The sequence below is a fragment of the Nerophis ophidion genome, linkage group LG07 (genome assembly GCF_033978795.1).
Source record: "Nerophis ophidion isolate RoL-2023_Sa linkage group LG07, RoL_Noph_v1.0, whole genome shotgun sequence".
In the NCBI taxonomy this organism is placed as follows: domain Eukaryota; kingdom Metazoa; phylum Chordata; class Actinopteri; order Syngnathiformes; family Syngnathidae; genus Nerophis; species Nerophis ophidion.
In genome coordinates, this window is record NC_084617.1 from 72,101,694 (window position 1) to 72,170,492 (window position 68,799).

A 68,799-nucleotide genomic window follows, 5' to 3' on the forward strand; every position below is an offset into this window, starting at 1 on the left:
CACGATGTTTGCTCGGTTTCAGTTCCAGGAACGTAGATGTTAATATTGAACGGTCATTCTCAAACTGTGGTACGTTTACGACGAGTGGTACGCCAAATAATAACTTGATTAAAGTGATTGTTTTATTGTCCTAAATTGTGGGGCCAAAAATGTTAAATGCACTTGTTGAATAAAACATCTATTTTAATGAATACTTAGGTTTATTATGCTACTGTAATTTAATGTAGATCATTACTCATTTTTGCTTGGTGTTTTGTTGTGTTTTTAATAGAATTCAAATTCAAAAAAAGAGATGCAAGTTGGACGCCATTGTCTTCAAAAGGAACAAAATTCACGATGTTTGCTCAATTTCAGTTCCAAGAACGTAGATGTTAATATTGAACGGTCATTCTCAAACTGTGGTACGTTTACGATGAGTGGTTTGCAAATAATAACTTGATTAAAGTGATTGTTTTATTGTCCTAAATTGTGTGGCCAAAAATGTTAAACGCACTTGTTAAATAAAACATCTGTTTTAATGAATACTTAGGTTTATTATGCTACTGTAATTTAAATACTCAATTTTGCTTGGTGTTTTGTTGTGTTTTTAGAATTGAAATTCAAAAAAGGAGATGCAATTTGGACGCCATTGTCTTCAAAAGGAACAAAGTCCACGATGTTTGCTCGGTTTCAGTTCCAGGAACGTAGATGTTAATATTGAACGATCATTCTCAAACTGTGGTACGTTTACGACGAGTGGTTTGCAAATAATAACTTCATTATACTGATTGTTTTATTGTCCTAAATTGTGTGGCCAAAAATATTAAATGCACTTGTTAAATAAAACATCTGTTTTAATGAATACTTGGGTCTATTATGCTACTGTAATTTAATGCAGGTCATTACCAATTTTTGCTTGGTGTATTGTTGTGTTTTTACAATTCAAATTCAAAAAAGGAGATGCAAGTTGCACGCCATTGTCTTCAAAAGGAACAAAGTCCTTGATGTTTGCTCGGTTTCAGTTCCAAGAACGTAGATGTTAATATTGAACGGTCATTCTCAAACTGTGGTACGTTTACGACGAGTGGTACGCCAAATAATAACTTGATTAAAGTGATTGTTTTATTGTCCTCAATTGTGTGGCCAAAAATATTAAATGCACTTGTTAAATAAAACATCTGTTTTAATGAATACTTAGGTCTATTATGCAACTGTAATCTAATGTATGTCATTACCAATTTTTGCTTGGTGTTTTGTTGTGTTTTTAATAGAATTCAAATTCAAAAAAGGAGATGCAAGTTGGACGCCATTGTCTTCAAAAGGAACAAAGTCCACGATGTTTGCTCGGTTTCAGTTCCAAGAACGTAAATGTTAATATTGAACGGTCATTCTCAAACTGTGGTACGTTTACGACGAGTGGTTTGCAAATAATAACTTCATTATAGTGATTGTTTTATTGTCCTAAATTGTGTGGCCAAAAATGTTAAATGCACTGGTTAAATAAAACATCTGTTTTAATGAATACTTAGGTCTATTATGCTACTGTAATTTAATATAGGTCATTACTCATTTTTGCTTGGTGTTTTGTTGTGTTTTTAGAATTCAAATTCAAAAAAGGAGATGCAAGTTGGACGCCATTGTCTTCAAAAGGAACAAAGTCCACGATGTTTGCTCGGTTTCAGTTCCAAGAACGTAGATGTTAATATTGAACGGTCATTCTCAAACTGTGGTACGTTTACGACGAGTGGTACGCCAAATAATAACTTGATTAAAGTGATTGTTTTATTGTCCTCAATTGTGTGGCCAAAAATATTAAATGCACTTGTTGAATAAAACATCTGTTTTAATGAATACTTAGGTCTATTATGCTACTGTAATTTAATGCAGGTCATTACCAATTTTTGCTTGGTGTATTGTTGTGTTTTTACAATTCAAATTCAAAAAAGGAGATGCAAGTTGGACGCCATTGTCTTCAAAAGGAACAAAGTCCACGATGTTTGCTCGGTTTCAGTTCCAAGAACGTAGATGTTAATATTGAACGGTCATTCTCAAACTGTGGTACGTTTACGACGAGTGGTACGCCAAATAATAACTTGATTAAAGTGATTGTTTTATTGTCCTAAATTATGTGGCCAAAAATATTAAATGCACTTGTTAAATAAAACATCTGTTTTAATGAATACTTAGGTCTATTATGCTACTGTAATTTAATGCAGGTTATTACAAATTTTTGCTTGGTGTTTTGTTGTGTTTTTTTTAGAATTCAAATTCAAAAAATGAGATGCAAGTTGGACGCCATTGTCTTCAAAAGGAACAAAGTCCATGATGTTTGCTCGGTTTCAGTTCCAAGAACGTAGATGTTAATATTGAACGGTCATTCTCAAACTGTGGTACGTTTACGACGAGTGGTTTGCAAATAATAACTTGATTAAAGTGATTGTTTTATTGTCCTAAATTGTGTGGCCAAAAATTTTAAATGCACTTGTTAAATAAAACATCTGTTTTAATGAATACTTAGGTATATTATGCAACTGTAATCTAATGTATGTCATTACCAATTTTTGCTTGGTGTTTTGTTGTGTTTTTAATAGAATTCAAATTCAAAAAAGGAGATGCAATTTGGACGCCATTGTCTTCAAAAGGAACAAAGTCCACGATGTTTGCTCGGTTTCAGTTCCAGGAACGTAGATGTTAATATTGAACGGTCATTCTCAAACTGTGGTACGTTTACGACGAGTGGTTTGCAAATAATAACTTGATTAAAGTGATTGTTTTATTGTCCTAAATTGTGTGGCCAAAAATATTAAATGCACTTGTTAAATAAAACATCTGTTTTAATGAATACTTGGGTCTATTATGCCACTGTAATTTAATGCAGGTTATTACAAATTTTTGCTTGGTGTTTTGTTGTGTTTTTTTTAGAATTCAAATTCAAAAAAGGAGATGCAAGTTGGACGCCCTTGTCTTCAAAAGGAACAAAATTCACGATGTTTGCTCGGTTTCAGTTCCAAGAACGTAAATGTTAATATTGAACGGTCATTCTCAAACTGTGGTACGTTTACAACGAGTGGTACGACAAATAATAACTTGATTAAAGTGATTGTTTTATTGTCCTAAATTATGTGGCCCAAAATGTTAAATGCATTTGTTAAATAAAACATCTGATTTAATGAATACTTAGGTTTATTATGCTACTGTAATTTAATTACTCATTTTTGCTTGGTGTTTTGTTGTGTTTTTAGAATTCAAATTCAAAAAAGGAGATGCAAGTTGGACCACATTGTCTTCAAAAGGTACAAAGTCCACAATGTTTGCTCGGTTTCAGTTCCAAGAACGTAGATGTTAATATTGAACGGTCATTCTCAAACTGTGGTGTGTTTACGACGAGTGGTTTGCAAATAATAACTTGATTAAAGTGATTGTTTTATTGTCCTAAATTGTGTGGGCAAAAATGTTAAATGCATTTGTTAAATAAAACATCTGATTTAATGAATACTTAGGTCTATTATGCTACTGTAATTTAATGCAGGTTATTACAAATTTTTGCTTGGTGTTTTGTTGTGTTATTTTTAGAATTCAAATTCAAAAAAGGAGATGCAAGTTGGACGCCATTGTCTTCAAAAGGAACAAAGTCCATGATGTTTGCTCGGTTTCAGTTCCAAGAACGTAGATGTTAATATTGAACGGTCATTCTCAAACTGTGGTGTGTTTACGACGAGTGGTTTGCAAATAATAACTTGATTGAAGTGATTCTTTTATTGTCCTAAATTGTGTGGCCAAAAATGTTAAATGCACTTGTTAAATAAAACATCTGTTTTAATGAATACTTAGGTTTATTATGCTACTGTAATTTAATGTTGGGCATTATGGTCGTACTCGGACAGCCACATTTTTTTCTGAGGTGAAAAGACTTTGAGAACTACTGATATACAACATAAAAGCTTCTTTAAACATGCCTGGCATTGGACCGTTTAAGCAGGTTTAGGGTTTGCAGATAGTTTTGTATTTCTAGTTGTGTTCAAGAATTGGATTTTTCAACTGAAGCCTCCCGTTCTTGCGAGTTACATGCCGACTCAGGATACAGGTTACAGTACTTGTGAGAGTAAAACAAAGTGTTACTGTACACACAAACACACAGAGACCAAGTGTACTCTTGTCAAAACTCCTACGCTTTTCGTATCCTCACCAATTAAATAGTTTTACCTAAATATTTCACTATATACATTATTTATCTCTCTCTTTAGGAAAAACAAAACAAACAAACAAACAAACAAAAAAAAAAACCTAACCTTCAAGTTGTCAATAGTCATCTTTCTTTTTGTCATTAAAATCAAGTTTAAAAGTGCTTTTATAAATCTGCTCTTCTCTATGTACAATTTGTATTCGGTGTATCAAAAGATGAAGAAACAAGGACAATCATTATCATCACCCAGTAATAAATAAAAAAAAAAAAGGAAAACAAACAAACAAAACAAAAAAAAATAGGTTCAAGTGAAAACCGAGACACGGTTGATTCTCTGCCCGAGTTGTGATGGTGAGGGTGAGTGCCGGAGAGCCTCGGGGAAAGCAAACAAGTCCTCGACACCGCCTTGTGATCGGAGCAACGCCTCAAGTGCGTCCGGCACGAAACAATCCGCTCGTTTTCACCGTCGCACCTTTCCGAGACGAATCTGCGTGTCGCAAATTGCCAGACTCTCGCTGCACGTCTCACTCTTTGGCTCTTTTTCACAAGCGCGTCGAGAGATTGATTTCCGACGCATCGGATCTCAACTCCCAGAAGCCACACTTTCCTAAGTTCCATCAGCAGGTATCAGGGTGTTCCTGTGAAAAGCACCGATTATGGGAAAGAACCCCCCGCCCCCCCGCCCTTGAGGGTGTATTTCGGGGCAATGAAACTTTCGCAGCGTCGGGAGGAAGCTTGGCGGAAAAAGACCCGTCCTGTTCCGCTCGAAGATGGCAGCACCATGCGGAGGACAGGACATCAAGTGTAGAAGAAGAGCACCACAGTGTTTATGCGGGACCGCCAAGAGCACCCCCCGTCACTTATTTCTACGATCCAACCCGAGCCTCCTAAAATTAGAGCTTCGTTGGGCCTAAGATTAGCCCGGCCTTTGGTCAAACTCAAGCAAGGTTTTACTGGCTTCTGACTAGATCTCGCTGCAAGTGCTAGTGGGTCCGTGTTAGCGTGCGGACAAGTCCGCCCTCTAGAGGTGACTCCGGTAACCGATCGCTGGCAGAAGACCTGATTCTTCCCATTGAGTTGTTACAGATCTGCGATCGGTTGGAATTTGCAACCTCGGTTCGAGCACCTAAGTACGGCATCAAGTGGTGGGATGGAAACCCATCAGAGCTAGGGAATTGAGCACCGGTCCAAAGCTGCCGGGGTGTAGAAGAGGAGAAAAGGAGGAGCTCGTTAAGGAATGACAAGAGATTCACTTAAGGGATCGGAAAATCCGTTTAGCACAAGCGCCGGATCTGGTTTAACAGGATCCACAATCTGGCCGGCGGGACGTCCCAAGTGGAAAAAGACTTGTTTAGTCGCTCGGGGAATCCTACTGTTGATGTCTGCTAAAATAAAACCAGTGCCACTCCAATTTTTATGAGCGTAATGACAAATTGATTCCCATCCATTTTCTCCCACTTGGGGGCGCTGGAGCCTATCTCAGCTACAATCGGGCGGACGGCGGTGAACACCCTGGACAAGTCGCCACCTCATCCCAGGGCCAACGCAGATAAACAGACAACATTCACACACTAGGGACCAATTTTAGTGTTGCCAATCAACCTATCCCCAGGTCCATGTTTTTGGCGGTGGGAGGAAGACGGGGTACCCGTAGGGAACCCACGCAGTCACTGGGGAGAACATGCAAACTCCACACAGATAGATCCCGAGCCAGGGATTGAACCCAGGACAACTCAGGACCTTGGTATTGTGAGGTACATGCATTAACCCCTGTTCCACCGTCCATCCATCCATCCATCCATTTTCTACCGCTTATTCCCTTTGGGGTCGCTGGTGCCTATCTCAGCTGCATTCGGGCAGACGGTGGTGTACACCCTGGACAAGTCGCCACCTCATCCCAGGGCCAACACAGACAGACAGCATTCACACACTAGGGACCAATTTAGTGTTGCCAATCAACCTATACCCCAGGTCCATGTTTTTGGCGGTGGGAGGAAGCCGGAGTACCGGGAGGGAACCCACGCAGTCACTGGGGAGAACATGCAAACTCCACACAGATAGATCCTGAGCCAGGGATTGAACCCAGGACAACTCAGGACCTTGGTATTGTGAGGTACATGCACTAACCCCTGTTCCACCGTCCACCCATCCATCCAAATTACTACCGCTTATTCCCTTTGGGGTCGCGGGGGGCGCTGATGCCTATCTCAGCTGCATTCGGGCAGATGGCGGGGTACACCCTGGACAAGTCGCCACCTCATCCCAGGGCCTACACAGATAGACAGACAACATTCACACTAGGGACCAATTTTAGTGTTGCCAATCAACCTATACACCATGTTTTTGACTGTAGGAGGAAGCCGGGGTACCCGTGGGGAACCCACGCAGTCACTGGGGAGAACATGCAAACTCCACACAGATAGATCCTGAGCCAGGGATTGAACCCAGGACAACTCAGGACCTTGGTATTGTGAGGTACATGCATTAACCCCTGTTCCACCGTCCATCCATCCATCCATCCATTTTCTACCGCTTATTCCCTTTGGGGTCGCTGGTGCCTATCTCAGCTGCATTCGGGCAGACGGTGGTGTACACCCTGGACAAGTCGCCACCTCATCCCAGGGCCAACACAGACAGACAACATTCACACACTAGGGACCAATTTAGTGTTGCCAATCAACCTACCCCCCCAGGTCCATGTTTTTGACGGTGGGAGGAAGCCGGAGTACCGGGAGGGGACCCACGCAGTCACTAGGGAGAACATGCAAACTCCACACTGATAGATCCTGAGCCAGGGATTGAACCCAGGACAACTCAGGACCTTGGTATTGTGAGGTACATGCACTAACCCCTGTTCCACCGTCCGTCCATCCATCCATCCATCCAAATTACTACCGCTTCTTCCCTTTGGGGTCGCGGGGGGCACTGGTGCGTATCTCAGCTGCTTCCGGGCAGACGGCGGGGTACACCCTGGACAAGTCGCCACCTCATCCCAGGGCCTACACAGATAGACTGACAACATTCACACACTAGGGACCAATTTTAGTGTTGCCAATCAACCTATACACCATGTTTTTGACGGTAGGAGGAAGCCGGGGTACCCGTAGGGAACCCACGCAGTCACTGGGGAGAACATGCAAACTCCACACAGATAGATCCTGAGCCAGGGATTGAACCCAGGACAACTCAGGACCTTGGTATTGTGAGGTACATGCACTAACCCCTGTTCCACCGTCCACCCATCCATCCAAATTACTACCGCTTCTTCCCTTTGGGGTCGCGGGGGGCGCTGGTGCCTATCTCAGCTGCATTCGGGCAGAAGGCGGGGTACACTCTGGACAAGTCGCCACCTCATCCCAGGGCCAACACAGATAGACTGACAACATTCACACACTAGGGACCAATTTTAGTGTTGCCAATCAACCTATACCCCATGTTTTTGACGGTAGGAGGAAGCCGAAGTACCGGGAGGGAACCCACGCAATCACTGGGGAGAACATGCAAACTCCACACAGATAGATCCTGAGCCAGGGATTGAACCCAGGACAACTCAGGACCTTGGTATTGTGAGGTACATGCACTAATCCTTGTTCCACCGTCCATCCATCCATCCATCCAAATTACTACCGCTTCTTCCCTTTGGGGTCGCGGGGGGCGCTGGTGCCTATCTCAGCTACAATCGGGCGGACGGCGGTGAACACCCTGGACAAGTCGCCACCTCATCCCAGGGCCTACACAGATAGACAGACAACATTCACACTAGGGACCAATTTTAGTGTTGCCAATCAACCTATACACCATGTTTTTGACTGTAGGAGGAAGCCGTCCACGCAGTCACTGGGGAGAACATGCAAACTCCACACAGATAGATCCTGAGCCAGGGATTGAACCCAGGACAACTCAGGACCTTGGTATTGTGAGGTACATGCATTAACCCCTGTTCCACCGTCCATCCATCCATCCATCCATTTTCTACCGCTTATTCCCTTTGGGGTCGCTGGTGCCTATCTCAGCTGCATTCGGGCAGACGGTGGTGTACACCCTGGACAAGTCGCCACCTCATCCCAGGGCCAACACAGACAGACAGCATTCACACACTAGGGACCAATTTAGTGTTGCCAATCAACCTATACCCCAGGTCCATGTTTTTGGCGGTGGGAGGAAGCCGGGGTACCGGGAGGGAACCCACGCAGTCACTGGGGAGAACATGCAAACTCCACACAGATAGATCCTGAGCCAGGGATTGAACCCAGGACAACTCAGGACCTTGGTATTGTGAGGTACATGCACTAATCCCTGTTCCACCGTCCATCCATCCATTTCCTACCGCTTATTCCCTTTGGGGTCGCGGGGGGCGCTGGTGCCTATCTCAGCTGCATTCGGGCAGACGGCGGGGTACACCCTGGACAAGTCGCCACCTCATCCCAGGGCCAACACAGATAGACTGACAACATTCACACACTAGGGACCAATTTTAGTGTTGCCAATCAACCTACCCCCCCAGGTCCATGTTTTTGACGGTGGGAGGAAACCGAAGTACCGGGAGGGAACCCACGCAGTCACTAGGGAGAACATGCAAACTCCACACAGATAGATCCTGAGCCAGGGATTGAACCCAGGACAACTCAGGACCTTGGTATTGTGAGGTACATGCACTAACCCCTGTTCCACCGTCCATCCATCCATCCATTTTCTACCGCTTATTCCCTTTGGGGTCGCGGGGGACGCTGGTGCCTATATCAGCTACAACCGGACGGACGGTGGTGTACACCCTGGACAAGTCACCACCTCATCCCAGGGCCAACAAAGACAGACAACATTCACACACTAGGGACCAATTTAGTGTTGCCAATCAACGTATACCCCAGGTCCATGTTTTTGGCGGTGGGAGGAAGACGGAGTACCGGGAGGGAACCCACGCAGTCACTGGGGAGAACATGCAAACTCCACAGAGAAAGATCCCGAGCCAGGGATTGAACCCAGGACAACTCAGGACCTTGGTATTGTGAGGTACATGCACTAACCCCTGTTCCACCGTCCACCCATCCATCCAAATTACTACCGCTTATTCCCTTTGGGGTCGCGGGGGGCGCTGGTGCCTATCTCAGCTACAATCGGGCAGACGGCGGGGTACACCCTGGACAAGTCGCCACCTCATCCCAGGGCCAACACAGATAGAAAGACAATATTCACACACTAGGGACCAATTTTAGTGTTGCCAATCAACCTATACCCCATGTTTTTGGCGGTAGGAGGAAGCCGGGGTACCCCTGGGGAACCCACGCAGTCACTAGGGAGAACATGCAAACTCCACACAGATAGATCCTGAGCCAGGGATTGAACCCCGAACAACTCAGGACTTTCGTATTGTGAGCCAGGGATTGAACCCAGGACCTTGGTATTGTGGGGCAAATGCACTAACCCCTGTCCCGCCGTGCTGCCCTCAAATTGACTTCAAGTAACCAAACAGGATTTGCCGCAACAAAAGTCGATCTCTTGTCAGACAGATAACAGCTCCTCCTTTTAACACAGCTGGAAGATTGACCAAAAAAAAAAACCCCCAAAAAACAGTCCGACTGATTCAGACCGGCTTGAAAAAAATATAAAACAAAATCGTTAACATTGTCAGAAACGACCGTGATAAAAACGACAATTCTTCATTACAATACCGGTAATAACGACATTGACAGTAACAATTGCAATCATTATAATGTTGACAATAACAGTAGCAATATTTTTTTTTTTTTTAAAACCATTAGAATTCTATAAACAAGGAACAAAAACAAAAAAAAAAAACAAGCAATGTAGTTCCTCTCTGGGAAAAAGAGAGGAGGAGCACCACAGGCAGTGTGTCTCGAGGCCAAACACTGCCTGACATGAGGTAAAAAATAATAATAGCCATTACAATGTCCGGGCCCTCCAAGTGGACGGCGGAGGGGGGGGGGGGGCATGACGGAGAGACGGCCATGGGACATTCGTCCTGCTCATCCCTCGATCCTGGCGGGCGAGCGTCGTCACACAAAGTAGCTGTATGGCCCAGTGAGGCGGGTGAAGGCATAGGGAGCCGCGGTCACCATGGAGGTGGTGTGGAAACTGGGCGCTAAACGCGTCACGGGGCCCTCCCTCTTGTCTTTCGATTGTCCGGCACCTGGGGCGGCCCCTGCTGCGGTGACGCCCCACTTGCGTTTCTTGCTGAGCGCCTTGATTTCCTCCTGGGAGAGGCCGAGGAGAGCTGCTTCCTGCTGCCTCTGGAGAGCCCGCTCTGCCAGCAGTTTCATTTTGGTCTCCCACACAGCCAGCCCGTGCATGGGCTGATGGAGGTTTTTGTGCTGATAGAAGACCAGAGAGATGCGGGTGGGGTGCGAGCGGTCGGGTCTTTTCAGCGGAGTGGTCGCGTGGAGTTCCCGTCGGGCACATTCGATGAGGATGGACCCGTGGGCTGGTGCGACCGCAACACCGCCGATGTTAGGATCCAGGAAGTTGTGCTCGCTGTCGGACCACACCTCGTCGTCATCCTCCTCGCGACGCTTAGTGCTCGCAGCATTGCGCTCTGCTCGACTCGGGTCCCAGCCGGACTGATCTGACTGTTGCAGTGCGTCGGGGAAGAGGCGCCCCTCAGGAGCAGGGGAGGGTGTACTGCCGGCAACTGAACCTCCGCAGGACTTCCAGGCTTTCTCTTGAACCCCGAGAGGAGTGGAACAGCGGCTTTCACCGGTTTTTGACCACATCTTGTCTGGGTAGGCGCCTGCCGGATTGCTGTGCTTCAAACCAGGACTGTATGCTGCATGGCCCGTAGCCCACGCATTGGGCTGGGGACTTGGAGCAGGACTGACCCACTGCCTGGGAGAAGCGGAATGTGGTGTAAGTGAACGGTCTGCGAGTGAGAATGGGGGTGTGACACCAGGCTGAGGTGTACTTGGATGAGGGGTGCTTGGACGTGGGGATCCTTGAGGTATGTTGCCCAGGATACCTGTGCCTAAATGCGGAGAGTGGGAAGGAGGCACCTGGGGAACTGGTGATGATGCAGGGGATGCCAGTAGGCTAGTTGAGCCAGGAAAGGATGTCCATGGCTGAGGGTAGGGAGAGGGCTGCTGCTGGGAATGCTGGTGGAACCTCTGCTTGTCTGCGTTAGCTAACAAGGCTTCGGGACTTTGTCTACAATTCTGATTCTCCCAGTTTGCAGGAACAATACTTCCATTTAACCGATTTCCAGGCCAGGTAGCAGAGTTAGGAGTGTTGCTTGGTGTGTTTGCACCCGCCTGGCTCAGTCCCGTGTCTTCGCAGACTGGCATATCCATCGGTTCCTGCTTGATAACTGGAGTGTCTCTGTTGGAGGACTCAGAGGAGACAGAAAAAGCCTGTGGCTGCTGGGCATTCGTGTGTTTGGTTGGTTCTGTATGGCCAGGATAAGAATGAGCCAGTCTGGCCTGAAGGTTGTGAATATCGGGCTTTTGGTCCACTTGGAAAGCCTTAGTGCCCGCATTTCGAGCCTCGTAAGTCCTCATCTTGGGTGGGAAAAGTGCATTAGGGGGGTAGTTGTAGTGACTATAGCGCGATGCGGGCAGGTTGTGGCTATAGCCGTTTACTGGGTCTGCTGCAGAGGGCTGGCCCCTTGCATAGTAGGCAGCTTGTGGGTACATGTTCTTGATTGCACTGGCTGCTTGAAAAGAGTATCCATCCATTGATCCGTTGAAAGGCTCCTTTTTGACGATGGGCTTCACCTCTGGTTTTACAATTGCTAGATGCGTGAAAGGAGGACAAAGACGACACATGATCAACAGACATTTTAAAGCCGGCATACAAACTCTAACCTGACTCTGAATGGAAGACTAACCTTTATTAACTTGGTGTTGAGGAGACTCGGTGACGCACAACTCAGCTTTGAACAACGTCTTCTCGGGTGTCTGTCCCGCCGTCTGCTGGAGTTTGTTCTTCTTCTTCTCTGATGCGGCCTTCTTGGCGTCCAGGCGGCGCTGTCGACAGGACTTGGCTGGTTCGGGCAACTTACGTACTTCTCGCCGGAAAGCCTGAAGCATCTGAATGGCTCCAGTCTGCATCTTGTGGAGCTGGCCATCCTCGCTGCCGAATTCGTCAGTGGTGGAGACCTTGTAGAGAGGTAACACGTGGAGCTGCTCATCTTCAGGGATCTCCCCGACCACGCGGTTGTCCTCCTTGGTCAGAGTGCACACCTAAGAGAAGGAGTGTGATTGCCAGGCTACAGGTATAAAAACAAACGTGCGACAATGCAGAATGTTGGAGAGCGTACTACTGTGCAGCCGTTGTAAAGGTTGTGTTGGTCCTTATGGGCGTGGGCGCAGAAATCCATGCAAGCGGTGACTCCTGCAAACGGTCTGCCCTCCTTCAAACCCAGCCGGCAGTCTGGAGCCTTGGACTCTGATTCACACTGAGGGAGAAGAGACTACGTTTGGACACGTACTAAATATACATACAAGTACAAACCCTGTTTTCATATGAGTTGGGAAATTGTTAGATGGAAAGAGAAACGGAATACATCCATCCATCCAACCATCTTCTTCCGCTTATCCGAGGTCGGGTCGCGGGGGCAGCAGCCTAAGCAAGGGAAGCCCGGACTTCCCTCTCCCCAGCCACTTCGTCTAGCTCTTCCCGGGGTGATCCCGAGGCGTTCCCAGGCCAGCCGGGAGACATAGTCTCGGTTGGTAGAGCGGCCGTGCCAGCAACTTGAGGGTTGCAGGTTCGATTCCCGCTTCCGCCATCCTAGTCACTGCCGTTGTGTCCTTGGGCAAGACACTTTACCCACCTGCTCCCAGTGCCACCCACACTGGTTTAAATGTAACTTAGATATTGGGTTTCACTATGTAAAGCGCTTTGAGTCACTAGAGAAAAGCGCTATATAAATATAATTCACATTGAAAGTGCAAATCGCTATGAGGCAGCACAGGGTTAATACCTGGACATGACAAATGAGGTATTTAACACCAGAAAGTTTGTTATTTATTGCATTCAATCCCGGATAGCCTGTGAGTTTTGGCTTTGTTGAGACACCAAGATAAAATCTGAGTTTGTTGTGTTCTTCAAACCGCACACATTGTTTTTCTTCCTCGGAATTTGAAGTGTTTTGTCAAAAGGATTATTTGTGATTTGCACACTTTACCCACCTGCTCCCAGTGCCACCCACACTGGTTTAAATGTAACTTAGATATCGGGTTTCACTATGTAAAGCGCTTTGAGTCACTAGAGAAAAGCGCTATATAAATATAATTCACTTCACTTTACTATTATGTTGGATCCACTATGGACTGGACTCTCACTATTATGTTAGATCCACTATGGACTGGACTCTCACTATGATGTTAGATCCACTATGGACTGGACTCTCACTGTTATGTTAGATCCACTATGGACTGGACTCTCACTATGATGTTGGATCCACTATGGACTGGACTCTCACTATTATGTTAGATCCACTATGGACTGGACTCTCACTATGATGTTAGATCCACTATGGACTGGACTCTCACTGTTATGTTAGATCCACTATGGACTGGACTCTCACTATGATGTTGGATCCACTATGGACTGGACTCTCACTATTATGTTAGATCCACTATGGACTGGACTCTCACTATGATGTTGGATCCACTATGGACTGGACTCTCACTATGATGTTGGATCCACTATGGACTGGACTCTCACTATGATGTTAGATCCACTATGGACTGGACTCTCACTATGATGTTGGATCCACTATGGACTGGACTCTCACTGTTATGTTAGATCCACTATGGACTGGACTCTCACTATGATGTTGGATCCACTATGGACTGGACTCTCACTATGATGTTGGATCCACTATGGACTGGACTCTCACTATGATGTTAGATCCACTATGGACTGGACTCTCACTATTATGTTGGATCCACTATGGACCGGACTCTCACACTATTATGTTGGATCCACTATGGACTGGACTCTCACTATTATGTTAGATCCACTATGGACTGGACTCTCACTATTATGTTAGATCCACTATGGACTGGACTCTCACTATGATGTTGGATCCACTATGGACTGGACTCTCACTATGATGTTGGATCCACTATGGACTGGACTCTCACTGTTATGTTAGATCCACTATGGACTGGACTCTCACTATGATGTTGGATCCACTATGGACTGGACTCTCACTATTATGTTAGATCCACTATGGACTGGACTCTCACTATGATGTTGGATCCACTATGGACTGGACTCTCACTGTTATGTTAGATCCACTATGGACTGGACTCTCACTATGATGTTGGATCCACTATGGACTGGACTCTCACTATTATGTTAGATCCACTATGGACTGGACTCTCACTATGATGTTAGATCCACTATGGACTGGACTCTCACTATTATGTTAGATCCACTATGGACCGGACTCTCACACTATTATGTTGGATCCACTATGGACTGGACTCTCACTATTATGTTAGATCCACTATGGACTGGACTCTCACTATGATGTTGGATCCACTATGGACTGGACTCTCACTATTATGTTGGATCCACTATGGACTGGACTCTCACTATTATGTTAGATCCACTATGGACTGGACTCTCACTAATATGTTAGACCCACTATGGACTGGACTCTCACTATTATGTTAGATCCACTATGGACTGGACTCTCACTATTATGTTAGATCCACTATGGACTGGACTCTCACTATGATGTTGGATCCACTATGGACTGGACTCTCACTATTATGTTGGATCCACTATGGACTGGACTCTCACTATTATGTTAGATCCACTATGGACTGGACTCTCACTATTATGTTAGATCCACTATGGACTGGACTCTCACTATTATGTTAGATCCACTATGGACTGGACTCTCACTATTATGTTAGATCCACTATGGACCGGACTCTCACTATTATGTTAGATCCACTATGGACTGGACTCTCAAGTTATTATGTTATATTATAAATATAATTCACTTCACTTCACTGCTTTATCCGATTACCTGATTAATCAGTAAATTATTTGATTGCTAAAATATTCCATAGCTGATATTATTCAATATTCGATACTTCAGGTTGATATGCATTGCAGCGACATCGGCCATGGGGCGGTTTAGCTCGGTTGGTAGAGCTGCCGTGCCAGCAACTTGAGGGTTGCAGGTTCGATTCCCGCCTCCGCCATCCTAGTCACTGCCGTTGTGTCCTTGGGCAAGACACTTTACCCACCTGCTCCCAGTGCCACCCACGCTGGTTTAAATGTAACTTAGATATTGGGTTTCACTATGTAAAGCGCTTTGAGTCACTAGAGAAAAGCGCTATATAAATATAATTCACTTCACACGTGTCCTGGGTCTTCCCCGTGGCCTCCTACCGGTTGGACGCGCCCTAAACACCTCCCTCGGGAGGCGTTCGGGTGGCATCCTGACCAGATGTCCGAACCACCTCATCTGGCTCCTCTCCTTGTATTCCCTTTATATTTACATCCAACACAATTTCCCAACTCGTAAGGAAACGGGGTTCGTACTTGCGACAACCTCACTTCATTTGACACTCACGCAGATTTAGAAATGAAAATATTGAAAGTCCACCGTGATTAACCAGATGCACATTTTGTGTGTGAGCACAAACCTGGTTGCTGTAGGCCTGAGGGGCCAGCTGCTTGTACAACGGAGCCACCTCGGTTGCCAGATGCTGGAAGTTGTTCCTGAGTTTGTCCTCCTGGGTAGAACGACAATCGGGTCACAATGCGTAGAAACAAGGTCGACGTTGAGTCTTCCCGCAGTGAGTACCTGTTCAGGATGCTCTCCTTGCAGCCGGAACTTGCGCGGTATTTTGCTTCGGGCGTATTTACAGCCGTTAAAATACATACTCCAGGAGCAGCCGAAAGAGAAGGAAGCACCACAGGTGTCAGGGTCCTTGCCTTGGCATGCACAGGTGCGACTGCAAGGAGAAAGTCGAGCACATCGTCAGGATATTGAACCTCGGTTGTGCCAGCAACTTAAGGGTTGCAGGTTCGATTCCCGCCTCCGCCATCCTAGTCACTGCCGTTGTGTCCTTGGGCAAGACACTTTACCCACCTGCTCCCAGTGCCACCCACACTGGTTTAAATGTAACTTAGATATTGGGTTCCACTATGTAAAGCGCTTTGAGTCACTAGAGAAAAAGCGCTATATAAAAAATATAATTCACATGAACAATAACACAGAGTTAAAGGTAAATTGAGCAAATTGGCTATTTCTGGCAATTTATTTAAGTGTGTATCAAACTGGTAGCCCTTGGCATTAATCAGTATCCAAGAAGTAGCTCTTGGTTTCAAAAAGGTTGGTATAGCTCGGTTGGTAGAACGGTTATGCCAGCAACTTGAGGGTTGCAGGTTCGATTCCCGCCTCCGCCATCCTAGTCAATGCCGTTGTGTCCTTGGGCAAGACACTTTGCCCACCTGCTCCCAGTGCCACCCACACTGGTTTAAATGTAACTTAGATATTGGGTTTCACTATGTAAAGCGCTTTGAGTCACTAGAGAAAAAGCGCTATATAAAAAATATAATTCACATGAACAATAACACAGAGTTAAAGGTAAATTGAGCAAATTGGCTATTTCTGGCAATTTATTTAAGTGTGTATCAAACTGGTAGCCCTTGGCATTAATCAGTATCCAAGAAGTAGCTCTTGGTTTCAAAAAGGTTGGTATAGCTCGGTTGGTAGAACGGCTATGCCAGCAACTTGAGGGTTGCAGGTTCGATTCCCGCCTCCGCCATCCTAGTCACTGCCGTTGTGTCCTTGGGCAAGACACTTTACCCACCTGCTCCCAGTGCCACCCACACTGGTTTTAAAATGTAACTTAGATATTGGGTTTCACTATGTAAAGCGCTTTGAGTCACTAGAGAAAAAGCGCTATATAAAAAATATAATTCACATGAACAATAACACAGAGTTAAAGGTAAATTGAGCAAATTGGCTATTTCTGGCAATTTATTTAAGTGTGTATCAAACTGGTAGCCCCTTGGCATTAATCAGTATCCAAGAAGTAGCTCTTGGTTTCAAAAAGGTTGGTATAGCTCGGTTGGTAGAACGGCTATGCCAGCAACTTGAGGGTTGCAGGTTCGATACCCGCCTCCGCCATCCTAGTCACTGCCGTTGTGTCCTTGGGCAAGACACTTTACCCACCTGCTCCCAGTGCCACCCACACTGGTTTAAATGTAACTTAGATATTGGGTTTCACTATGTAAAGCGCTTTGAGTCAATGGAGAAAAGCGCTATATAAATATAATTCACTTCACAACTGTAGCAAAATGTTGTTTACATCGTGGAATTGTTGTCACACTGTGGAACTTCCGTTTCTGGAGTCCACACAAGAGTTGTCTTAAACTGTCGTGGTTATTGTACGGTTATTCTGGTGGTTAGACCAGGGGTCACCAACGCCAGGTCGCCCGCTGGCCTGTTCTAAAAATAGCTCAAATAGCAGCACTTACCAGTGAGCTGCCTCTATTTTTTTTTAAATTGTATTTATTTACTAGCAAGCCGGTCTCGCTTTGCTGGACATTTTTAATTCTAAGAGAGACAAAACTCAAATAGAATTTGAAAATCCAAGAAAATATTTTCAAGACTTGGTCTTCACTTGTTTAAATAAATTCGTTAATTTTTTTACTTTGCTTCTTATAACTTTCAGAAAGACAATTTTAGAGAAAAAATACAACCTTAAAAATGATTTTAGGATTTTTAAACACATATACCTTTTTACCTTTTAAATTCCTTCCTCTTCTATCCTGACAGTTTAAATCAATGTTCAAGTAAATGTATTTTTTTAATTGTAAATCAGGGCAAGGAAAAACTCAACCCAATGGGACAATGAGAAACCTTGGAGAGGACTGCAGATGTGGGACCCACCCCCCATAGTCCAGTCCATAGTGGATCTAGCATAATAGTGAGAATCCAGTCCTTTGTGGATCTTACATAATAGTGAGAGTCCAGTCCATAGTGGATCTAACATAATAGTGAGAGTCCAGTCCATAGTGGATCTAACATAATAGTGTGAGAGTCCAGTCCATAGTGGATCTAACATAATAGTTTGAGAGTCCAGTCCTTAGTGGATCTAACATAATAGTGAGAGTCCGGTCCATAGTGGATCTAACATAATAATGTGAGAGTCCAGTCCATAGTGGATCTAACATATTATGTTAGATCCACTATGGACTGAACTCCAGTGAGAGTCCAGTCCATAGTGGAACTAACATAATAGTGAGAATCCAGTCCATAGTGGATCTAACATAACAGTGTGGGAGTCCAGTCCATAGTGGATCTAACATAATAGTTTGAGAGTCCAGTCCTTAGTGGATCTAACATAATAGTGAGAGTCCAGTCCATAGTGGGTCTAAGATAATAGTGAGAGTCCAGTCCATAGTGGATCTAACATAATAGTGAGAGTCCAGTCCATAGTGGGTCTAACATAATAGTGAGAGTCCAGTCCATAGTGGATCTAACATAATAATGTGAGAGTCCAGTCCATGGTGGATCTAATGTAATAGTGAGAGTCCAGTCCATAGTGGATCTAACATAATAGTGAGAGTCCAGTCCATAGTGGGTCTAACATAATAGTGAGAGTCCAGTCCATAGTGGATCTAACATAATAATGTGAGAGTCCAGTCCATGGTGGATCTAACATAATAATGTGAGAGTCCAGTCCATGGTGGATCTAATGTAATAGTGAGAGTCCAGTCCATAGTGGATCTAACATAATAATGTGAGAGTCCAGTCCATGGTGGATCTAACATAATAGTGAGAGTACAGTCCATCGTGGATCCAACATAATAGTGAGAGTCCAGTCCATAGTGGATCTAACATAATAATGGGAGTCCAGTCCTTAGTGGATCTAACATAATAGTGAGAGTCCAGTCCTTAGTGGATCCAACATAATAGTGAGAGTCCAGTCCATAGTGGATCTAACATAATAGTGAGAGTCCAGTCCATAGTTGATCCAACATAATAGTGAGAGTCCAGTCCTTAGTGGATCTAACATAATAGTGAGAGTCCAGTCCTCAGTGGATCTAACATACTAGTGAGAGTCCAGTCCTTAGTGGACCCAACATACTAGTGAGAGTCCAGTCCATAGTGGATCTAACATAATAGTGAGAGTACAGTCCATAGTGGATCCAACATAATAGTGAGAGTACAGTCCATAGTGGATCCAACATAATAGTGAGAGTCCAGTCCTTAGTGGATCTAACATAATAGTGAAAGTCCAGTCCTTAGTGGATCCAACATACTAGTGAGAGTCCAGTCCTTAGTTGGGCCTGCAGGAGACGATCCCGAGCGGAGATGTTATTAATAATAAAAATAACAAATAGTTATTTGACTGCAATAAGAAACATATGTTTAATGTATATTAAGCTTTCTGTTAAATAAAGCCGATAATTAATTATATTTGTGACCCCCGTTTATTTTGAAAAAAAACAACACTTTGGTACCAGTACCAGAATATTGGTATCAACAACCCTACTTGATAATGTTGCAAGTATACCGTAGTGACCGAAGTATTCTATATGAGTCGTGCATAGTACTCAATTCTGCTTGGACAAGGCCAGGGTTTAGACTCGTGAAAACAGATGCACCACAGTTGTAGTCTAAAGACAAACATACCATATTTCCCTGAATTGCCGCAGGGTTTATAGCATGCACCTGCCTAGAATTACTGCCGGGTCAAACTTGTTTCGCGAAATATTATTTTTATTAGCGCATGTCTAGAAATTCCGTCGGGTCAACTCGTTTCGCAAAATAATTAGCATATGTCTAGAATTTCCACTGGGTCAAACTCGTCACGTCACGAGTGACACTTCAACTGTCATCATTTTCAAAATGTATGAGGCTGATTTCAATCATCTGAAATCGCATAAAGGGAAGAAGATTAAGAGCTATTCAGTAGGATTTAAGGTCCAAGCTATTGAATATGCTAGAAAAAAACAGTAAGCAGCTATGTGTTATTAATATACCGTAGCTGCGTGTGTCAAATATGAGTCATTAAATGACTCCCGCCTCCTGGTGGTAGAGGGCGCTAGTGATCCTTCTTGCGACTACTCGGCTGCAGAAGAAGTGACAACAAGCAGCGATCGTTTATCTTTTCCTCTCGCTTGCACTTTTAACATGGAGGATTACATATCTAAAATAAAACCGTTTTCTAAACTGGACTTTCAATGGAAGCAGGAGGTAATAAAGGAAGATCTCCATCGAGACAAAGAGACTTTTAAAACTGGAAAAAGATAAGGAAGACTTCTATAAACAAGTTTGATCAGAAGGAGCTGCGCATGGACTTCATTTATAAGTAAAGCTAAGACCATAGTAACGTTTTTTTATTAAATGTGCTTTTAATGATGGTATCCTTACATCACACTCAAATTTATAAGCGCAGGCCTAAATTTACCACATGCCTTTGGTAAACGCCGGATTTAGAAGAGGTTTTAAATTAATAAGTCGGTGGCGATTCAAGGAAATACAGTAAGCAACACAACGTCATGCAACTTTAGAAAGAAAAAATAAATGTCACTTACTCATCGTTGAGGCCACAGCGTCGACTGGTGGGGTTTCCGTACTGGGTGAGGGTGTCACTCAGCTCGCGGTACAGTTTGTCGGCCAGAGGCTTGGGGACGCCCTCCCAAGCCATGATGAGGATGATGATGACCGCGTTGGCACAGTGGTGGCCGGCACGATGCCGCACCAGACACAGCAGCTTCTCCTTCTCACATGATCGACGAATCACCTGATGGCAAACAAGGTTTAGTGTTAGTAAAACATATAAATGCTCATGTTGACCTGCAGAATGAAAGCAATCATCCTGTAAATGTTTAAACTTGCAGTCAGTTTTTTGGATGGAACCTCATTGAAGTTTGAGGTGGTGAACCCAACACTTATAACCAGTCAGTTTCAAAATCAAATACCGTATTTTCTGGACCATAGGACTGGACTCTCACACCACTATGTTAGATCCACTATGGACTGGACTCTCACTATTATGTTAGATCCACTATGGACTGGACTCTCACTATTATGTTAGATCCACTATGGACTGGACTCTCACTATTATGTTGGATCCACTATGGACTAGACTCTCTCACTATCATGCTAGATCCACTATGGACTGGAATCTCTCACTATTATGCTAGATCAACTACGGACTGGACTCTCACTATTATGTTACATCCACTATGGACTGGACTCTCACACTATTATGTTAGATCCACTATGGACTGAACTCTCTCACTATTATGTTAGATCCACTATGGACTGGACTCTCTCACTATTATGCTAGATCAACTACGGACTGGACTCTCACTATTATGTTACATCCACTATGGACTGGACTCTCACACTATTATGTTAGATCCACTATGGACTGAACTCTCTCACTATTATGTTAGATCCACTATGGACAGGACTCTCACTATGATGTTAGATCCACTATGGACTGGACTCTCACACTATCATGTTAGATCCACTATGGACTGGACTCTCACTATAATGTTAGATCCACTATGGACTCTCACACTATTATGTTAGATCCACTATGGACTGGAATCTCTCACTATTATGCTAGATCAACTACGGACTGGACTCTCACTATTATGTTAGATCCACTATGGACTGGACTCTCACACTATTATGTTACATCCACTATGGACTGGACTCTCTCACTATTATGCTACATCCACTATGGACTGGACTCTCACACTATTATGTTAGATCCACTATGGACTGAACTCTCTCACTATTATGTTAGATCCACTATGGACTGGACTCTCACTATGATGTTAGATCCACTATGGACTGGACTCTCACACTATCATGTTAGATCCACTATGGACTGGACTCTCACTATAATGTTAGATCCACTATGGACTCTCACACTATTATGTTAGATCCACTATGGACTGGACTCTTACTATTATGTTAGATCCACTATGGACTGGACTCTCTCACTATTATGTTAGATCCACTATGGACTGGACTCTCACTATGATGTTAGATCCACTATGGACTGGACTCTCACACTATCATGTTAGATCCACTATGGACTGGACTCTCACATTATCATGTTAGATCCACTATGGACTGGACTCTCACTATAATGTTAGATCCACTATGGACTCTCACACTATTATGTTAGATCCACTATGGACTGGACTCCCACTATTATGTTGGATCCACTATGGACTGGACTCTCACTATTATGTTACATCCACTATGGACTGGACTCTCACTATTATGTTAGATCCACTATAGACTGGACTCTCACTATTATGTTGGATCCACTATGGACTGGACTCTCACTATTATGTTAGATCCACTATGGACTGGACTCTCACTATTATGTTAGATCCACTATGGACTGGACTCTCACTATTATGTTGGATCCACTATGGACTGGACTCTCACTATTATGTTGGATCCACTATGGACTGGACTCTCACTATTATGTTGGATCCACTATGGACTGGACTCTCACTATTATGTTAGATCCACCATGGACTGGACTCTCATTATTATGTTAGATCCACTATGGACTGGACTTTCACTATTACGTTAGATCCACTATGGACTGGACTTTCACTATTATGTTAGATCCACTTGATGTGAGTTGCATAGGTCACCAGATTGTGGATCCTCTTATAATGACCATAAGACTAATAATACTAACACAGGCGTTATGTCCTTACCCATTTAGCAATCGGGCATCCTCTTGAGCTCTTCCCCTCTCTGCCTGTGTACACCACTTTTTCTATCCGGACAGCATCTCCTTTCTCGCCATACCTGCACATGAGAAAAGTAACACCCGTCAGATCTGGATTATAGTCCCCATCCAACGCCGTCTTGATCCTAGTAGAACTGTAGAAGTCAAGTCATATTTGCCTGAGTAAATGCAAAATGTACTAGCTTTGACTCGGTCCAAACACTAGAGGGCAGTGTTTTCCTGGGAGTGGGCAGCCACAACTTTCATTGACTGCTTAGCTTCTTGTGAAGTAATAGTAGTAGAGATTGGGACAAAGAAGTTGGGAAAGGTGGCAATAAATACTGATAAAGTTGAGGAATGCTCATCAAACACTTATTTGGAACATCCCACAGGTGTGCAGGCTAATTGGGAACAGGTGGGGGTGACATGATTGGGGTATAAAAACAGCTTCCCCCAAAAAATGCTCAGTTCTTTCACAAGAAAGGATGGGGCGAGGTACACCCCTTTGTCCACACTGCGTGAACAAATAGTCAAACAGTTAAAAACAACGTTTCTCAAAGTGCAATTGCAAGACTTTAGGGATTTCAACATCTACGCTCCATAATATCATCAAAAGGTTCAGAGAATCTGGAGAAATCACTCCACGTAAGCCGGAAACCAACATTGAATGACCATGACCTTCCATCCCTCAGACGGCACTGTATCAAAAAACCGACATCAGTCTCTAAAGGATAATCACCACATGGGCTCAGGAACACTTCAGAAAACCACTCTCACGAAATACAGTTGGTCGCTATATTATGTAAGTGCAAGTTAAGCTCTACAATGCAAAGCGAAAGTCATTTATCAACAACATCCAGAAACGCCGCCGGCTTCTCTGGGCCCGAGATTATCTAAGATGAACTGATGCAAAGTCCCAACTACTTTGGCACGTGTTCCAGCCATGAAATTCTAATTTATTTATTATTTGCAAAAAAAATAAATGTAATGAATTTGAACATCGAATATGGTCAGTGCCATGTCTCTTCTTCTGTCTTCTAACATGACACAAACCTTCTTAAATGTTAAAAATCCCACTATTTATATGAAACATGCTTGACTAGTATATCAGTATTTAACGAGCGCCACTTTGTCCTACTAATTTTGCAAGTCATTAACGCAGCGTAGTTTGTTTACTTGATGCTGCCACAGAAAGACACGTTTTATGCCCCTCCTTCTTTTACTCTCATTTCGTCCACCAAATGTTTTATGCTGTGCGTGAATGCACAAAAGGTGAGCTTTGTTGACGTTGTTGACTTGTGCGGCGTGCTGATCAGGCATATTTGGACAGTGCATGACTGCAAGCTAATCCATGTTAGCTGTGTGGACATAATGCATGATTATGCCTCCTCGTATTTGAGTATATTTCAGCTCATTTTATTTGCCGTTTCCTTCAACTTGGACACACACATCCATACCTTTGGCCGTCTAAGCCACTCATTTCCAGGAGTTATCTCACCCCCTGAAGACCCTCCGTTTGGTTAATGTTTTCCAATGTCGTAAAAATGTGTAGAATAAATATTACATTTTAATATTTTTGTCAACGAAGATTTGTGTCATTTTGATAGTAGGCTAATATAGACACTTACATCATGTGTTGCCTTCATTATGACACTTATATAAGACTTTTAAAGTAATTTTGATAGTAGGCCAAGATAGACACTACATCATGTGTTGCCTTCATTATGACACTTATAAAGTCATTTTGATAGTAGGCTAATATAGCCAATATAACACTTGCATCATGTGTTGCCTTCATTATAACACTTATATAAGACTTTTAAAGTCATTTTGATAGTAGGCTAATATAGCTTATATAGACACTTACATCATGTGTTGTCTTCATTGTAACACTTATATAAGACTTTTAAAGTCATTTTGATAGTAGGCTAATATAGACACTTACATCATGTGTTGCCTTCATTATGACACTTATATAAGACTTATAAAGTCATTTTGATAGTAGGCTATTATAGACACTTACATCATGTGTTGCCTTTATTATGACACTTATAAAGTCATTTTGATAGTAGGCTAATATAGACACTTGCATCATGTGTTGCCTTCATTATAACACTTATACAAGACTTTTAAAGTCATTTTGATAGTAGGCTAATATAGCTTATATAGACACTTACATCATGTGTTGTCTTCATTGTAACACTTATATAAGACTTTTAAAGTCATTTTGATAGTAGGCTAATATAGACACTTACATCATGTGTTGCCTTCATTATGACACTTATATAAGACTTATAAAGTCATTTTGATAGTAGGCTATTATAGACACTTACATCATGTGTTGCCTTTATTATGACACTTATACAAGACTTTTAAAGTCATTTTGATAGTAGGCTACTATAGCTTATATAGACACTTACATCATGTGTTGTCTTCATTGTAACACTTATATAAGACTTTTAAAGTCATTTTGATAGTAGGCTAATATAGACACTTACATCATGTGTTGCCTTCATTGTAACACTTATATAAGACTTTTAAAGTCATTTTAATAGTAGGCTAATATAGACACTTACATCATGTGTTGCCTTCATTGCAACACTTATATAAGACTTTTAAAGTTATTTTGATAGTAGGCTATTATAGACACTTACATCATGTGTTGCCTTCATTATAACACTTATATAACACTTTTAAAGTCATTTTGATAGTAGGCTAATATAGACACTTACATCATGTGTTGCCTTCATTATGACACTTATATAAGACTTTTAAAGTCATTTTGATAGTAGGCTAATATAGACACTTACATCATGTGTTGCCTTCATTATAACACTTATATAACACTTTTAAAGTCATTTTGATAGTAGGCTATTATAGACACTTACATCATGTGTTGCCTTCATTATGACACTTATATAAGACTTTTAAAGTCATTTTGATAGTAGGCTAATATAGACACTTACATCATGTGTTGCCTTCATTATAACACTTATATAACACTTTTAAAGTCATTTTGATAGTAGGCTATTATAGACACTTACATCATGTGTTGCCTTCATTATGACACTTATATAAGACTTTTAAAGTCATTTTGATAGTAGGCTAATATAGACACTTACATCATGTGTTGCCTTCATTATAACACTTATATAACACTTTTAAAGTCATTTTGATAGTAGGCTATTATAGACACTTACATCATGTGTTGCCTTCATTATGACACTTATATAAGACTTTTAAAGTCATTTTGATAGTAGGCTAATATAGACACTTACATCATGTGTTGCCTTCATTATAACACTTATATAACACTTTTAAAGTCATTTTGATAGTAGGCTAATATAGACACTTACATCATGTGTTGCCTTCATTATGACACTTATATAAGACTTTTAAAGTCATTTTGATAGTAGGCTAATATAGACACTTACATCATGTGTTGCCTTCATTGCAACACTTATATAAGACTTTTAAAGTTATTTTGATAGTAGGCTAATATAGACACTTACATCGTATGTTGCCTTCATTATGACACTTATATAAGACTTTTAAAGTCATTTTGATAGTAGGCTATTATAGACACTTACATCATGTGTTGCCTTCATTGTAACACTTATATAAGACTTTTAAAGTCATTTTGATAGTAGGCTAATATAGACACTTACATCATGTGTTGCCTTCATTATAACACTTATATAACACTTTTAAAGTCATTTTGATAGTAGGCTATTATAGACACTTACATCATGTGTTGCCTTCATTATGACACTTATATAAGACTTTTAAAGTCATTTTGATAGTAGGCTAATATAGACACTTACATCATGTGTTGCCTTCATTATAACACTTATATAACACTTTTAAAGTCATTTTGATAGTAGGCTATTATAGACACTTACATCATGTGTTACCTTCATTATGACACTTATATAAGACTTTTAAAGTCATTTTGATAGTAGGCTAATATAGACACTTACATCATGTGTTGCCTTCATTATAACACTTATATAACACTTTTAAAGTCATTTTGATAGTAGGCTAATATAGACACTTACATCATGTGTTGCCTTCATTATGACACTTATATAAGACTTTTAAAGTCATTTTGATAGTAGGCTAATATAGACACTTACATCATGTGTTGCCTTCATTATAACACTTATATAACACTTTTAAAGTCATTTTGATAGTAGGCTATTATAGACACTTACATCATGTGTTGCCTTCATTATGACACTTATATAAGACTTTTAAAGTCATTTTGATAGTAGGCTAATATAGACACTTACATCATGTGTTGCCTTCATTATAACACTTATATAACACTTTTAAAGTCATTTTGATAGTAGGCTAATATAGACACTTACATCATGTGTTGCCTTCATTATGACACTTATATAAGACTTTTAAAGTCATTTTGATAGTAGGCTAATATAGACACTTACATCATGTGTTGCCTTCATTATAACACTTATATAACACTTTTAAAGTCATTTTGATAGTAGGCTATTATAGACACTTACATCATGTGTTGCCTTCATTATGACACTTATATAAGACTTTTAAAGTCATTTTGATAGTAGGCTAATATAGACACTTACATCATGTGTTGCCTTCATTATAACACTTATATAACACTTTTAAAGTCATTTTGATAGTAGGCTATTATAGACACTTACATCATGTGTTGCCTTCATTATGACACTTATATAAGACTTTTAAAGTCATTTTGATAGTAGGCTAATATAGACACTTACATCATGTGTTGCCTTCATTATAACACTTATATAACACTTTTAAAGTCATTTTGATAGTAGGCTATTATAGACACTTACATCATGTGTTGCCTTCATTATGACACTTATATAAGACTTTTAAAGTCATTTTGATAGTAGGCTAATATAGACACTTACATCATGTGTTGCCTTCATTATAACACTTATATAACACTTTTAAAGTCATTTTGATAGTAGGCTAATATAGACACTTACATCATGTGTTGCCTTCATTATGACACTTATATAAGACTTTTAAAGTCATTTTGATAGTAGGCTAATATAGACACTTACATCATGTGTTGCCTTCATTGCAACACTTATATAAGACTTTTAAAGTTATTTTGATAGTAGGCTAATATAGACACTTACATCGTATGTTGCCTTCATTATGACACTTATATAAGACTTTTAAAGTCATTTTGATAGTAGGCTATTATAGACACTTACATCATGTGTTGCCTTCATTGTAACACTTATATAAGACTTTTAAAGTCATTTTGATAGTAGGCTAATATAGACACTTACATCATGTGTTGCCTTCATTATAACACTTATATAGAACTTATAAAGTCATTTTGATAGTAGGCTAATATAGACACTTACATCGTGTGTTGTCTTCATTATAACACTTATATAAGACTTTTAAAGTCATTTTTATAGTAGGCTAATATAGACACTTACATCATGTGTTACCTTCGTTATAACACTTATATAAGACTTTTAAATTATTTTTGATAGTAGGCTAATATTATACAATATTGTGATGGGCCCCCACACACACACATACATACATACACACATACATACATACATACATACATACATACAGTCACATGTACTCCTATTCCTCAATTTGATTGCAAATTTGCAGTCCTGTTTTCGAGGAACAAACTTTGGGAACTTGGTTCGAGGCGTGGGTGTGTTGAAATGACTCCCAGTGGGATCCTCCCATACCAATATCTTTTAATACGTTCTTATTTCTGCGAGTCAGCTTTTATGCGGGAGTACGTGGGCCCAGTCTGGGATCAGGGGGGTTGCGTCAGGTCATCGGAACTTGTCAGAAGCCGGCTCATGGTTCATATCAAATCTCCTGACAGCTTGATACCTGCCATTGTGAGAACTTCAACCCTGACCAGATCTGGCGTGACAGTGAGCACAAAGACTTCCCGGTGAAAGGGAACCACCCGAAGATGGCAGAGAGTTGGGGGGCAGGGGGGGGTTGGTAAGCTCTTTCACCACAGGAAGGCCGGCCTGGGTCAGGGGTGGGTCAAAGGTCACCCAGGAACTAAGGGGTCTTACTGAGTTACGTCATTTCTCAAACAACAATAAAGTTTCTGGCCTAACATCCCCCTCGGCCCTCAGTCGGGACTAATGACACCGTGGAACAATTCAGCATGAACAATGGATGTTGGCCATTAGAGGGGAAAAAATAAATAAATGTGTAAGTAAATATGCAGCCGTCATTTTAAGTGGACTTAAGTCTTTTCACCTGTTTAGTTGCAAGCCATCTTAAAGGGGAACATTATCACCAGACATATGTAAGTGTCAATATATACCTTGATGGTGCAGAAAAAAGACCATCTATTTTTTTAACCGATTTCCGAACTCTAAATGGGTGAATTTTGGCGAATTAAACGCCTTTCTGTTTATCGCGCTGGAGGAGATGACGTCAGAATGTGACGTCGCCGAGGTAACACAGCAGCCATTTTCATTTTCAACACATTACAAACACCGGGTCTCAGCTCTGTTATTTTCCGTTTTTTTGACTATTTTTTGGAACCTTGGAGACATCATGCCTCGTCGGTGTGTTGTCGGAGGGTGTAACAACACTAAAAGGGAGGGATTCAAGTTGCACCACTGGCCCGAAGATGCCAAAGTGTCTGCCGCCAGACCCCCATTGAATGTACCAGAGTGTCTCCACATTTTAGGCAGACATGGCACAGAGATGTATGGATAACCTGCAGATGCATTTGCAACGATAGTCAATGAAATCACAAAGGTGAGTTTTGTTGATGTTGACTGTCAGCTAATCGATGCTAACATGCTATTTACCGGCGGTGCTAAAGCAGACATGGTACAGAGATGTATGGATAACCTGTAGATGCATTTGCAACTATAAAGTCAACGAAATCACAAAGGTGAGTTTTGTTGATGTTGACTGCCAGCTAATTGATGCTAACATGCTACGCTAATCGATGCTAACATGCTATTTACCGGCGGTGCTAAAGCAGACATGGCACAGAGATGTATGGATAACCTGCAGATGCATTTGCAACGATAGTCAATGAAATCACAAAGGTGAGTTTTGTTGATGTTGACTGTCAGCTAATCGATGCTAACATGCTATTTACCGGCGGTGCTAAAGCAGACATGGTACAGAGATGTATGGATAACCTGTAGATGCATTTGCAACTATAAAGTCAACGAAATCACAAAGGTGAGTTTTGTTGATGTTGACTGCCAGCTAATTGATGCTAACATGCTACGCTAATCGATGCTAACATGCTATTTACCGGCGGTGCTTAAGCAGACATGGCACAGAGATGTATGAATAACCTGCAGATGCATTTGCAACGATAGTCAATGAAATCACAAAGGTGAGTTTTGTTGATGTTGACTGCCAGCTAATCGATGCTAACATGCTATTTACCGGCGGTGCTAAAGCAGACATGGTACAGAGATGTATGGATAACCTGTAGATGCATTTGCAACTATAAAGTCAACGAAATCACAAAGGTGAGTTTTGTTGATGTTGACTGCCAGCTAATCGATGCTAACAGGCTACGCTAATCGATGCTAACATGCTATTTACCGGCGGTGCTAAAGCAGACATGGCACAGAGATGTATGGATCACCTGTAGATGCATTTGCAACTATAAAGTCAACGAAATCACAAAGGTGAGTTTTGTTGATGTTGACTGCCAGCTAATCGATGCTAACATGCTACGCTAATCGATGCCAACATGCTATTTACCGGCGGTGCTAAAGCAGACATGGCACAGAGATGTATGGATAACCTGCAGATGCATTTGCAACTATATTACGTTTCCTTCCACCCACATTTAATGCGAAACAAACACTTACCAATCGACGGATTTAAGTTGCTCCAGTGTCAAAAGATGCGAAAGTCCTGATCGTTTGGTCCGCACATTTTACCAGCGATGCTAACGCAGCTATTCGGCCATGCTATGGCTATGAATAGCGTCAATAGCTATTCGCTCAAAAGCTTCAGTTTCTTCTTCAATATTTTCATACTCCAACCATCTGTTTCAATACGTGCGTAATCTGTTGAATCGCTTAAGTCGCTGAAATCCGAGTTTGAATCCGAGCTAATGTCACTATATCTTGCTGTGGTATTCCCATTGTTTGTTTACATTGGCAGCACTGTGTGACGTCACAGGGAAATGGCCAGTGTCTTCGCAGAGAGTCGAAAATAAGGCACTTTAAAGCTTTATTTAGGGATATTCCGAGACCGGTAAAATTTTGAAAAAAACTTCAAAAAATACAACAAGCCACTGGGAACTAATTTTTATTGTTTTTAACCCTTTTGAAATTGTGATAATGTTCCCCTTTAAGATGCACCTTGTTGCCTCTTATAAAAATAAAGAGATTATTTTGATTCCTCCAAATCACTGTATTCTTAAAGGGAAATGCATTTTTTATTTTTATTTTGCTCATCAATCACAATCATGATGAAAGACATGACGCAAATGTTTTTTTACATGCATTCTAACTCGGAAATAAACGTAAACAAAAGTCCGCTTACAGTCCTCTATTCCGCCTGTAAAATCCAATAAAATACAAACCACATCTCCATATGAGTTGGGAAATTATGTTAGATGTAAATATAAACAGAATACAATGATTTCCAAATCATTTTCAAACTGATAAACATTTTTTTGTTTGCAAATAATCATTAACTCTAGAATTTGATGCCAGCAACATGTGACAAAGAAGTTCAGAAAGGTGGCAATAAATACTGATAAAGTTGAGGAATGCTCATCAAACACTTATTTGCAACATCCCACAGGTGTGCAGGCTAATTGGGAACAGGTGGGTGCCATGATTGGGTATAAAAACAGCTTCCCCAAAAAATGCTCAGTCTTTCACAAGAAAGGATGGGGCGAGGTACACCCCTTTGTCCACAACTGCGTGAGCAAATAGTCAAACAGTTTAAGAACAACATTTCTCAAAGTGCAATTGCAAGAAATTTAGGGATTTCAACATCTACGCTCCATAATATCATCAAAAGGTTCAGAGAATCTGGAGAAATCACTCCACGTAAGCGGCATGGCCGGAAACCAACATTGAATGACAGTGACCTTCGATCCCTCAGACGGCACTGTATCAAAAACCGACATCAATTTCTGAAGGATATCACCACATTGGCTCAGGAACACTTCAGAAAACCACTGTCACTAAATACAGTTGGTCGCTACATCTGTAAGTGCAAGTTAAAGCTCTACTATGCAAAGTGAAAGTCATTTATCAACAACATCCAGAAACGCCGCCAGCTTCTCTGGGCCCGAGATCAAATACAATGGACTGATGCAAAGTGGAAAAATGTTCTGTGGTCTGACGAGTCCACATTTCAAATTGTCAAATATAAAAGATAAGGAAGACTTCTATAAACAAGTTATCGCATACTTGCCAACCCTCCCGGATTTTCCGGGAGACTCTCGAAATCCAGCGCCTCTCCCGAAAACCTTCCGGGACAAATTTTCTCCCGAAATTCAGACGGAGCTGGAGGCCACGCCCACTCCAGCTCCATGAGAACCTGACTCAATGTTGTGACCCTCTTAAACAGGACAATACTGCCATCTACTGTACATAGAATAGAATGTAAATATATTCTACATTTAAGTGCAGTCAAAGAACATGCATTAGGGAGTCTGTTCTGAAGCCCACAGTAAAGAGACGTAACTTCATCACGTCGCCCGGTTATTGACTCCAACCCAATATATTACACCGTCGACGAGCAAAATGAAGAAATACGCTTGCAAGTTCCAGAACGAATGGAAACAAGAATTTCAGTTTATCCAGGAGAGTTCGAAGCGGAAGGGGTATGTTGCCTGTAGATTTTAGAGAACAGACTTCTCCATCGAACACGGTGAACGGATATACTCAGCCATGAACGGTCAGTCAGCGAAGAACATCGTTCACAATCCAGTATTATGGCCCACCTCGCAAAATGGAGACCAGATGGTGTAACTTATGCTGAGACAAAGATGGCTATGCTGATAGCTGGAAGCAACATCCCGTTCTCATTTGCGGATGTCTACAACAAATCCGTGAAGGATGTTCCCGGATTCCGAGATCGCTTGCCAATATGCAAATGGTAGAACAAAGGTTACTCAAATAGTGAAAGGTAAGTGTTGTTGTTGTTTTTTTAGTAACCAGCAAGCACAGTACAGTTAGTAGAACAACTGTGTTTTTATTACTGTGTATTTGATAGGTGCTGTCTGAAATTCAACTATTTATTTTATTTATATATATAATAAAATAAATATATATAGCTAGAATTCATTTAAAGTCAAGTATTTCATACATACATATACATATATATATATATATATATATATATATATGTAGGTGTGGGAGAAATCAAAAGACTACTTCATCTCTACAGAACTGTTTCATGAGGGGTTCCCTCAATCATCGGGAGATGAAAAAAATAAAAAAATAAAGATTTCCTGATGATTGAGGGAACCCCTCATGAAACAGTTCTGTAGAGATGAAGTAGTCTTGTGATTTTTCCCACACCTACATATATATATATATATATATATATATATATATATATATATATATATATATATATATATATATATATATATATATATATATATATGAAATATATATGAAATACTCCAGTTGGTGAATTACACGCCACCCCTCTTAACCATGCCCCCCCTGCCCCAACCACGCCTCTGCGCCCCCCACCCCCCCACCCCGACCACGCCTCCCCCAACCGCCACCCCCCACCTCCCGAAATCGGAGGTCTCAAGTTTGGCAAGTGTGAGTTATCGACGCTTTTGATCAGAAGGAGCTGCGCATGGACGTGGATGTGGGGGCGGTTTAGCTCGGTTGGTAGAGCGGCCGTGCCAGCGACTTGAGGGTTGCAGGTTCGATTCCCACTTCCGCCATCCTTGTCACTGCCGTTGTGTCCTTGGGCAAGACACTTTACCCACCTGCTCCCAGTGCCACCCGCACTGGTTTGAATGTCACTTAGATATTGGGTTTCACTATGTAAAGCGCTTTGAGTCACTAGAGAAAAAGCGCTATATAAATATAATTCACTTCACTTCATTTATAAGTAAAGGTAAGACAATAATAACGTTTTTTTTTATTACGAAATGTGATTTTCATGATGGTATCCTTACATCACACTCAAATTTTGTGAAGTGAATTATATTTTATATAGCGCTTTTCTCTAGTGACTCAAAGCGCTTTACATAGTGACACCCAATATCTAAGTGACATTCAAACCAGTGTGGGTGGCACTGGGAGCAGGTGGGTAAAGTGTCTTGCCCGAGGACAAAACGGCAGTAACTAGGATTGCACAAGCGGGGATCGAACATGCAACCCTCAAGTTGCTGGCACGGCCACTCTACCAACCGAGCTCTACCAACCCCATGATGGTATCCTTACATCACATTCAAATTCATAAGCGCCGGCCTAAATTTTCCGCATGTAAGCGCCGGAGTGAGAAGAGGTTTTAAATCAATTAGCGCAGGCTTGCCTTTACCGCATGCCTTTGGTAAACGTTGTAATGAGAGGAGTTTTTAAAATAATTAGCGCCCAGGTGGCAATTCAAAGAAATACGGTAACAGGGCTGGGTTTTAAAGGACTCCGCCTCCTGTAGCACCGTCCCTGCCTGCACAGCACCATGACAACAATGATGACCCCTGACTACTACTACTTAATACAAACTGTTTGGTTATTAAATACCTCCATCTTCTTCCTTTCCCTGCCTCACTCATCCTCTGCGGTCATCCCTCGCTCCCTCTCTCTCTCTTCTTATCTACGCTTCTCCTTCCATCATCTCCCTCATCCTCAGCTATCATCTGCTGCTGCTGCGTCTGCCTTAGCCTGCGTTGTGGTGATGAGGATGAGGATGATGCTATTTCCTGCTCCTCCTGCTGGATTCTGGGTCATGGATCCCCTAAGGACAAAATGCGGGGAGGAGGGGAATTGTGAGAGCGGAGGAAGAGAAAGCGACAACTAACCGTGTCTCCATCAGGTCTCTGATGGAGGCCACCGTGGGTCCAGATCCCAGGTGGTTGTAGTAAGGCCCTTCATCTTTCTCCAGGATTTGTTCTAAGGGGGGAAAAAACAAATGAATCATATTCCATACTTGAGATAATAGTTCAATTATCAGATATCTGCATTAAGTGAAGTGAAGTGAATGTTATTTATATAGCGCTTTTCTCTAGTGACTCAAAGCGCTTTACATAGTGAAACCCAATATCTAAGTTACATTTAAACCAGTGTGGGTGGCACTGGGAGCAGGTGGGTAAAGTGTCTTGCCCAAGGACACAAAGGCAGTGACTAGGATGGCGGAAGCGGGAATCGAACCTGCAACCCTCAAGTTGCGGGCACGGCCGCTCTACCAACCGAGCTATAGAAATATAGCTTGGTCCAATTTGTTAGATTGGATTTTAACCTATTTAAAACATGTCATCAACATTCTAAAATTAATCTTAATCAGGAAAAATGACTAATGATTTTTCCGTAATTGTTGTTTTTAATTTTTTCCAAAAGATTCGAATTAGCTAGTTTTTCCTCTTCATTTTTTTGGGGTTGAATTTTGAATTTTAAAGAGTCGAAATTGAAGATTAACTATGCTTTAAAATTTACTTTTCATTTTTTTCTGGTCTGCCGGATTATTTGACGTAGTTTGCCACATTTTTTATATAAATGATAAATGGGTTGTACTTGTATAGCGCTTTTCTACCTTCAAGGTACTCAAAGCGCTTTGACACTACTTCCACATTCACCCATTCACACACACACTGATGGAGGGAGCTGCCATGCAAGGCGCCAACCAGCACCCATCAGGAGCAAGGGTGAAGTATCTTGCTCAGGACACAATGGACGTAACGAGGTTGGTTCTAGGTGGGATTTGAACCAGTGACCCTCGGGTTGCGCACGGCCACTCTCCCACTGCGCCACGTCCTTTTGTATGGCCCGCCAAGTTTTTGTATGTGGTTTTTATGATGTTATATTATTAAACATATTTTACTTTGTTGTATTTTATATGGTCCGCCTTGTCATTTAATGTGGTCTGCCGAATTATTTTATGTAGTCTGCCACAATATTTTATACGGCCCGCCAATTTTTTGTATGTGGTTTATTGTATGTTATATTATTGTATATATTTTACTTTGTTGTACAAACCCTGTTTCCATATGAGTTGGGAAATTGTGATGTATTGTAACTATAAACGGAATACAATGATTTACAAATCATTTTCAGTCAATCAATCAATGTTTACTTATATAGCCCTAAATCACTAGTGTCTCAAAGGGCTGCACAAACCACCACGACATCCTCGGTAGGCCCACATAAGGGCAAGGAAAAACTCACACCCAGTGGGACGTCGGTGACAATGATGACCCAGTGGCCTAGTGGTTAGACCAGGGGTCACCAACGCGGTGCCCGTGGGCACCAGGTCGCCCGTAAGGACCAGATGAGTCGCCTGCTGGCCTGTTCAAAAAAATAGCTCAAATAGCAGCACTTACCAGTGAGCTGCCTCTATTTTTTAAATTGTATTTATTTACTAGCAAGCTGGTCTCGCTTTGCTCGACATTTTTAATTCTAACAGAGACAAAACTCAAATAGAATTTGTAAATCCCAAAAAATATTTTAAAGACTGAATGTAGTCTGTCTATCTGTGTTGGCCCTGCGATGAGGTGGCGACTTGTCCAGGGTGTACCCTGCCTTCCGCCCGGTTGTAGCTGAGATAGGCGCCAGCGCCCCCCAAAAGGGAATAAGTGGTAGGAAATGGATGGATGGATGGACTTGGTCTTCACTTTTGGGGCGGCATAGCTCGGTTGGTAGAGCGGCCGTGCCAGAAACTTGAGGGTTGCAGGTTCGATTCCCGCTTCTGCCATCCTAGTCACTGCCGTTGTGTCCTTGGGCAAGACACTTTACCCACCTGCTCCCAGTGCCACCCACACTGGTTTAAATGTAACTTAGATATTGGGTTTCACTATGTAAAGCGCTTTGAGTCACTAGAGAAAAGCGCTATATAAATATAATTCACTTCACAAAAATTCACACTTGTTTAAATAAATTCATTAATTTTTTTTTACTTGCTTCTTATAACTTTCAGAAAGACAATTTTGGAGAAAAAATACAAACGTAAAAATGAATTTTAGGATTTTTACCTTTTAAATTCCTTCCTCTTCTTTCCTGAAGATTTAAATCAATGTTCAAGTAAATTATTTTAAATTTATTGTAAAGAATAATAAATACATTTTAATGTATTTCTTCATTTTAGCTTCTGTTTTTTCGACGAAGAATATTTGTGAAATATTTCTTCAAACTTATGATTAAAATTCAAAAAAAATATTCCGGCAAATCGACAAAAAATTGTAGAATCAAATTTAAATCTTATTTCAAAGACTTTTGAATTTATTTTACAATCTTTGTTCTGGAAAATCTAGAAGAAATAATGATTTGTCTTTGTTAGAAATATAGCTTGGTTCTAACAAAGTGCTGCGATGAGGTGGCGACTTGTCCACGGTGCACCCCACCTTCCGCCCGATTGTAGCTGAGATAGGCGCCAGCGCCCCCCGCAACCCCAAAAGGGAATAAGCGGTAGAAAAATGGATGGATGGATTCTAACAAAGTGCAGATTGGATTTTAACCTATTTAAAACATGTCATCAAAATTCTAAAATTAATCTTAATCAGGAAAAATTACTAATGATGTTCCGTAAATAATTTTTTATTTTTTTTCAAAAAGATTCGAATTAGCTAGTTTTTCCTCTTTTTTTTTCCGGTTGAATTTTGAATTTTAAAGAGTCGAAATTGAAGATAAACTATGTTTCAACATTTAATTTTCATTTTTTTCGTGTTTTCTCTTCTTTTAAACCATTCAATTAAGTGTTTTTTTCATCATTTATTCCATACAAAAAACCTTCCGTAAAAGGAAAAAAAATGTACGACGGAATGACGGACAGAAATACCCATTTTTTTGTCTATATAGATTTATTTATTAAAGGTAAATTGAGCAAATTGGCTATTTCTGGCAATTTATTTAAGTGTGTATCAAACTGGTAGCCCTTGGCATTAATCAGTACCCAAGAAGTAGCTCTTGGTTTCAGAAAGGTTGGTGACCCCTGGGTTAGAGTGTCCGCCCTGAGATGGGTAGGTTGTGAGTTCAAACCCCGGCCGAGTCATACCAAAGACTATAAAAATGGGAGCCGTTAACTCCCTGCTTGACACTCAGCATCAAGGGTTGGAATTAGGGGTTGAATCACCCAAAATTTAGAGATGTCCGCTAATATCGATCTGCCGATATTATCGGCCGATAAATCCTTTAAAGTGATATCGAAAATGATCGGTATCGGTTTCAAAAAGTAAAATTCATGAATATTTAAAACGCCGGAGTGGTACACGGATGTAGGGAGAAGTACAGAGCGCCAATAAACCTTAAAGGGACTGCCAATAACATAATATCTACGGCTTTTCACACACAAAAGTGAATGCAAGGCATACTTGGTCATCAGCCATACAGGTCAACTTTAACACTGTTACAAATAAGCGCCACACTGTGAGCCCACACCAAACAAGAATGACAAACACAGTTCGCACCGTAACACAACATAAACACAACGGAACAAATACCCATAACCCCTTGCAGCACTTACTCTTCCGGGACGCTACAATATACCCCGCCGCTTGATATCGTCGGAATCGGTAATTAACAGTTGGACAATATCGGATATCGGCAAAAAAGCCATTACCGGACATCTTTAGTACTTTTCCTTGATGACTCAAGAAGGTTAGAAACACAAAAACACACACACACACACACATACATACATACATACATACATACATACATACATACATACATACATATATATATATATATATATATATATATATACACACATATATATATATATATATATATATACACATATATATACATATATATACACATACATATATATATATATATATATATATATATATATATATATTTTTTTTTTTTCTACTGTTTGTCACTTTTGGGGTTGTGAGGGGTCCCTGGAGCCTATCTCAGCTGCATTCAGGCAGAAGGCGGTGTACACCCTGAACATTCGCCACCTTATTGCAGTATATATATATACATATATACATATATATATATGTATATATGTATATATGTATATATATATATATGTGTATATATATGTATATATATATATATATATATATATATATATATACATATATATATGTATATATGTATGTATTTATGTATATATATATATATATATATATATATATATATATATATATATATATACATAATTTACGTTTATTTCCGAGTTACTATGCATAAAAAAAAAATGCATTCATCGTCATGTCTTCATAATGATGGTGAACGATAAACAAAATTCCAAAAACGGTGCAGTTCCCCTTTAAAATTTGACTTTTTTATTGGGTTTTATGGGTGAAGTGAAGTATATTTATATAGCGCTTTTTCTCTAATGACTTAAGGCGCTTTTACATAGTGAAACCCAATATCTAAGTTACATTTAAACCAGTGTGGGTGGCACTGGGAGCAGGTGGGTAAAGTGTCTTGCCCAAGGACACGACGGCAGTGACTAGGATGGCGGAAGCGGGAATCGAACCTGCAACCCTCAAGTTGCCGGCACGGCCGCTCTACCAACCGAGCTATACCGCCCCACAGAGGAACCCCCCCCCCATTGGTCCCGCTGTAAGCAGTTTTTTATTTACCTTTATTTACGAGTTAGTATCCATAAAAAAAATTGCATTCATCGTCATGTCTTTCAAAATAATGGTGAACTGTTTTTGGCCTACGGTCCGTGGCCCGTTGGAACGTTTTTACTTTGGTCCTTAGTGGCAAAAAGTATGGCCACCGCTGATTAATGGAAAAGTCGTTGTTCAACAAAATATGCACAAAATTTACACAAATGTGAGGCTGTGGTCAAACTTAGGGGTTTAATAACAGCGCCACCATGTGGTGTATTTGTCCCCTTGCAGTTCTGGAGGAGAAGAGTTACACCATTGGGCGTCCTCAAAAGTACTGAATAGACAGACAACATTTAAACACTAGGGCAAATTTGGTGTTGCCAATCAACCTATCCCCAGGTGCATGTCTTTGGAGGTGGGAGGAAGCCGGAGGGAACCCACTCAGTCGCGGGGAGAACATGCAAACTCCACACAGAAAGAATCCCCAGCCCGGGATTGAACTCAGGTTGTGTGTGGGGGCCCATCACGATATTGGATAAGGAAAAATAGACTACCGTATTTCCTTGAATTGCCGCCGGGGCGCTAATTATTTGAAAACCTCTTCTCACTCCGGCGCTTACCAAAGGCATGCGGTAAATTTAGGCCTGCACTTATAAATTTGAGTGTGATGTAAGGATACCATCATAAAAAGCACATTTAATTAAAAAAACTTTATAATGGTCTTACCTTTACTTATAAATAAAGTCCATGCGCAGCTCCTTCTGATCAAAAGCATCGATAACTTGTTTATAGAAGTCTTCCTTATCTTTCTTCAGTTTTAAAAGTCTCTCTGTCTCGATGGAGATCTTCCTTTATTACCTCCTGCTTCGATTGAAAGTCCAGTTTAGAAAGCTGTTTTATTTTAGATATGTAATCCTCCATGTTGAAAGTGCAAGCGAGAGGAAAAAATAAACGATCGCTGCTTGTTGTCACTTCTTCTGCAGCCGAGTAGTCGCAAGAAGGATCACTAGCGCCCTCTACCACCAGGAGGCGGGAGTCATTTAATGACTCATATTTGACACACGCAGCTACGGTATATAAATAAAACATAGCTGCTTACTGTTCTTTTAAGCTAATTCAATAGCTTGGACCTTAAATCCTACTGAATAGCTCTTAATCTTCTTCCCTTTATGCGATTTCAAATGATTGAAATCAGCCTCCTCCATTTTGAAAATGACGACAGGTGAAGTGTCACTCGTGACGTGACGAGTTTGACCCGGTGGAAATTCTAGGCATATGCTAATTATTTGGCGAAACGAGTTTGACCCGGCGGAAATTCTAGACGTGCGTTAATAAAAATAATATTTTGCGAAACCAGTTTGACCCGGCGTTAATCCTGAGGTAATGCTGAGTTTGCACTAATTATATTGCAAAATGAGTTTGACCCGGCAGTAATTCTACGGTTAGCTCCTTTTAGTTACCGGTGGAGCTAGCACTGAGTTCAACAAATATGTTTAGGTGTAAAACAAATACTGTAGTATTTTTCTATGGAAGCCCAGACTTCCCTCTCCCCAGCTACTTCGTCCAGCTCTTCCCGGGGGATCCTGAGGCATACCCAGGCCAGCCGGGAGACATAGTCTTCCCAACGTGTCCTGGGTCTTCCCCGTGGCCTCCTACCGGTCGGACGTGCCCGAAACACCTCCCTAGGGAGGCGTTCGAATGGCATCCCGACCAGGTGCCCGAACCACCTCATCTGGCTCTTCTCCATGTGGAGGAGCAGCGGCTTTACTTTGAGTTCCTCCCGGATGACAGAGCTTCTCACCCTATCTCTAGGAGAGAGTCCTGCCACCCGGTCGCTGTAAAGAAGAGGTGTCTTTTTAGAGATAGATTCTTACTTGTTTCAAGTATCCAGTGATTAATTAAGTAGGAGACCGAGTATAAATTGATTGAAGCCGACTGTCCGAGGAAATGCAGTACCATTGTGTCACAGAGATGACAAGTAGTGCCTCCTATTGATTGCATGTTCCCTACTACCTAATTTGTTTATAGGAACATTTTATTCATGGACGCACAGCTGTAATATTGACCCAACCTGACTTACCCACACAGGTGCAAGTGGGGAACTCCGCCTGTAAGTCTTTTGAAGGAGTATCCAGCAAGTTCTTGGTGGGGGTGTCGAGATAGTGCAGAGGAGACTCCAAGAACCCTTTCAAAGATGGAGAACAAGGCAGGCCGTTCTTCGTGGGTGTGTCATCCTCAGAGTAGCAAGTGGTGGAAAGTACAGAGACATCGCCCGTGGTTTCGATTTTCATCCGTTTAGGCTTGGGCGAACATGGTATGCTGAACGTATCTTCTATCTGACTGTGTTGCTGCTGCTGTTGGATGATGTCCCTCTGGCCCCACATCCGGCTCTCTATGGATGCTTGGCTTGAGGTTACTTCCCTTTGGGCTTCAGGGTTATCTTTGTTAACAGCCATATCCTTACTGTTCATATGAGGCGTGGAGCTGGACTCTGGGGTGTGGACGAATGGAGTAATCTGGGTGATGGAAGATGCTGTGAGATTGGACTGGGATTTGTTTCTTATCTGAGAAGCCGTATCAGTCGCAGACATGGCTTGGCTAGAAGGTGTGTCTGCAGCAGCTGAGTCCCCAAATTCTGCTTCAAACTGACGGATCAGTTCTTCATACTTGGGGTCTATGTTAATGAGACCCGGTAACCGTGAGGTGTTGGGTGGGGATGTGGCGGTCATATGTGAGGCAGGACTGGCAGTGTTAGGGGCTGAACTACCCACTTCCTCTGGTTTAGCATTGGTTGCATGGGCCATCGCTGGGGGAAGAGAGCCTACGGGAGCCGGCGTGTTTGCTGACGAAGCAGAACTCGTTAAAGAGGGAGGCAATGAGAGGTTGGAAATGGATACCTGAGTTTGGGCTTGGGCAGGGAGGCCTGCAGCAGCCACCTGAGAGGAGTTACTGTGGAAGGACAAAGGGGGCAGTGAACCCGCAGGTTGCAGACTGGTCAGGATGTTGGCTCGGCCGGTGGTGATTTGAGACTTAGGCAGGAAAGTTGGCACAGAGGCTTTTTGCTTAGTCTTCTTGATTATAATTTGTTTGGGTTTAGGAAGAGGAGGGCCTGGGAGCATCCCACTCATAGCTTTTAAGACAGGAGATCCATTTTTCTTCTTTTTGGGTTCCTTGGGCTCCTGCTTTATGTTTAGATGAGTCAAACCATTGGCTTCCATCTGTGGCCACCATTTTTTTAAGTTTTGACAAGCCACAGGGGCACCAAAGCCAGAAGGATGATTAGAGAAGAGGTTTCTCTTGTAGTGAAGGTGCTGTTGCAGAGCTGCCTGAGTTGAGTGTCTGATGGCTGCTTGCCCAGGAGACAAAGGAGAGCCAGGGTAATGGTGAGACAGAAACTGCCCATTTGCCACATTGCCATGTCCCATGGAGGCAGAGTGATGGTAGAGCTCACCAGAGTCTGGCTCTTGCTTTATTCTGGGCAAAGCTGGCTGGTCCTGTGCCTGCAAACCCCCATTCTGGCTTAACTGCTGTGTGACTGGAAGTTTGAAAGATGCATTGCCAGACTTGTCACCCAGCAGCTGTTTGAGCTCTGTCATGGGGTCTGATCTTGCGTGAGGTGCACCAGCATAATGGGACAAGGACTCGGATTTCATACGCATAAATACTTTCTGTTCTTCAGAGCCTCTGTTTGGGTCATGCAGCCACTGTTGGGGATTCTGGCCAAAGCCTTGAGGATTTCCTTGACCTGGAAAGGGAGAGGTAGAAGCATGGGGGGGCTGGCCCTGTGACTGGGGTCTATGGTGCTCACAGGACACTGCTGTTTGCTGGTCAGTGTTTAATCCTGGAGGGACGGACTGAGAGCGTGAGGATGGTATTAAGTTAGTGCCATTTGGTGACGGAGATAAAAGGTTTTGGCTATGTTGATGATGGAGGAGGTTATTATTAAAGAGAATGTGACCTGGAAGACCAACACCTTGAGTTCCAGTACCAGATAACTGTGTGAGGGCTTCTATGGCAATGGCTGTCTGTAGACTGACATTCCTTTCCTTGGCTATCGACAGCACCTGGGGAGAACAGGGAATCGGAGGAAGTTTGGAGTAGGACACTTGGCCAGAGTGTGGGCCTTTTGTTCGCTGTTGCTGTTGGGGGTATGAAGAAGACAAGTGGCCGCCATTGGTCTGGAGATAGGACTGGTTCTTCAGATGGGGCTGCTGAATGGTGGACTGCAAATGTGATGAATCATTCGTCTTGCTGGTGCTTTGAGCCTGACTAGTTGCCAACTTAATCTTCTTCTCCAGCCACTCCAGGTAGTCTGGACAGTCCGGCCCTTCACAGTTACAGTTTGGCGGCTTGTGACCATGTTTCGCATGGTTCAGTGCTGTCTGTAGCGTGTTCATGTTTTCTGGAGATTGGTGGCTTGAGTCAGGAGCCGATGAGTGTTTGATCCTAGCCCCATCAGCTCCCATCTCCTGGGTAAACTTCTCATACAGCTGTTTTGTCAAAGGCTGCACTTGGAGGCAAGAAGTAGAGGAAGAAGGCGGTAAGGTGCCGGCAACGGCAGAAAAATTAACCAGATTTTGAGCATCCTCCATATCCACGTGGTGGACATGTTCTCGTCGGTTTCCATGACTGCTGCTGTTCAGAGATGGCTGCCGTTGGTCATTGCCATGTTCTGCCACCCAGCACTGCCTTGGGGGTACACTTCCTGACCTCTTCTGCTCTGTTTCCATTGATGAATCATTATCATCTGAGTAGCAATTCACACCATTGGATAGTTCCAGGCTCAGCACGCCTTCCTGGAGGCGGTCTGGTGACCCACTTTCCATCTGCTCTCCACCTCTGGGGCCATCCAATGAAGTGACTTTGTGAATACTCTGAAAGACAGAAAGAGGGGAGTTATTTTTTTTAAATAAATAAAGTTATGCATCGCTACTTTAAAAATATTTTATATCGTGTTTAAACTTTTTCCAGATGAGTCCCTATGAGTTGTAGTCAAAATGCCTCTAAAATCATTAGACGAATGGTCAATGACTTATGGAAAACTGGTTGCTGTGTGCCTTTGCAAAGATTTGCAGCCAGGCTTTTCAACAAACCTTTCTTAAACTTTACAGAATTGTCGGTCCCATAAAATGTGAGAACCAAATGCTGTGATTCTTAAAGTCTGTCCGACTATTCCGGTCAAATGTTGGGGTTTAATAACAGCACCACCATGAGGTTCCATCCTTATTCCCTTTTGGGTCGCGGGGGGCGCTGGTGCCTATCTCAGCTACACTCAGGCGGAAGGCGGGGTACACCCTGGACAAGTCGCCAACTCATCGCAGGGCCAACACAGATAGACAGACAACATTCACACTCACTTTCACGCACTAGGGACCGTTTTTTAGTGTTGCCAATCAACCTATCCTCAGGTGCATGTCTTGGGAGGTGGGAGGAGCCTATCCCCAGGTGCATGTCTTTGGAGGTGGGAGGGGCCTATCCCCAGGTGCATGTCTTTGGAGGTGGGAGGGGCCTATCCCCAGGTGCATGTCTTTGGAGGTGGGAGGAGCCTATCCACAGGTGCATGTCTTTGGAGGTGGGAGGAAGCCCGAGTACCCGGAGGGAACCCACGCAGTCACGGGGAGGACATGCAAACTCCACACAGAAAGATCTCGAGACTGGGATTGAACCTTGACTACTCAGGACCTTCGTATTGTGAGGCAGACGCACTAACCCCTCTTCCACCGTGCTGACCATGAGGTTGTATTTGTAAAAGAAAAAATACAGTAGCAGAGGTAAAACTGTGAAACAGTTCGGAAGTGAAAGAGTTACACCACGTGTTTTTTTTAAACACAAAAGTTTATACCACAGCCCAGAAACCCGTGAATTGTTCCCTTCGTCTGAGATTTTTTTTTTAAATTAGAGTCAAGAAAATTGGCATCTTTATAAAGAGAGTCCCCCAAAAATTAGTCAAATCAGCATGGACAAACTCATTTGCCTGTAAAGTCAAGAAAATGTACAACTTTTGAAAGTTTACAAGCTGCTCCAGACTATTTTTACAAACTCCGTTTCCATATCAGTTGGGAAATTGTGTTAGATGTAAATATAAACGGAATACAATGATTTGCAAATCCTTTTCAACCCATATTCAGTTGAATGCACTACAAAGACAAGATATTTAATGTTCAAACTCATACACTTTATTTTTTTTTTGCAAATAATAATTAACTTAGAATTTCATGGCTACAACACGTGTCAAAGTAGTTGGGAAAGGGCATGTTCACCACTGTGTTACATCACCTTCTCTTTTAACAACACTCAATAAACGTTTGGGAACTGAGGAAACTAATTGTTGAAGCTTTGAAAGAGGAATCTTTCCCATTCTTGTTTTATGTAGAGCTTCAGTCCTTCAACAGTCCGGGGTCTCCGCTGTCGTATTTTATGCTTCACAATGCGCCACACATTTTCGATGGGGGACATGTCTGGACTGCAGGCGGGCCAGGAAAGTACCCGCACTCTTTTACTACGAAACCACGCTGTTGTAACACGTGGCTTGGCATTGTCTTGCTGAAATAAGCAGGGGCGTCCATGATAACGTTGCTTGGATGACAACATATGTTGCACCAAAACCTGTATGGACCATTCAGCATTAATGGTGCCTTCACAGATGTGTAAGTTACCCATGCCTTGGGCACTAATGCACCCCCATACCATCACAGATGCTGGCTTTCGAACTTTGCGCCGATAACAATCCGGATGGTTATCTTCATCTTTGTTACGGAGGACACCACGTCCACAGTTTCCAAATATAATTTGAAATGTGGACTCGTCAGACCAAAGAACACTTTTCCACTTTGCATCAGTCCATCGTATATGAGCTCGGGCCCAGCGAAGCCAGCGGCGTTCCTGGGTGTTGTTGATAAATGGGTTTTGCTTTGCATAGCAGAGTTTTAACTTGCACACAGATGTAGCAACCAACTATAGTTACTGACAGTGGTTTTATGAAGTGTTCCTGAGCCCATGTGGTGATATCCTTTACACACTGATGTCGATTTTTGATGCAGTACCGCCTGAGGGATCAAAGGTCCGTAATATCATCGCTTACGTGCAGTGATTTCTCCAGATTCTCTGAACCTTTTGATCATTTTACGGACTGTAGATGGTAAAATCCCTAAATTCCTTGCAATAGCTCGTTGAGAAATGTTGTTCTAAAACTGTTGGACAATTTGCTTACAAATTGGTGACCCTCGCCCCATCCTTGTTTGTGAATTACTTAGCATTGCATGGAAGCTGCTTTTATACCCAATCATGGCACCCACCTGTTCCCAATTAGCCTGCACACCTGTGGGATGTTCCACATAAGTGTTTGATGAGCATTTCTCAACTTTATCAGTATCTATTGCCACCTTTCTTAACTTCTTTGTCATGTGTTGCCGGCATCAAATTTTAAAGTTAATGATTATTTGCAACAATAAAAAAAAGGTTTATCAGTTTGAACATCAAATATGTTGTCTTTGTAGCATATTCAACTGAATATTGGTTGAAAATTATTTGCAAGTCATTGTATTCCGTTTATATTCACATCTAACACAATTTCCCAACTCATATGGAAACAGGGTTTGTATATTGTGGGAAAGGTCGTAAGATATCCACACGACTCTATAGGCTTGGTCTCAAAATATCCACACACCATAACTCCCAGCTCTAAGCTTATCCGCACACCCAAACTGACAAAACAGAAACAACATTATTCCAGCCTCATCTTCCCTTATCCATGTTTTCCTTCCAACATCTCAAAGGTACACTGGAGCACACCCAGAGCTGCAAGGTCAGGTCAAACAGGTTATTAGTAAGTAAGGCAATAACTGTTTCTTCCGAGGAGAGTTTTTACAACATGTGATATACTGACCACCTACACCCGAAATGTTAAGACCTTGCCTCACAGTCTGGTATTCAATAAAACACCGTATGTCTGTACCGTTATACTTGGGTAAACACATAATAGAGCAACTGATATCCTTGAACTATAAGCTAAGAATTACTTGTCATTGGTCATAATAAAGGAATGTTACTGTTGAGGTTGCTTTTTGTCAATGATGTTCTTTTATAGTCAAAACAGTAAACTAAAGATTAGAGTCAAAAGTTATAGAAAATGTGTCATTGTAAGGAACTTTTCAAGCATTTAAAGGGGAATATTATCACCAGACCTATGTAAGAGTCAATATATACCTTGATGGTGCAGAAAAAAGACCATCTATTTTTAGGACCAATTTCCAAACTCTAAATAGGTGAATTTTGGCGAATTAAACGCTTTTCTGTTTATCGCTCTGGAGGGGATGACGTCATTTTCAACCCATTGTAAACATTGGGTCTCAGCTCTGTTACTTTCCGTTTTTTCGACTATTTTTCGGAACCTTGGAGACCTCATGCCTCGTCGGTGTGTTGTCGGAGGGTGTAACAACACTAACAGGGAGGGATTCAAGTTGCACCACCGGCCCAAAGATGCCAAAGTGTCTGCCGCCAGACCCCCATTGAATGTGCCAGAGTGTCTCCACATTTTACCGGCGATGACAGACATGGCACAGAGATGTATGGATAACCTGCAGATGCATTTGCAATGATAAAGTCAACGAAATCACAAAGGTGAGTTTTGTTGATGTTGACATATTTATTCGCGGAGTGACTGCAAGTTAATCGATGCTAACATGCTACGCTAATCGACACTAACATGCTATTTACCGCCGGTCCTAAAGCAGACATGGCACAGAGATGTATGGATAACCTGCAGATGCATTTGTAACGATAAAGTCACAGAAATCACAAAGGTGAGTTTTGTTGATGTTGAAATATTTGGTCGCGGAGTGACTGCCAGTTAATCGATGCTAACATGCTACGCTAATCGACACTAACATGCTATTTACCGGCGATGCTAAAGCAGACATGGCACAGAGATGTATGGATAACCTGCAGATGCATTTGCAACGATAGTCAACGAAATCACAAAGGTGAGTTTTGTTGATGTTGACTGCCAGCTAATCGATGCTAACATGCTATTTACCGGCGGTGCTAAAGCAGACATGGCACAGAGATGTATGGATAACCTGCAGATGCATTTGCAATAATAAATTCAACGAAATCACAAAGGTGAGTTTTGTTGATGTTGACTTATTTGCTAATCAGACATATTTGGTCGCGGAGTGACTGCCAGTTAATCGATGCTAACATGCTACGCTAATCGACACTAACATGCTATTTACCGGCGGTGGTAAAGCAGACATGGCACAGAGATGTATGGATAACCTGCAGATGCATTTGTAACGATAAAGTCACAGAAATCACAAAGGTGAGTTTTGTTGATGTTGACTGCCAGCTAATCGATGCTAACATGCTACGCTAATCGATGCTAACATGCTATTTACCGGCGGTGCTAAAGCAGACATGGAACAGAGATGTATGGATAACCTGCAGATGCATTTGCAACTATATGACGTTTCCTTCCACCCACATTTAATGCGAAACAAACACTTACCAATCGACGGATTTAAGTTGCTCCAGTGTCACAACATGCGAAAGTCCTGATCGTTTGGTCCGCACATTTTACCGGCGATGCTAACGCAGCTATTCGGCCATGCTATGGCTATGAATAGCGTCAATAGGTTCAGTTTCTTCTTCAATATTTTCATACTCCAACCATCTGTTTCAATACATGCGTAATCTGTTGAATCGCTTAAGCCGCTGAAATCCGAGTCTGAATCCGAGCTAATGTCGCTATATCTTGCTGTGCTATTCGCCATTGTTTGTTTACATTGGCAGCACTGTGTGACGTCACAGGGAAATGGATAGTGGCATCGCAAATAGCGAAAATCAAGCACTTTAAAGGTTTTTTTAGGGATATTCGGTGACCGGTAAAATTTTGAAAAAAACTTCAAAAAATACAACAAGCCACTGGGAACTGATTTTTATGGTTTTTAACCCTTTTGAAATTGTGATAATGTTCCCCTTTAATTACCAAAATATTCTATGGTCTTTTGAATGCACCTTCTGTGTGGTGTGTCTAGTAAGGGTCCCGGGGGTGTTGATGGCCGCGCTTAGAGGTGGTTTGGGGTTAGAATGTGTGGGGGGGGGTTGGTTGGAAAGTGGTAGCAGCCAACAGCCGGCAGGCAATACGTGAGAGGCCTCATGTCCGCACTATCAGCGGCATCACACGGGAAAGAGGAAGGGGGTGGGGGCTGTGCACGGCTGTTATGAGAACTGCAGTGTGTTGAAACACAGAATATCTGCACACACACACACACACACACACACTACACACTGACAGTTTATCATGCACACGCAATGTCACTGGCTCAACACCACAAACGCGGCGTGTTTTGTGCAAAACGAAGTGACAGCTGATCAGCGACGATGAAACGTCCAGACCGTAACGCAGGACCTCCCCCGCGGCACCTAGCGTAATATTTCCGTATTTTTCTACACGCCAAGCGTTCCTTTGTCACAAAGACACACACTTCTTGGCCCGCATCCAAAAAGGGGGGAAAAAAACCAAAACCTTCACCTCAGTAGCCCTTTAAATCGGACGCATCGCCTCAGCTGACGGAATAAAAATGAAAAGAGGGAGGAGACAAAGCACGCGACGCGCCGTGTTGCTAGGGGGAGCTTTGGTCAAACCCCGATCCCAGGATCCCTGGATCCCAGGATCCCAGGATCCCAGGTTCCCGGTTCTCCTCCCCCCGGACATCATGACAACATCAAGTTCAACTTACGTGGCCCGAGACTTCCATAGGCGCCGGTCGGAGAGCAGAAAGCCGCGAGGAGGCCGGCAGAGAGGAGCATGAGCGTGGCTTGAGGTGTCAGGACGGCGTGCGAGTAACTGGACCGTCTCGGCTTGCCTTCTTGACTTCTTTCATCCGGCCAGAAGGAGCGAGCGGCAAAATCCCCCAGCGCGTTCCGGCCACACATAAACAACAAACCTCCCCGCCGTCCTCATTCTCTTAGCCTCTCCTTATGGCCGCCACCTTCCCTCTGCTCCCTTCTTTCTCATTATCTGTCTGCTCCTCCCTTCCCTTTCTCAATATCCTCTTTCTCTCCTTCTTTCTTCCCGTCTCTCGGCTACACATGCAGTCGGTTTCTCTTCAATCGACACCCTCCCCCCCCCTTTTCGCCTCTCTCTCCGTCTATCTCTCTCTATTCCCCTCCCTCTCACACCGCCTTTACCTCCATCTCCCCTGCTCTCTCTCTCTTCAGTGTGTGCAGAGCGAGAGGCCATTATCTGAGCCGCGGCGGGCACGTACGTCGGAATGGAGGAGTGTGCAGTGAACAGAAAGAGAAAGAGAAAGAGCCGTGGGCTCCAGTCCCTAGGAAACCGCATTCCGACTGCCTCCAGCTCCACCTCCTCTTCCCTCATATCCCACAGTTCAGATCAGCTGTTCGGTTCGTCCCTTTAAATCCAACGTCCGTGGCGACTTGTTCGGCGATGTTACAACCGCCGCCTCGTCCTTTCCTGAGCCTGGTTCTTCCATCGCCGCTGGGTCCTTGGCATTGGTATTAACGCTGGCTGTCGTTGGGAGTGAGCCTTTTCTCCGAGATGGGAAAGGGAATTTTCCGCGATATCCCTCTTTTCATTCTAGTACGAGGGGAAGGACGTGGAGGGTACGCCGGATTACACTTTGCCGTCAGGCGAGCAGGACAACGGACTGAGGAAAGCGACGTAACAAAGTGGGGAGTCAATGGAATAAGTCATAGCAGCCTGATGGACGGAGGCTCCGAACGGGAAGAACCCTGCCGTTCGAAGAACCCCTAACCAGAACACATTAGCTTTCTCCTGTCCTTGTCCGTTGAATCTCCGTCGTTGCCTCGCTCAACCCTCGCCAACCCCAGTCCTGTCGCCTAATCGCTGGCTGATCGGCCTCGCGGAGTCTGTCCTCTTTGTTAACGGTCGCCGGATTTTCCCATTCGCAGCCAGGTGAATCATGAGAACATGGCCGCCCTCTCATTCTTTGACGTTACCCAACTTCCCCAGGACTGACTTCCTCTCTGTGCTACGGGGCTTTTCCTCTAAGCCTCCCTCGCTCTCTCTGTTTCTAGTCTGTCTTCCTCTCAGCCCCCGTCCCCTCAGAGCTTACGAAACAACTCTCCGGTCCCGGCGACTGTACCTTTATCTGCTCCTCACATATTTTTCTTTTTTTTTTGGAACACACGCGCACACTCGTACACAACAGACGAGCGTCAATCCCGAAATGAAACCGCGCAGCCTGAGCAGTCCAAAGGCAAGGAAGAGAAGTGGAGCACAGGTCACGTGGCAGCAAGAGGGACCAATGAGCGCCAGGGAAGGCGGTGAGCGGGTGAAGCAGGAAAAAAACGCGTTGATGACACGACCGTATCGTCGCCGCCGTGGTGTCGTCATTACCAGGAGCAGAACCTCGTAGGAGTCATGTGACACATCACTGGAAAACTTTGTGCACCGGCAGCAGTGACACAGCAGCTGGGGGCACAACACTCTCAGATCACGGGCTCACCAGTCGTCATTTTAGTACCTTTTGTCCCCTCTGGTCATTAGACTTGGTGTTGGCACAACTAGATTTAGGAGTAAACTGGTATAGAACGATACTAGACATGTCAAAGATGCTTATTTTGAATAATAATCAAGGCGGAAGCTCAGAAGGGACAGAGTCTTGTCTGTTGCGGGTCCCAAAATATGGACCGATCTCCCTCTCCATGTGAGACAGACCCCTCATTTGGCTATTTTTAAGACCCTTCTTAAAACCCATTTTTATTCACTGGCTTTTAACCCAGCATGAGACTTTAAATCGTTTTTAACTGTTTTTTATCTGACAAATTGTTCTTAGGTTAATTTGCATTTGCTTTTTCAATCTGTATTTTACTTCTGTTTTAAATGTTTTGTTTTTTTTCTGTCCTATGCCCCAATTTTTTTTGTGGTGTTCAGCCCTTTATTCATCAACTGTGGTTGTTTTTAAAGGGCTTTATAAATAAAGTTAGTATGGTATGGTATGATAATAAGCACGTATTTGTCATCATATCCTAAATCTGGGGTTCTTACTATTTTTCAGGCCAAGGACCCCCAATGTGATGGAGAGATGGAGCAGGGACCCCCTAAATATAAATACGCTATTCAAAAAAATATGCGGGTTTATTTATCTATGTTTTTATTTTAAACAATTTAGTAGTGTTGTCCCAATACCAATATTTTGGTACTTTTCGCTACTTTTCTAAATAAAGTGGACCCCCGATATGATGCCTATATATATATATATATACATATATATATATATATATATAGATATATATACATACATATAATATATATATATATATATATATATATATATACATATATATATATATATATATATATATATATATATACATATATATATATATATATATATATATATATGTATATCCATCCATCCATCCATCCATTTCCTACCGCTTATTCCCTTTTGGGGTCGCGGGGGGCGCTGGCGTCTATCTCAGCTACAATCGGGCGGAAGGCGGGGTACACCCTGGACAAGTCGCCACCTCATCGCAGGGCCAACACAGATATATATATATATATATATATATATATATATATATATACTATTCAAATAATACACGGGTTTATTTATCTATGTTTTTATTTTAAACAATTTAGTAGTGTTGTCCAATACCAATATTTTGGTACCGGTACCAAAATGTATTTTGGTAATTTTCGGTAATAAATAAAGTGGACCCCCAATATGATGCCTAAATATATATATATATATTTATATATATATATATATATACTATTGAATATATATATATATATATATATATATATATATATATATATATATATATATGTATATATATATATATATATATATATATATATATATATATATATATATATATACATATATATATATATATACTATTCAAATAATACACGGGTTTATTTATCTATGTTTTTATTTTAAACAATTTAGTAGTGTTGTCCCAATACCAATATTTTGGTACCGGTACCAAAATGTATTTTGGTACTTTTCGGTACTTTTCTAAATAAAGTGGACCCCCAATATGATGCCTATATATATATGTGTATATATATATATATATATATATATATATATATATATATATATATATATATATATATATATATATATATATATATATATATATATATATATATATATATATATATATATATAGTGTTTTCCAATACCAATATTTTGGTACCGGTGCCAAAATGTATTTCAATACTATTCGGTACTTTCCGATAGTTTTCTAAATAAAGGGGAACCACAAAAAAAAATGGCATTATTGGCTTTATTGTAACACAAAATCTTAGGGTACATTAAACATCTTTATTATTGCAATTTTGTCCTTAAATAAAATAGTGAACATACAAGACAAATTGTATTTTAGTAGTAAGTCAACTTTTAAGTACGCAGTAACATATTGTGTCATTTATTATTCTATTTTGTGAAAATTATTAAGGACAAGTGGTAGAAAATGTATTATTAATCTACTTGTTCATTTACTGTTAATACCTGCTTACTTTATCTTTTAACAAGTTCTATCTACACTTCTATTAAAATGTAATAACCACTTATTCTTCTGTTGTTTGAATGCTTTACATTAGTTTTGGATGATACCACAAATTTGGGTATCGATCCGATACCAAGTCGTAACAGGATCATATTTAAGTCCTCATGTGTCCAGGCACGTATTTCTTGAGTTTATAAACATAATATAATTCTTTTTTTTTTTTTTTTTAAAGATTTAGTGATGCGAAAAAATATAGATGTAATCATAGTAGTCTGCACACTGTGTCTGCTTGAAAGTACTCTGTGTGTGTGCGCTGCCGAACATGCTCTTCTGCTCGTAAAACCAACAATGCCATGACAACAAAACGACGCGCCGTCATGCCCGTTAAAGAAAGTGAGGGGAGGGGGGGGGGGGGGGGGGGGGGTGGGGGGGAGAAGGACCGGTACTTTTTAGAAGCAGTATAGTACCGAATATGATTCATTAGTACCGTGGTACTATACTAGTCCCGGTATACGGTACAACCTTACAATTTACAGGTACAGTGAGTAGTGTGGTCATGTCACTGCCATTCATAAACTACATTACGGTGTATTGGAACAATGTTAAAGACATTTATATTTTGGCAAGAAAATAAATGTTTAAAAACTAATCAACCAAAATTGGATGATCACCCTCTCCAGTACCGCCATGAATAAATATATATTATGTTAAAGTTCAAACAATGATCTGAAAGGATTCATACGGCCCCATTCCTGAGAGAAAGGTGGAGAATTTATTGTTTTGCAATGCAGTCTGCTGAAAATGACGAAAAGCGGCACTCTAAATCGCAACTGACGCCGTGGTCAAAGTTGGAATTGCCACAAAACACATCTTAACACTCTACTTGCCGTAAAAGTGGTGAGTCACGTTTCACGTGTCGGGTAAACCGCAACGAATCGGGCTATATGAGTCGACATGTTGGACCATGTTATAGAACCCAGGTTTATACTGCATTGCTTTGATTTTGAAGTTTACTAAACTGGAAGTCACCGTACGTAAGTTTTCACGCTGTGCAACTCTGCAGTGTTGACGTGCTTAGTCAACAATGTCACAACAAACGTTGACCGACAATAACATTTTTTCCAAGAACTTAAAGCCTTGAGGGCTCAATTTTTGTGTCAACAAAACCTGTCGACCATGTCGGTCGGGTGTCTACTGGCTTTAGCGTCCTCTACAACCTGTCATCACGTCCGCTTTTCCTCCATGCAAACAACATGCCGGCCCTGTCACTTGATATATGCGGGTTTTACACACACAAGTGAATGCTAGCATACTTGGTCAACAGCCATACAGGTCACACTGAGGGTGGCCGTATAAACAACTTTAACACTGTAACAAATATGCGCCACATTGTGAACCCACACCAAACAAGAATGACAATCACATTTCGGGACAACATCCACACCGTAACACAACATAAACACAACAGAAGAAATACCCGGAACCCCTTGCAGCACTAACTCTTTCGGGACGCTACAATACACACCCAAACCACGCACACCTCAACACCGCAAAACCCACCCACCTCAACCCCGTCCCCATCTCCCAAATTCGGACGTCTCTAGGTTGGCAAGTATGGTGGGGATCGAACCAGGAACCCTCAGGTGGCTAGCACGGCCACTCTCCTAACCGTGCCACGCCGTCCCTTTGGGCCATTTTACATAATAAAACATTTTTACGAATCATATAGTCTATAACTAACACAAGCCTATGCAGTATGAACAACGCCAACACTGTCATAAACATGTGCCATATAGTGAAACCACATGGCCGGCTGGCACCGCCACTTTCCCAACTGTGCCACGCCGTCCCTTTGGGCCATTTTACATAATAAATGGTTTTTTTTTAATCATATAGTTTATTACTAACACAAGCCTAAGCAGTATGAACAATGCCAACACTGTCATAAACATGTGCCATATAGTGAAACCACATGGCCGGCTGGCACCGCCACTTTCCCAACCGTGCCACGCCGTCCCTTTGGGCCATTTTACATACTAAATGTTTTTTTTTAATCATATAGTCTATGATTAACAAAAGCCTATGCAGTATGAACAACACCAACACTGTCATAAACATGTGCCATATAGTGAAACCACATGGCTGGTTGGCACCGCCACTCTCCCAACCGTGCCACGCTGCCCCTTTGGGCCATTTTACATACTAAATGTTTTTTTTTTTAATCATATAGTTTATTACTAACACAAGCCTAAGCAGTATGAACAATGCCAACACTGTCATAAACATGTGCCTTATAGTGAAACCACATGGCTGGTTGGCACCGCCACTCTCCCAACCGTGCCATGCCGTCCCTTTGGGCCATTTTACATACTAATGTTTTTTTTTAATCATATAGTATATTACTAACACAAGTCTAAGCAGTATGAACAATGCCAACACTGTCATAAACATGTGCCATATAGTGAAACCACATGGCTGGCTGGCACCGCCACTCTCCCAACCGTGCCACGCTGTCCCTTTGGGCCATTTTACATAATAAAACATTTTACAAATTTTACAAATCATATAGTCTATAATTAACAAAAGCCTATGCAGTATGAACAACACCAACACTGTCATAAACCTGTGCCATATAGTGAAACCACATGGCTGGCTGGCACCGCCACTCTCCTAACCGTGCCACGCCGTCCCTTTGGGCCATTTTACATACTATTTTTTTTTTTTTTAATCATATAGTCTATAACTAACAAAAGCCTAAGCAGTATGAACAACACCAACACTGTCATAAACATGTGCCATATAGTGAAACCACATGGCCGGCTGGCACCGCCACTCTCCCAACCGTGCCACGCCGTCCCTTTGGGCTATTTTATATACTAATTTTTTTTTAAATCATATAGTCTATGATTAACAAAAGCCTATGCAGTATGAACAACGCCAACACTGTCATAAACATGTGTCATATAGTGAAACCACATAGCTGGCTGGCACCGCCACTCTCCCAACCGTGCCACGCTGTCCCTTTAGGCCATGGGTGTCAAACTCTGGCCCGCGGGCCAAATTTGGCCCGCCGTGCAATTTAATTTGGCCCTTTAGGCAATATCAAATTAACATTAGAGCTGGCCCGCCGGTACTATACAGCGGCAGATTTCTACCCAGACAACAATATTGGGGGCGTGCCTAAAAGACACTACCTTTAGCGTTGTCTACAATATGTTGTCACGTCCGCTTTTCGTCCATACTAACCGCGTGCCGGCCAAGTCACATAATATATGCGACTTATACACACACTCAAGTGAATGCCAGCATACTTTCTCAACAGCCATACAGGTCAGACTGAGGGTGGCCGTATAAACAACTTTAACACTGTTACAAATATGCGCCGCACTATGAACCCACACCAAACAAGAATGACAAACACATTTCGGGAGAACATCCGCACCGTAACACAACATAGACACAACAGAACAAATACCCAGAACCCCTTGCAGCACTAACTCTTCTGGGACACTACAAAATGCACCCCCCGCTACCACCTAACCCCGCCCCCCACCCATCTCATTATTTTATTTTAAGATGTATTAGCCTGTGGAAAAATGTAATGTTGATATTTATCTCAGAAGGCTGCAAATAGAAAAGAGGCATTAAATATTTATTTTACCATTGATGTTTTTTTTGTTTTTTGAAAGTTGATTTTGCACTATTAAGTTATATAAGTATTGCTTGTTCCATATTCAGTGGTAAAGCAAAGCAGTGTAGCAAACTGAGCAATAATTAATGTTGTATTAATTAATTTGCTCTTGCCACTTCAAGGTTTAAATGTTTGATTTATTCATTATTTTTATTTTATTTTCAAATTTATTATCAGCCTGAGGAAAAAGTTCATTTTCCATATTTACCTCAGAAGGCTGCAAATAGAAAAAAGGCACTCCATTTTTCTTTAAATTTTATTTGATATGCCATTGATGATTTTTAATTATTATTATTATTATTATTTGAGACTCAATTTTGCATGTCACTATAAAGTTATATAAGCCTTGCTTGTTCAATATTCAATGCAAAACTTGTTTGGGTCCCTATTAAAAGGTTCATTTGTTCAAACCTTTGGCCCGCGCCTTTGTTCAGTTTTAAATTTCGGCCCACTCTGTATTTGAGTTTGACACTCCTGTTTTAGGCCATTTTACATAATAAAAAATAAAATACAAATCATATTTATAACTAACATAAGCCTATGCAGTATGAACAACACCAACACTGTCATAAACATGTGCCATGTAGTGAAACCACATGGCTGCTACAATAAGAGAGAAAACAGCACTCACAGTCAACCGGTTGTGAAGTTCTAACAATTCTATCACAGAACTTGTCATCCTCGCCCGTTCGATTCCTTTCTTCTTATCTTCTCTCGGTCTCCATTTCTCAGCAGCACGCAGGTGGGTTGTCGAGGCAAGGAGGGTTTCCAGAGACAAGAGAAGTCCATTCTCGGCAGTGTGCAGGTTTGACTTGCACATGACTAAGTCTGAGTCATGGTTTCTTCCTATCGACTGCTGACATAAACCCCCTGAGCGACAAAAGGCGAGAGTTGCGGTAATCGTGGGGCTCGGAGGTGGGAGTTCTGAGCCCTGGCTTCCTGTTTCGTCACTTTCGTTTGACAAGAACCGTGACTTTGCACACTGGAACACGCCGAAAGAACGAAAACACGTTTGTGTGGAACAACTCCGTCCAAAAAGTGACGATGAAAGGCTCCTGACTTGCTCGATTTGAAGGCTTTGAAAATTATATTAGATCCTCCCGGAGATGGAACTCCGCCCTATGTGTATAGCTCGGTTGGTAGAGTGGCCGTGCCAGCAACTTGAGGGTTGCAGGTTCGATTCCCGCTTGTGCCATCCTAGTTACTGCCGTTGTGTCCTTGGGCAAGACACTTTACCCACCTGCTCCCAGTGCCACCCACACTGGTTTAAATGTAACTTAGATATTGGGTTTCACTATGTAAAGCGCTTTGAGTCACTAGAGAAAAGCGCTATATAAATATAATTCACTTCACTTTACTATTATGTTGGATCCACTATGGACTGGACTCTCACTATTATGTTAGATCCACTATGGACTGGATTCTCACTATTATCTTAGATCCACTATGGACTAGACTCTCACTATTATGTTAGATCCACTATGGACTGGACTCTCACTATGATGTTAGATCCACTATGGACTGAACTCTCACTATTATGTTGGATCCACTATGGACTGGACTCTCACTATTATGTTAGATCCACTATGGACTGGACTCTCACTATTATGTTAGATCCACTATGGACTGGACTCTCACTATTATGTTAGATCCACTATGGACTGGACTCTCACTATTATGTTAGATCCACTATGGACTGGACTCTCACTATTATGTTAGATCCACTATGGACTGAACTCTCACTATTATGTTAGATCCACTATGGACTGGACTCTCACTATTATGTTAGATCCGCTATGGACTGGACTCTCACTATTATGTTAGATCCACTATGGACTGGACTCTCACTATTATGTTAGATCCACTATGGACTGGACTCTCACTATTATGTTAGATCCACTATGGACTGAACTCTCACTATTATGTTAGATCCACTATGGACTGGACTCTCACTATTAGCGGCATAGCTCGGTTGGTAGAGTGGCCGTGCCAGCAACTTGAGGGTTGCAGGTTCGATTCCCGCTTGTGCCAGCCTAGTCACTGCCGTTGTGTCCTTGGGCAAGACACTTTACCCACCTGCTCCCAGTGCCACCCACACTGGTTTAAATGTAACTTAGATATTGGGTGTCACTATGTAAAGCGCTTTGAGTCACTTGAGAAAAGCGCTATATAAATATAATTCACTTCACATTTTAATAAAACACTATCAATCTCAAATTGTGAGCATATTTCTCCTCTTGGCCCAAAAATGCAGACCTCTGACTAAGATTGTACACTATCCAGGTACTAGTGTAGTCCCATGATACTAAATGAATCATATTCAGTACTATACCGTCTCTAAAAAGTACTTCCACCCCCTTTTTTGTCATGACATTGCTGGTTTACGAGCATGTTCGGCAGCGCACACACACGGAGTACTTACAAGCAGACACAGTGTTGTAGACAGAAAAAGGGAGAACGGACGCATTTTGGCTTAAAAAGTAAAGATAAAGGTGAAGTTATAAGCAGCTAACGTCCAGCCGCAGTCTGCCGCGTTTTTGCTACTTCTAAATCCCTAATCCTTGTCTCCATGGCGACGAATAAAGTACGTTTCTTACATGTAATGTCATCACTGCAGGACGAGGAATAGCCAAACACCCTTCACTACACACCGTAGCTCACCGGTGCCACAATGTAAACAAACGGACGGGGTTTTAGGCTAGGGGGTAGCGGAGGGTGTATATTGTAGCGTCCCGGAAGAGTTAGTGCTGCAAGGGATTCTGGGTATTTGTTCTGTTGTGTTACGGAGTGTTTGGTGTGGGTTCACAGTGTGGCGTATATTTGTAACAGTGTTAAAGTTGTTTATACGGCCACCCTCAGTGTGACCTGTATGGTTGTTGACCAAGTATGCATTGCATTCACTTGTGTGTGTGAAAAGTTGTAGATATTATGTGATTAAGGCACGCCCCTCAATACTGTTGTCTGGGTGGAAATCAGGAGAAATTCGGGAGAATGGTTGCCCATGGAGATATTCGGGAAGGGGCACTGAAATTCGGGAGGGTTGGCAAGTATGAATGGGAGGACAAGCGGCCCGGTAGCTTCCGAAGCACTCCGCCAGCTTCCGAAGCACTGTGCCGAAGGACCGAGCGACAATTCAAAACTGTGGTGCCCTGGAGCCCAGCGCCGATACGCCAACAGAGAGTTGCTGTGGGCAAATCGGACGTGTAACACGTTAGTCGTGATGTAAATTGTGCTACCGTATCTGTAAACTCCACGGCGAGCTCTCCCACCATCTACCGTTGGCTCCAGACCGAGACAATTTTTGTTATTTGGGTCCAAAATGGCTCTTTCAACGTTATGGGTTGCCTACCCCTGCGTTAGTGGACAAGTGGCAAATGACGGCGCTTAGATGGCAGCATATGTCTGGGTGGAAATCGGGAGAAATTTGGGAGAATGGTTGCCCCGGGAGATATTCGGGAAGGGGCACTGAAAATCGGGAGGATTGGCAAGTATAAATGGGAGGACAAGCGGCCCGGTAGCTTCCGAAGCACTCCGCCAGCTTCCGAAGCACTGTGCCGAAGGACCGAGCGACAATTCAAAACTGTGGTGCCCTGGAGCCCAGCGCCGATACGCCGACAGAGAGTCGCTGTGGGCAAATCGGACGTGTAACACGTTAGTCGTGATGTAAATTGTGCTACCGTATCTGTAAACTCCACGGCGAGCTCTCCCAACCCCGCCCGTTGGCTACAGACCGAGACAATGTTTGTTATTTGGGTCCAAAATGGCTCTTTCAACGTTCTGGGTTGCCTACCCCTGCGTTAGTGGACAAGTGGCAAATGACGGCGCTTAGATGGCAGCATATGTCTGGGTGGAAATCGGGAGAAAGGTTGCCCCGGGAGATATTCGGGAAGGGGCACTGAAATTCGGGAGGGTTGGGAAGTATGAATGGGTAGACAAGCGGACCGGTAGCTTCCGAAGCACTCCGCCAGCTTCCGAAGCACTGTGCCGAAGGGCCGAGCGACAATTCAAAACTGTGGTGCCCTGGAGCCCAGCGCCGATACGCCGACAGAGAGTCGCTGTGGGCAAATCGGACGTGTAACACGTAGGTCGTGGTGTAAATTGTGCTACCGTATCTGTAAACTCCACGGCGAGCTCTCCTCTCCCACCCCCTCCCGTTGGCTCCAGACCAAGACAATTTTTATTATTTGGGTCCAAAATGGCTCTTTCAACGTTCTGGGTTGCCTACCCCTGCGTTAGTGGACAAGTGGCAAATGACGGCGCTTAGTTGGCAGCATATGTCTGGGTGGAAATCGGGAGAATGGTTGCCCCGGGAGATATTCGGGAAGGGGCACTGAAAATCGGGAGGACTGGCAAGTATGAATGGGTGGACAAGCGGACCGGTAGCTTCCGAAGCACTCCGCCAGCTTCCGAAGCACTGTGCCGAAGGACCGAGCGACAATTCAAAACTGTGGTGCCCTGGAGCCCAGCGCCGATACGCCGACAGAGAGTCGCTGTGGGCAAATCGGACGTGTAACACGTAGGTTGTGATGTAAATTGTGCTACCGTATCTGTAAACTCCACGGCGAGCTCTCCCACCATCTACCGTTGGCTCCAGACCGAGACAATTTTTGTTATTTGGGTCCAAAATGGCTCTTTCAACGTTATGGGTTGCCTACCCCTGCGTTAGTGGACAAGTGGCAAATGACGGCGCTTAGATGGCAATATATGTCTGGGTGGAAATCGGGAGAAATTTGGGAGAATGGTTGCCCCGGGAGATATTCGGGAAGGGGCACTGAAAATCGGGAGGATTGGCAAGTATAAATGGGAGGACAAGCGGCCCGGTAGCTTCCGAAGCACTCCGCCAGCTTCCGAAGCACTGTGCCGAAGGACCGAGCGACAATTCAAAACTGTGGTGCCCTGGAGCCCAGCGCCGATACGCCGACAGAGAGTCGCTGTGGGCAAATCGAATGTGTACCACGTTAGTCGTGATGTAAATTGTGCTACCGTATCTGTAAACTCCACGGCGAGCTCTCCCACCATCTCCCGTTGGCTCCAGACCGAGACAAATTTTATTATTTGGGTCCAAAATGGCTCTTTCAACGTTCTGGGTTGCCTACCCCTGCGTTAGTGGACAAGTGGCAAATGACGGCGCTTAGATGGCAATATATGTCTGGGTGGAAATCGGGAGAAATTTGGGAGAGTGGTTGCCCCGGGAGATATTCGGGAAGGGGCACTGAAAATCGGGAGTATTGGCAAGTATGAATGGGTGGACAAGCGGACCGGTAGCTTCCGAAGCACTCCGCCAGCTTCCGAAGCACTGTGCCGAAGGACCGAGCGACAATTCAAAACTTTGGTGCCCTGGAGCCCAGCGCCGATACGCCGACAGAGAGTCGCTGTGGGCAAATTGGACGTGTAACACGTAAGTCGTGGTGTAAATTGTGTTACCGTATCTGTAAACTCCACGGCGAGCTCTCCCACTCCCTCCCGTTCGCTCCAGACCGAGACAATTTTTATTATTTGGGTCCAAAATGGCTCTTTCATCGTTCTGGGTTGCCTACCCCTGCGTTAGTGGACAAGTGGCAAATGACGGCGCTTAGATGGCAGCATATGTCCGGGTGGAAATCGGGAGAAAATCGGGAGAACAGTTGCCCCGGGAGATATTCCGGAAGGGGCACTGAAATTCAGGAGGGTTGGCAAGTATGAATGGGTGAACAAGCGGCCCGGTAGCTTCCGAAGCACTCCGCCAGCTTCCGAAGCACTATGCCGAAGGACCGAGCGACAATTCAAAACTGTGGTGCCCTGGAGCCCAGCGCCGATACGCCGACAGAGAGGCGCTGTGGGCAAATCGGACGTGTAACACGTTAGTCGTGATGTAAATTGTGCTACCGTATCTGTAAACTCCACGGCGAGCTCTCCCACCCCCGCCCGTTGGCTCCAGACCGAGACAATTTTTATTATTTGGGTCCAAAATGGCTCTTTCAACGTTCTGGGTTGCCTACCCCTGCGTTAGTGGACAAGTGGCAAATGACGGCGCTTAGATGGCAGCATATGTCTGGGTGGAAATCGGGAGAAATTCGGGAGAATGGTTGCTCCGGGAGATATCCGGGAAGGGGCCCTGAAATTCGGGAGGATTGGCAAGTATGAATGGGTGGACAAGCGGCCCGGTAGCTTCCGAAGCACTCCGCCAGCTTCCGAAGCACTGTGCCGAAGGACCGAGCGACAATTCAAAACTGTGGTGCCCTGGAGCCCAGCGCCGATACGCCGACAGAGAGTCGCTGTGGGCAAATCGGACGTGTAACACGTTAGTCGTGATGTAAATTGTGCTACCGTATCTGTAAACTCCACGGCGAGCTCTCCCACCATCTCCCGTTAGCTCCAGACCAAGACAATTTTTGTTATTTGGGTCGAAAATGGCTCTTTCAACGTTCTGGGTTGCCTACCCCTAAGTTAGTGGAAAAGTGGCAAATCAGTGGAAGCGACGGGGATGAGGGTTTTCTCACGTGGTTGGCTGCAGTCACACCGCGACACCTGTCCGTCAGTAATAACAGTCCCCAATAACCTGGACCAATTCAAACCGTTATTTGTTTTTTTTTATTGTTTAATTAGCATCGTCTCACATGATGAACACTACATATAATTTTATATGACGCCGGATAACACTCCGGGAGACGTCACTTTTTCGCGCTCGCTGTCCAGGTACTTTCCTGGCTATTATCCCGCCGTGTTGCTGTAGGGAGGAAAAGCAGAACGACACACATTGCGGAAATAACATTATTCTCCGTGAGTCGGCGACATACAAATATATATTCCACAACCCCAAACAAGTCTTTTTCAAAGCCTGCAGTGGCAAGAAAGGTTAGTGATGAGCAAAGACAAGTCCAGGAAAAGTGGTGTACAAACCCCGTTTCCATAAGAGTTGGGAAATTGTGTTAGATGTAAATATAAACAGAATACAATGATTTGCAAATAATTTTCAACCCATATTCAGTTGAATATGCTACAAAGACAACATATTTCATGTTCAAACTGATAAACATTATTTTTTTTGCAAATAATCATTAACTTTAGAATTTGGCAAAGAAGTTGGGAAAGGTGGCAATAAATACTGATAAAGTTGAGGAATGCTCATCAAACACTTATTTGGAACATCCCACAGGTGTGCAGGCTAATTGGGAACAGGTGGGTGCCATGATTGGGTATAAAAACAGCTTCCCAAAAAAATGCTCAGTCTTTCACAAGAAAGGATGGGGCGAGGTACACCCCTTTGTCCACAACTGCGTGAGCAAAAAGTCAAACAGTTTAAGAACGCCATTTCTCAAAGTGCAATTGCAAGGAATTTAGGGATTTCAACATCTACGGTCCATAACATCATCAAAAGGTTCAGAGAATCTGGAGAGATCACTCCACGTAAGCGGCATGGCCGGAAACCAACATTGAATGACCGTGACCTTTGATCCCTCGGATGGCACTGAATCAAAAACCGAAATCAATCTCTAAAGGATATCACCACATGGGCTCAGGAACACTTCAGAAAACCACTGTTACTAAATACAGTTTGTCGCTACATCTGTAAGTGCAAGTTAAAACTCTACTATGCAAAGCGAAAGCCATTTATCAACAACATCCAGAAACTCTGCCGGCTTCTTTGGGCCCGAGATCATCTAAGATGGACTGATGCAAAGTGGAAAAGTGTTCTGTGGTCTGACGAGTCCACATTTTAAATTGTTTTTGGAAATATTCGACATCGTGTCATCCGGACCAAAGGGGAAGCGAACCATCCAGACTGTTAGACGCAAAGTTCATAAGCCAACATCTGTGATGGTATGGGGGTGCATTAGTGCGCAAGGCATGGGTAACTTACACATCTGTGAAGGCAGCATTAATGCTGAAAGGTACATACAAGTTTTGGAACAACATATGCTGCCATCTAATGTAAGTGCCGTCTTCATGGACGCCCCTGCTTATTTCAGCAAGACAATGCCAAGCCACATTCAGCATGTGGTACAACAGCGTGGCTTGGTAAAAAAAAGAGTGTGGGTACTTTCCTGGCCCGCCTGCAGTCCAGACCTGTCTCCCATGGAAAATGTGTGGCGCATTATGAAGCGTAAAATACGACAGCGGAGACCCCGGACTGTTGAACGACTGAAGCTCTACATAAAACAAGAATGGGAAAGAATTCCACTTTCAAAGCTTCAACAATTAGTTTCCTCAGTTCCCAAACGTTTATTGAGTGTTGTTAAAAAAAAAAAGGTGATGTAACACAGTGGTGAACATGCCCTTTCCCAACTACTTTGGCACATGTTGCAGCCATGAAATTCTAAGTTTATTATTTCTTGCCAAAAAAGTAAAAGTTTATGAGTTTGAACATCAAATATGTTGTCTTTGTAGTGCATCCAACTGAATATGGGTTGAAAATGATTTGCAAATCATTGTATTCTGTTTATATTTACATCGAACACAATTTCCCAACTCATATGGAAACGGGGTCTGTAATGATAGTAGTCACTATTATATGTCTGAGACCCAACAGAACTGCGACGTGGGTCTCGGTGAACACGACTTTGACGCCTCCGGTCTACGGAGAGAACTAGTTGTGCTCCCCTCCTTTGATGATATCGGGGGTGGTCCGACCGTGCGGTGTCAGCTGACTCTTGTTTCCACCCAGTCCAGATCCGACGACGGACCCCCCCCCACACACCCCCGCCCTCCCCGAGCAGAGGCCTGGCGGCATAAAGGTCTTCTGACGTGACCGCTCCCCTCCCCCTCACTCTGCTCTCTCCTTCTTTTAGCTCGCCCTCTTTCTTCCTGTGCATCCAGCACCTGTTTCTCATTACACACAGCCCGGGCGTGCATGCAGCAAACATGCCGGGAAATAAATGCAGCAAAATGTTGGAGCCCTGCAGTCTTTTTTCTTGTTGTTGTTCTTGCTCTGCATGCACATGACTACACACACACACACACACACACACACACACACACACACACACACACACACACGTGCTCGCATGCATACAGTATTGGATTGTTCACTGAGGGTCAACGGGTTTTCTGAGGGGGCGGAGCCAGGAGCGGCAGGGCTGCACCGACTCCGTCATATTTAACAGGAAAGGATCCCGGTTGAGCAAATGTGTGCAAAGGGCTCAGAACGGGACAAGCGGTAGAAATGGATGGATGGATGAATTTATAAGCAATGCACCAGCGGGTGTTGTTGCTTTCTTTACTTTTACATATCTCTCACCCAAAGGATGCTGGTCTATATAAAATTGTACGGAAATCCCACGGTTTATATGAAACATGCGTTATTGATTGGCAAGCACCGTTTTGTCCTACTAATTTCAGCTGTCCTTGAACTCACCGTAGTTTGTTTACATGTGCTACTTTTTTCGGGCTCTGAACCGAGGATGTCGTCGTGGCTCGTGCAGCCCTTTGAGACACTCGTGATTTAGGGCTATATAAATAAACATTGATTGATTGATTGATTAAATTGACTGAAGGCCCAGGTGGGAAACGTCCGGCCCACCGCTGGCTTTTGTAAAAATTGATTGTAAAATTCACCAGAGAACAGGGGCGGTATAGCTCTCACTATTATGTTGGATCCACTATGGACTGGACTCTCACTATTATGTTAGATCCACTATGAACTGGACTCTCACTATTATGTTAGATCCACTATGGACTGGACTCTCACTATTATGTTAGATCCACTATGAACTGGACTCTCACTATTATGTTAGATCCATTATGAACTAGACTCTCACTATTATGTTAGATCCACTATGAACTGGACTCTCACTATTATGTTAGATCCACTATGAACTGGACTCTCACTATTATGTTAGATCCAGTATGGACTGGACTCTCACTATTATGTTAGATCCACTATGAACTAGACTCTCACTATTATGTTAGATCCACTATGAACTGGACTCTCACTATTATGTTAGATCCACTATGAACTGGACTCTCACTATTATGTTAGATCCACTATGAACTGGACTCTCACTATTATGTTAGATCCACTATGGACTGGACTCTCACTATTATGTTAGATCCACTATGAACTGGACTCTCACTATTATGTTAGATCCACTATGGACTGGACTCTCACTATTATGTTAGATCCACTATGAACTGGACTCTCACTATTATGTTAGATCCACTATGAACTAGACTCTCACTATTATGTTAGATCCACTATGGACTGGACTCTCACTATTATGTTAGATCCACTATGGACTGGACTCTCACTATTATGTTAGATCCACTATGAACTGGACTCTCACTATTATGTTAGATCCACTATGAACTGGACTCTCACTATTATGTTAGATCCAGTATGGACTGGACTCTCACTATTATGTTAGATCCACTATGGACTGGACTCTCACTATTATGTTAGATCCACTATGGACTGGACTCTCACTATTATGTTAGATCCACTATGGACTGGTTCTCACTATTATGTTAGATCCACTATGGACTGGACTCTCACTATTAGCGGCATAGCTCGGTTGGTAGAGTGGCCGTGCCAGCAACTTGAGGGTTGCAGGTTCGATCCCCGCTTCCGCCATCCTAGTCACTGCCGTTGTGTCCTTGGGCAAGACACTTTACCCACCTGCTCCCAGTGCCACCCACACTGGTTTAAATGTAAAAATTAGATATTGGGTTTCACTATGTAAAGCGCTTTGAGTCACTAGAGAAAAAGCGCTATATAATATAATTCACTTCACTTCACTACTTTTAAATGCCATCGGCAAGCAGCCCTCTGGGTTGCTTCTTGGCTTTTTTGTATGTGTTATGATATACGAGGTTGAAATCATGTTCCTACCCGCACGCTTTGTCCAGAGTGGTACGCCTGCATCCCGACTGAACGACCCCCGCGGGAAGATGCGACCCCTCACGTGACAGATTGAAGCCGGAAAAAGGGCTTACCAAAAAAGGGACAAGCGGTATAAAATGGATGGATGGAATTACTGTTGTGAATTGTGAATTGTATTTATATAGCGCATTTCTCTAGTGACTCAAAGCG

The 68,799-nt window shown here is 42.8% G+C and overlaps 1 protein-coding gene across 1 annotated transcript; it reads right to left on the reverse strand.

Annotated features, from left to right (window-relative positions):
• Positions 1-9,805: 9,805 nt before the first annotated feature.
• On the reverse strand, positions 9,806-51,882 carry tet3 (tet methylcytosine dioxygenase 3). Its single transcript, XM_061907074.1, has 10 exons — positions 50,329-51,882; positions 41,670-44,463; positions 34,883-34,973; positions 22,859-22,952; positions 20,696-20,904; positions 15,945-16,095; positions 15,784-15,873; positions 12,429-12,566; positions 11,997-12,351; positions 9,806-11,900 (listed from the first exon to the last, which is right to left on the reverse strand). Exons 1-10 carry the CDS (start codon positions 50,344-50,346, stop codon positions 10,177-10,179), a joined length of 5,664 nt encoding a protein of 1,887 aa, XP_061763058.1. The 5' UTR covers positions 50,347-51,882; the 3' UTR covers positions 9,806-10,176.
• Between the last annotated feature and the right edge of the window lie 16,917 nt (positions 51,883-68,799).

Coding starts and splice junctions, on each gene's coding strand:
- tet3 (XM_061907074.1), bottom strand. Junction 16,096..20,695: donor CGCTGTGGCCTCAACGATGA/GTAAGTGACATT, acceptor TTCTCCTTGCAG/TCGCACCTGTGCATGCCAAG. Junction 12,567..15,783: donor CTCAGGCCTACAGCAACCAG/GTTTGTGCTCAC, acceptor CTTCTCCCTCAG/TGTGAATCAGAGTCCAAGGC.